Genomic DNA, 71,486 nt, shown 5'->3' on the forward strand with positions numbered 1-71,486 from the left:
AAAATTAGATAAAATTAATATTTTTTATTTTTTTTAAATATATTTGTAAAATTACTAAAATACCCCTGGGATTTTTGGAAATTCCAGGGGGGTCCAGTGACCCCACTGCCCCCCCCCCGGCTCCGCCCCTGTGTAGACGCCATGTAATTTTTTAACTTGAAAAAAATAAAATTAAAGTTGAAATTGAATAACTAATAAAATTTATATATTTTATTGAATTTTTCGGAGTATGTCAAAAATAAATTTTGACCAAAGTTGATGTATTTATCCCTTTACTACTATGTAATTAACTTCAGCTTGATTCGAGCTTACTTATTAATCGGAGTTCAAACTAACACTTGAGTAATGATCACGAATTGAGCATATAATCATTTAGCTAGTTTAATTTCTATGTTTAATGCTAATTGAATAAAATATAGAATTAAAATTACACGATAAATTGGAATTTAATCAAACTGCTTTTTGGTGACAAGGATCACAATTCTAGCTCCTCGCAGTCTTTTCATATTAAATGCTTGTTCTGTTTTAAAATACTATATCTGCCATAACTTTTTTGTAAAGTAATTTAGTTGGCGAATATTTAATTTATAGGAAAATATTTTCATCGGTGCTGGAGTATAAAATTTTCTGGAGTAAAACTGTTATTCAAGATCTTCATTATCATTTGAATAATAATAATAATAAAGATCTTCATTATCATTTTTTCAAAAAAAAATAGTAGTATTTATTATGGGACAGAATCTAATTTTTACTTATTATGTCCACAAATAAAACAAATGGAGTATTTAATTATGATTGCAGCTTTATAGCTTTATCAATAAATGTATGTTTATTGTTCCCAAAAAAATGTATGCTAATTGAATAAGACGTGGCATCAACTTCATTTCTATTTATAGATTACAATTTGCAAATAAATCAAATAAAAATAAGCTGTTAGATTAGAGCATCCGCATTGGGGTTCCTTGATAGCCTACTTGATAGTGTTTGTGTTATTGAGTAGGTAGTGCTGCATTGGGGTTCCTTGATAGCCTACTTGATAATATTAGTTTTGATTTTATGTTTTTCATTTAAATTTAATTGCTCAAATTTAAATAACACAATTCATTAAAAATTTAAATTGCATTAATTATAAAATCCTAAATATTACATAAAACTTTAATAAAATAAAAACAATTCCTAAAAATTAACTACTCTGGCCCTAGAGGTCCGAAACGTGCCCAAAGGTGCTCAGTCAAATCATATCGGAGCTGAGCATGTAGTTGTCTATCTCGGAGAAGGCTATCCCTTCGCACATATTCCTCGAAGGACACCGGTGTTTGTCCAGCACTCTCCGTCGAACCACTGCTAGACGCCCCGTCATCATCTCTCCAGTTGGCAGCCGCTTCACCTTCGTGCTCCACAATCATGTTGTGGAGAATGATGCAACACAACATGATGTCCTTCAGGTGCTCTACGTACCAATTGCGCGCCGGACTTCGAATGATTCCCCACCAAGCTCGAAGGACTCCGAAGGCGCGTTCCACATCCTTCCGTGCCGATTCTTGCATCTTCTTGAACCTTGCCTCCTTCGGATTGGTTGCCATTGATGGACTCTTCACGAAGCAACGCCACTCCGGATATATGCTGTCACACAAATAGTAGCCCATCCGGTATTCGCGCTGGTTGGCATGAAAGACCACCGGCGCCGCAGTTCCTCCTAAGACGTCGGAGAAGAGAGGAGACTGATTCAGCACATTGATGTCGTTGTTTGAACCAGCGACGCCGAAGAAGGCGTGCCAAATCCACAAATCGAAAGAGGCAACGGCCTCCAATATCAAGGTGGGCTCTCCCTGATCCCCGCGTGTGTATGCGCCGTGCCACGCCTTTGGGCAGTTCTTCCATGCCCAATGCATGCAGTCTAAGCTCCCAAGCATCCCGGGAAAACCATGTCTCGCCTCGTGCATTCGGAGTAGGCGTTGTACGTCTGTTGCCGTTGGACGGCGCAGGTAATGGGCTCCAAAAGCCCGTATGACCGCCTTGCAGAACTTCTTTAGGCATAGACGACCGGTTGAGTCCGCCACTTTGAGATACTCATCAAACACATCCGCACTAACCCCGGTGGCTAATTGGCGGATAGCCGACGTGCATTTCTGCAAAGGAGAAAGAGAATCTCGACCGAGTGCATCAGTGCTCATATGAAAGTAAATATCTTCACCTTGAACAGCCTCGACGATGCGCAAGAAGAGCTCCTTCTGCATGCGAAATCAACGCCGGAAAAAAGTAGGCCCATACGTTGGATTGTCGACGAAGTAGTCTTGCATAAGACGTACATGGGCCTCTTCACGATCACGATGGACGTATGATCGGGGACGTTTCGCACGCGCCGGCTCCGGCGCCGGTTGGGGGCAGTATGATTGAAGCACTTGTTTCTGCAACTCAACCAACTCCATGAACTTTTCAGCGACTTCGTCGGAATCGGGCGAAGAATCATGTTCAGGTGACGATATTTTTAGAAGAACGAATATGATATTTTGCAAGAAAAATTGTAGGAGGAAGAAGGAATGAGTTGTGATGAATGAAAGTGAGTTGTGATGAATGAATTGTAGGTGAATGGAGTTGTAGGGAGAAGTATTATTTATAGAGAGAAAAGAAGATAAAAAAAAAAAGGAAAATGGAAAAAAGCCGTTGGGAAGAAAAAAAAAATTGAAAAACGGTCGAAAATTGCGTGGAAAATAATTTATTTTTTTTTTATTTCTGGCGCGTGCAGAGCACGCGCCTTCTCGAGGATACCCGATAACTCGGGTACTCCTCGAGGACCTCCCCCCCGCATCGCACTCCTCGAAGCCGCTTGCATCCTCGAGTACTCACTCGAGTACCCGCGATGCAGGTGCTCTTAGACATCTACCTACAAATCTATAAAGAATTATGAGCATCTATCGACATATCTTTTTTCTCCGAACATTTTGAGAAACTAAAGGTATAAAGCAAAACTAATTAACTCATCAGCCACTATATTTATTATATCTCTGCGAATATGATAAAATTCAAGAACCAAATATTTACGAGCGTATTCAAACATTTTCTATAAATCATCACACAATGAGTTCGAACCCCAACAATTAGCATATAATACGTGGATAGCGAGGGACGAATTCGTAAAACAAAACAAAAATCAATATTATTGCATGAAGTTTTCTCATTAAATTAAACGATTGCCGTATAACCAATGCGTTGGCTGGCAGCCACCGCCACCTTACCACTGTGATCCGATTCCCTAAGACTAAGATTGATCCCAAACCTCTGTCCATCCTCATCAACATCGAGTCTCAAATCTATCGACATATATCTTAAATTCAAGATGCAAATATTTAAAAGGGTTAATAGTGTTTTATGTCTCGAACTTTTAGTATTTTTTATAAAATATCTCGAATTTTTATTTTCTCCTAAAAAGTCCCGAATTTTTAACTTTTTCCATAAAATATCTCGCAATACAAAATTTGGTGACAAAAAGATAACTTATCTCGCGCGGATGAAATATTTTGAAAATCTTCATTGTTAAAAAACCATATTAGGCATCATCGTTGGTGTAAAATGTTGAAAGTTCGAGATTTTTTGTCATCTTTCCATCATCGAATTTTATATAGCGGGACATTTTATGGAAAAAATTGAAAGTTCGGGATTTTTTAGGAGAAAATGAAAGTTCGAAACATTTTATAAAAAATGCTGAAAGTTCGAGACATAAAACACTATTAACCTGACCTATTTAAAAACTATTTGATTGGTTGTATTAATAGAAAAAATTTAGAACGATCTCATTTTTGTCTTCACGGCCACCATAAAAGGAATATGAATTTTTTGTCTTCACGGCCACCATGAAACTACTTATAACTCATTATTTTATTTAGGATACTTTTATTTTGATGGCAAAATTTTCATTGGAAAATGATGGATAAGAAAAGACGATAAAATATTATCTTTTTTTATCATATGTATTAGAGATGAAAAAATAAAAAAAATGTTGAAAAATATTTTCACACTCCTACCATAAAATAATTATTCAATATTAAAGAGAAAATGAGTGAAAATAAACTGCCCGAAAAAATATTTCACTTTATCCAGAAGAAAAAAAATTATATCATAATAAACATATGAAAATGATGAAAAATCAGTAAACATGTATTTTTCCTTCTTTTTTTCATGAAAATAGTCTGATATTGACAACAATATATTTAAATAATCTTTCACTGTCCATCTCAAAAAAAATAATCTTTCACTGTCATTTCCAAAATATAAGGCCTCACCTATATTCGAGACTCATGTTGACTTTTAGTTACTACTGTTTTTTGGTTTCGGAAGCAACTTATTTATTTCATTAATTAATTGTTGGGTGCGGCGATTCAAAGCGGTGGGAACTGATTAATTCTTGTTCGGTTATTTATTTATTTTTTTTATCAGAAAAGGAAAATTCATTAAAAATGAAATGAGAGATGGTTTTAGACATCCAATCCTGTAGACTAAATTCACACTCCAACAAGTCAAAGGTTATTTATTAAAAAACGGCAAAAGAGTACGAGTATAATTGAGTGTAATAATAATTAATAAGTAAAGTTGTATTTTACAAAAATTAAAAATTATAGTAATAAATTATTATCTTGAATTAAGATCTTTTATTTAGAGGGTGTTTGACTGAACTTATAAAGTCTTTAAAACAACTTATAAGTTGTTTAAGAATGTCTGGCAAAATAAGCTTCTAAAGAACTTATAAGTTCTAAAAATAAGTTCTAAGAGCTTATAAGCTCCCAAAAAATAAGTTCCTCTACCCCCAACTTATTTTCTCATTATCTTATAAGCAACACTCATTTTACAAAAATAATTTAATTATGATTTTTTATTTTCATCATATATCATTCTAATTTCATTTTTCTTCGATTTTCTTCCTCTAACAAAGATTTTCTCTCACTAACTAAAGATCTTCTCTCTAGCTTATAAGCTCAATTATCCAAATACTTTGACAACTTATAAGCTCTTAAGAAACTACATCTTATAAGCTCCAAGAGCTTATAAGCTCTTTAAAATAAGCTTAGCCAAACACCCTCTTAGACTAATGAAAATTTAGATTGATTTTAAATCTAAAAGAAAAAAAATAAAATAAACAAGCACTGTAAAGTCAAAGAGAGTTCAAACGAACAGAAAAATATTCTAGAGCTTTGGTTTTAATAGATTCAGAAATCAAATAAATTCAGATCAATTAATCATTCTGAGACTCAATTCTTCCTAAGATAATCACGGATAAAGTTTACACCTACTATTATAGCGTATAAACAATAAATTACATGCAAAATTGTGCTCCACACATATAAGACTACAATTTCCATATCGTATTTAAACATTAAACATACAATTATGTATTTGATTTAATTAATACAAAATTACGTACAACTTCAATATTTGTAGATTAAATGTATATGTGCGGGTTGCTATTTGATCAACTGATTCTTCTCTTCAAGTTGATTCTTGGATGCTCTTTAAGTAGTCATTGAGATTTTTTGGTGAAATATGCTTCTGATTGTCTTGAACTTGATCTTTGAGCTTTATGCCATTGATATGGAAGGTATTCACCTTGTTTCTGGATCGAACGGTGGGTTTCATTTAAGCTTTGGGTTTTGTAATGTTTATGCAGAGGGCTTATGCCTTATTTCTGAATCAAACAAACGTTGAGCTTGACTTGAGCTTTGAGGTTTGTAATGTTGATGCAGAGGGCATGTGCCTTGTTTCTGGATCGAAATTGGGTTTTACTTGAGCTTTGAACTTTGTAATGTTGATGTTGATGGCTTATGCATTGCTTCTTGATCGAACGTTGGGTTCGATGTGAACTTTGAGTTTTGTAATGTTGATGCAGAGGGCTTCAACATTATTTCTCGATCGAACATTGGACTTGATTTAAACTTTGGGCTTATCCCATGAAGAACGCCTCGAACCTTGATGAGACACCTTGAATATTGGAGAGAAATTCATTGTAGAGAATTATCCTCTAATTCTTGAACTCTTCAATTATGATTTGTATGTTTAAAACTGATATAAAGACCTCCATTTGTAGTTGTAGGAAGATCCAAACTTTGGGCTTGAGCCCGTATAATTATGGCCCTGGCTAGAGCTGATGTGGCACAATTTTATTGGCTCTTGAAGATTGATATATATTAATATCAAGACTTGGCTTGTACAATATCTTTATTAATATAATATATCTTATTTAAGATTCCAAAATAAACAAAGATATCAAATTAATAAAACTATACTCCCTATGTCCCATTGATAATGTCTCACTTTCCTTTTTCGTCTGTTCCATTGATAATTGCATGTTCCAAAAAAGGGGACCATCATCTCTCACAAAAATTTGTGGACTCCACCACTTTCTATAACTGTATCGAACAATATTGAGCCATTATCAATGAGACATATAGAGTATTTATTTTCTAAACAATTCTCGTGTCGACAGCAACTCCCAACTAATCCTAAGATTATAAGTATCACACTAATCTTAAGTACTTCCTGCTAATATTGAAAAGCATGTTCCATGTTCCCGTTGAAGCATCAATAATCATCTCCCAATATTATCGAATTAATGCAATTAATAATGCAAAATTGGTTGTCATTCAATTAAGCAAACAATAAAATCAAGAACATGAAAAGCGCGAAAGAGCCTAGCTATTAATCAATCAAAATAAGTTCAATAATCCATCAACTGTCAACTCTCGAACTCTAGGACAAAAGATTACTAGTCACACATAGACATGTAAACTAGCAAACTATAAACAACGAAAAACAAAATCATTCAATAATAAAACCTATAAGAAAATTTTCAGAATCTCGCTACTCTTATTTTGATTCAATAGATCTTCTCTTCTCGTCTCTTGAGCTCTACAATGCAAAAGTTCAAAAAAGTAAAGGCTAAGGTCTTTTACTTAAAGCTTTTTTGGGGTATTTATAGTCCAGGGTGTCAGCTACTGAAGATTTCATTCAAGTAAAAGTAGAATTTGGGTAAAAAAAAAATCACATCAAATCGAGGTTAAACCTAGTCGAATTTGACACTAATGGACCCATCACTTTTGAAAATAACGCCGCCAACTACCATCACTTTTTTGAATTTGTGAGACTTCTCTTTCACTCACCAAATATAGAATCAGTTTTTCTTAAAACTCATATAATCTCCTTTTAAAAAGATATTTTAGATAGGCGAATGGAGTAATATTTATTTATTCTTGAGCTTAATTATTCACGATCAAATTTTATTTGAATTCGAGGAAATTTAATATTTTGTTTGCTGCATTTTTTAAAATTTGGACTTGTAATAATAATAAGGGAAAATTGCACCTAAATACACAAACTTTGCCGAAAATCCATTTTTGACGCGATTCCAGGATTTTACATTTTAATACACCAATTTAAGAAGTTGTTCAATTTTGACACAATTTTGAATTCCGGCGACCGGGATATTGACGTGGCAGTCGGAATCGCCACGTCACACACACACATACACACACACACACATACACTCCACCCTCTCTCTCTCACACACCCCACTCTCTCTCTCTCTCTCTCTCTCTCTCCACACGTCAGCTTCCCCCCACCCCCCCGGTCGGACCCTCCCGCTCCCCCAGAACCGCATCGCACCGCCGTCGTCGAGCCCCCAGCCGCAAACCCTCCCTCCTGCCATCAGCCACTTCCCCCTCCCAGAACCGCGTCGCACCCGCCGCCACTTCCCTCACCGGCTTCCCCCACCACAATCACTCTCTCTCACCGCCTCTTCCACCGCCGCCCCTGCTCTCCCCACCACCACACCTCTTCCTCCACCGCCTTTCCCCACCACCATCACAGATCCGTCGCCCCTGCTCTCCCCCGCCACCACACCTCTTCCTCCACCGCCTTTCCCCACCACCATCACAGATCCGCCGCCCCTGCTCTTCCCAACCACCACACCTCTTCCTCCACCGCCTTCCCCACCACCGCACTCCCCACGACTCTCTCCCTCCACCGCCCTTCCCCACCAACAAAATCGACAAGGGATTAGGGCTCAATTTATCCTCAAATCCAAAACCCAAAACCCGAATTCACCTATGCAATTCCCCGATTCAGTACTCCGACAACGCGTTTCTGAGGACCACGACCCCGATTTGGTACTCCGACGATGGGCTCGGCGGTTGTGGGGGAAGTGGCGGCGGGTGGTGGGGGAAGAAAAAGGGTCCGACGCGGTGGGAGAAGGGGGAGGGTCCGACGGCCGCCTGCCCACGCTTCTTCTCCAGCCCCCTCTGCTGGGGCGGCGGATATGTGATGGTGGTGGGGAAAGGAAGTGGAGGAAGAGGTGTGGTGGTGGGGAGAGCAGGTTCGACGCAGTTCTGGGGAGGGGGAGGGTCTGATCGGGGGGGTGGGGGGAAGCTGACGTGTAGAGAGAGAGAGAGAGAGAGAGTGGGGTGTGAGAGAGAGAAGGTGGAGTGTGTGTGTGTGTGTGTGTGACGTGGTGATGACGTGGCGATTTCGGCTGCCACGTCAATATCCCGGTCGCCGGAATTCAAAATTGTGTCAAAATTGAACAATTTTTTAAATTGGTGTATTAAAATGTAAAATCCTGGAATCGCGTCAAAAATGAATTTTCGGCAAAGTTTGTGTATTTAGGTGCAATTTTTCCTAATAATAATAAGAGGAGGAGGAGGAGGAGGCACTCAAACCAAATGCTCCCTAATAATCTACTTAATTTGATTTTGTGATTATTCGAACATCCCTAGACTTCGAAATGAATATGCAATTAAGAATATATTTTACATTGATAATTTTTTTTATACAACAAATTAACCAATTTAAATTTAACATATTTATAGATTTGAGAGAAGATATACACCACTCATTTGGGCCGGACCCTCTAGAAATAGCCCATAGCCACAAACAATGTAATTTAAGTTAACAAATTAGTAATATATTTGGGCTAATATTTTTAACTTAATTCCCTGATCAAGATTTGACTTTGGCCCAATAACCATAGATGTGTTGACAAATATAATAATATTCAGCCCTTCAAGTTCAGTTTTCATTTCAATACATATTGGAGCAATTTTATTTTATACTCCCAAGTCCCGGTCCAATGTATTTCTTTTTGTGACGGAGATTAAGAAGCTTGTATTTTGAGAGAAAAGTAGTGTGATTTATTTTATTTTAGCCATTAACTACACTCCTAAAATAAAAATGAGACTATTACAGTGGGACGTCCTAAAAAAAACAAGATTATTAGAGTAGAACAGAGGGAGTATTTATATTTGAACTAGCGTTTTCATATATTATTGTTAAGATTATATTAATTACTCTCCTGTCTACAAAAAATAGTCTTTTTTTGTCATTTTGGGATGTCCACAAAAATTAGTCTATTTTTATTTTTAGAAACTATCTATCATATGGTGGGTCTATTCTCCACTCACAATACAATTAATTATAATTATAAACACTACTTTTTAAGTGGGCTCATTTCTCCACTCACAATAAATAAATAATTGGGGGAGGGTGGGTGGGGGTGGCGAGAAAAATTTAAAAAAAAAATTAAAAAAAATATTTTTTGGTGGGGGGGGGGGGCGTGGGGTTGGCAAGAAAAATGAAAAAAAAAATAAAGAAATGAACCAGCCATAGGATTGAGAATGGACGCAGGAATCACTATTTGGGATGGCGAGAAAAATAAAATAAATAAATAATTGGGGGAGGGTGGGTGGGGGTGGCGAGAATTTTTTTTTTTTTTTTTAAATGGAAAAGGTGCAGATTGGCCCCCGAAGTAGTAGCCCCTATAGCGTATAACCCCTCTTACTCACTGTGTGTGCAACTAAACCCCTGAACTCTGAGAAAATGGTGCAAATTCCTCCCTCTAACCTAACGCCGTTAAGTGTCCGTTAATGTTTGGGTTTAATTGCACCCTCTACTTCAGGGGTGGATCTGCACCTTAATTTTTTATTTTTTTATTTTTTTATAATTTCAGCAACCCTCCGGCATTAACTTAACCGCCCCCCGTACTCATCGGCTCCAACTTACACTTTGTCAGCTCACACGCGCTCAATCTCTTGATCGTCGACTGCTTACCGCCGACATGCAGCAGCATCACCAACTCCAGATGTGGACCTGGATCGAATCCTGCTTGATCCAAATCCATATTCGTATTTTTTTACTTAGGTCAGGATCCGGTCCAAATTCATTATGTCCAAAAAAACGAGATTCATGTCCAGATCCATTAGATTCACAGGGTCTTGAGTCCTGACCCGGATCCATTCTTTTTTCTCTTTTAAAATAAATTTACAAATATTAAATTAACCAAAAATAAAATCATAATTATTATCTAGAGTTTTAATAATTATTCAAAAATAAATAAATAAAATTTAAATATATATTATATAGATAAATATATACACAATTAATATCATAAGATAAGCCTAAAAGGTTAAGGTGTTGGAGGAGATGCTGTTGTGCGGGGCGGTGAAGAAGCTGGTGGCGTTGCTGCATGTAAGCGGTGGGCAGTCGACAACCAAGAGATTGGGCGCGTGCGAGCTGACAAGGTGCAAGTCAGAATCGATGAGTACGGGGGCGGTTAAGTTGATGCTGGAGGTGGGTTGCTGAAATTATAAAAAAATAAAAAAAATTAAATTAAGGTGCAGATCCACCCCTGAAGTAGAGGGTGCAATTAAACCCAAACGTTAACATACACTTAACGGCGTTAGGTCAGAGGGGGAAATTTGCACCTTTTTCTCGGAGTTCAGAGGTTTAGTTGCACACACAGTGAGTAAGAGGGGTTATACGCGCTAGGAGCTACTACTTCCGGGGCCAATATGCACCTTTTCCCAAAAAAAAAAAATATATTGGGAGGGGAGGGGGTGGGAGTTGGGGTTGCAAGAAAAATGATTTTTTTTTTTTGTAAAGGTTAATTTAGTAAAACAAAATAATTCTATTCAATTCCTAGAATTTATTTTTAGCTACCAATCATAGGAATTGAATCAAATAAAGAATTACAATTTCATTCCTTTTGTATTCCTTATGCATACCAAGCAAAGGAATCACCATGGTTTGTCATTCATTTCCCCCCCCCCCCTTCATTCCATTCCTACCTTTATTCTATTCCACCCTCATTCCATTCCAGCATATCAATCACCTCCTAAGGGTATAGCTGGTATGCAGGAATGGAATGAGAATGGAATAGTGATTCTTGCGTCCATTCCCAATCCTATGGCTGGTACAGTCTTTGTGATGAGAATCGTCATCCCCGATGGAATATTTATTCCCATGCATATGGGATTAGCCATTCCTCCCCTCCCCTCCCCTCCCCATGGTATTTTGTATTCCCACATATATGATATTACTCAAAAATAAAAGTTTATTTATTTTTAATTAAATAATAATAATAATATTAATAATAGAATAATTTTAATAATAATAAAAGATTATTAATAATATAATAATATAATATAATGTAACAAAGATATAATATAAAAAGATTAATAATATAAAAAGATTATTAATAGTATAATATTATATTATTGATAATATAATATAATAAATAATAAAACGTAACAAATAATAATTAAAAATTATAAAATAATGATAAATAATAATAATTAATATTATTATTATTGTGGGATTACTCAAAATAAAAAAATTATTTATTTTAAATTAAATAATAATAACAATAATAATTGAAATAAAATAATTGTAATAATAAATAATAGTAGTTATTATTATTATTATTATTATTAGTATTATTATTATTATTATTATTATTATTATTATTATTATTATTATTATTATTATTATTATTATTATTATTATTATTATTATTATTTGTTAGGTCCTGAGGGTCTCGAATAGGTGTATGGGGGGGGGGGGAATACACCTATAGGCTATTTTCAAATTAATCTACCGACCTCAGTCGGAGGGATCTCAGTTAGAGATCAAAACGAAACTTTACATGCAAACAAAGACGCCTGTTTTACTGAAATCAGTTTTGACCAAACAGGGTTGACGACTGATACTGAAAGCTCTTCAGTAAAGAGTTATCAGTTAAGTTGCTGGAACTTAACTGATGCAAGTAAGGGCTTCAGTCGAGTTTGCTAAAACAGAGATGATAACACTCTTCCTGACTATCGAAAGATAGATCAGTCAGACTGATATCATACGCAGCGGAAATTAAACTTAGTTTCAAAATAGCCTCGGTGGAGCAAGTTGTTGGTTATGGTTTCTCTTTGCAGTTAGTCAGTGTTCAGTTTTATCAATTGAAATAACACAAGTAAGAATGTAAAACTGAAAGCTGTAAACAACACAGAGACTTTTACGTGGTTCGGAAAAACCCTTTCCTACATCGACGGTTGGTTGATCAGACCAACAATCCACTCCGCAAGTGCTTAACAGGTGCACTGCAAACCGATCCGTGTGCTTGCCGGGTGCACACAACCGTACACTGAAGAAAACCCTTCTCCAGTACCCGCGCTTCACTCGCGTAGGATTTCCCTTGCTTAACACAACCCGTGCTAAGACTCTCAGAGTAAGAAAACCCTTCTGACCTCCGAATCACTCAAAACACTCTTATGGGGGGGAGGTTTGAACGAGTGCCAACTATACTTACAAAGAACAAGTTCTTTGAAGCAAGTTTGACCTTTGGCTTCTGGGTAAACAGATATATGCCTAGGGCCTAAGAGAATGTATGTAATCAGCAGTGACTGATGTTGGCTTTGGAATTCTCTTCTTCGATTCAAGCTTTGGGGAGTTTAAGCTTAAGGCTGAGTAGCAATTTCGGCAGAGCTTCAGCTTATGTTGTTGAATCGGTGAAGGTTGAAGTGATCCTCGAGCGCTATTTGTAGGAGAACTCTTGAATAGATCCGTTGGCGTAAATCGTCCTCAAGATTTCTTCCGTTGGAGAGCAATTCGAATTTGGGCTGAGGCTTCAATCTTCGAGGTTCCTTGTCTGGGTGGAAACGGCTCTCTTTGATGGACAGGAGATGTGACGTCTCTGAAAAGTAACAACCAGATATGAATGACCTTTGCAGAGATAAGATCCTGAGATCTCTGCATTTAATGCGGCTGTACTTTGTGAGTACGTGGCTTCCTCTGAACGTTGGAAGATCAGTCCTAGGAGGAATGTTCAACTGATACTTGACTTTAGTATCAGTCCTTTGCGCGCATTAAGTAATCAGTCTTCAACTGATTCGTCAACTGATACTTCAGTTGGTATCTGCAGTCTTCAGTCTTCAGTCCTTCGTTCTTCAGTCTTCAATCTTCGACACCGCAAACTAAACTAGAAACGAACTCTAACACTTGAGTTCAAAACAATTCTAGTCTATTACAATTAAGTCCTATGATTTTTGGTATCATCAAAACAAGGGTTAAGATATTCCACAAGGTTCCCAACATTATTATTATTATTATTATTGTGTTAATTTTATTTCATTCATATCCATTCATTCCTTGTAAATACCAACCATTTGATTACTACATTTCATTCCATTTCATTCTCATTGCCATTCCATTCCAAAACTCATTCCATTCCTTTTATTCTAATTCCATTCCTACATACCAGCCATCACCTAAATGTTTGGTTTGGCAACTGTAGTTGATAAGGCAGTTTTGTTTATGATGGAGTTATTTGTTTAGTTTGGCAGTGCATATGAATAACTAAGGCAGCTCTATTTATTCGGATTTTAAATTTACAAATTCTTTCTTGTTGTTTTGTTTTATAGTTTGCTATACTGTTATGGAATCTTCTCGCAATAGTAATAGAGTTCGGGAAGATGATATTGATATGAATGATAATATGGATGATGATGGGTTAGAGCATATTCCTATTGGCGAAGACAGGGAAGAAACAATACAAACTGGAGCTCAAAGTGGTGCATTAAAGAAAAGGAAAGGAAGTGCACGCTCAGATCATTGGAAAGCATACTTACTTTTATGGGTTGAAGAAGGTGATCCTCCTGAGAAGACGCGCAAGGGGAAGTGCAAGACATGTGGAGCTATAATTAGTGTTGATTCATACCGTAATGGGACGAATAACCTCAAAAATCATACTATTTCATGCTCTAGAAAGCATAAAAATGCAACAGGTGGTCAAACTGTATTGCATTTCACACCTGCTCGCACGGATGAGACTAGCGTGTTGTCAGCTTGGAAATTCGACTAGAAGTTTGTTCGGCTCACTCTGTGTGAGATGATTATCCTTGATGAGCTCCCATTCATACATATGGAAAAAGAGGGCTTCAAAAAATTTGTTGCTGCTGCTTGCCCAATGTCCCATATTCCATCAAGGCAGACGATTAGAGCTGATTGTGTGAAGGTCTTCTTAGAGCGGAAAGATAGATTGAAGACTTTCTTCAGCAAAAAGGGCATGGGTAGGGTCTCATTGACCACAGATACCTGGACTTCATTTTGTGATTGTGATGTATTTGAGTATTTGACTTTGACATTTGTTTATGTAACAAGTACTTGGGGTACTTTAGACGTTCGTTCAATTTAAAATTTTAAACTTGGGAGCTGAGATTTGTGCTTGTTGATTTTTGATTTGTTGTTATATGTTATTTGTTAATACAGGGAATTGAAAACATACACAATTATGTAGGGCAAGGGCTGAAAGGGGTTACATTTTCGAGTTTTTTTTTTAAAAATCGAGTATTAGGGTACCTGAATACCCTATTAAGCCAAATCGGGTAATTCGGGTACCCTAATACCCGATTTACCCGAATTCACAGTTTGACTTTGAAAATTGCCATTTTGACTGGGTAATTTGGGGTACCCGAATACCCGATTTTTTCGGGTAGGGTACCCGATCCCGACCCGATTCTCAGCCCTAATGCCATCCACTCCTAGAACTATTTTTGGTGGACGGATGGAGTATTACTATATGACAGTTTCATTTGAAGAATATACTTTCTTTTAAAAGTAGAGATATTAAATTTTGGGCATATTTTGATTTTAATCTCTAACAAAAGATTTTGTCTATAAAATTTAAAATTTAGGGCATATTCTGGTTTTAACTTCTAACAAACAATTGCGTATAAATTTAAACTTTTAATTGTTTTTTATTTTAACTACGAAAACAGTATTTGACCATATATGTTGATTTAATATAAGAGCATCCACAATAGAGAGTCAAGGTGGGCTCTTAAATGTGGTCCCCATCATTTAAGAGCCCATTCTCCACAATGGGAGAGCCCACATTTGGCTCTCTAATTTCTTTTTTATTTTGTATTTAATTTTAATTGTTGTTTTTAATTAAATTTCAACAACTCAAATTTCATTAAATTTAAAAATTAATCATACATTGATTGAAAATTAAAATTGCAATACAATTAAATAAAATCCTAAATTACTTAAAATTAAAAAAAAAACATAAAAAAACAACTAAAATTTATCGGAGTGGACATCTTCGCCAATGCTTGCGAATTTCCTAGACTCGCGCAATATCTTCCATGCATATGGATGCTTGAACGATGAACGAAACTCGGTGATCCACATCTTTTCTGCTTGCTCCATGATTTTCTCATCACTCATGTCGGATGCCCAATTCTCGCGGCACTTTTTGTATATGCCCTCCTACAACTTACAGTTCTTTGCGACGCGTTGAAAGTGCGACTTGATTTGCTTGATGTCACGTGGAATGGTGCCTTGGGGCCGTTGAGCGTTGTATTTGGCGACAATGGCGCCCCAATACTGAGCGAATTTTTGGTCAGTCCCTACCACAGAGTCATTTGTGTGCTCGATATACAAACGACATATGAGTATCGTTTCCGGCGGAGAGTAGCCACCTCTTTGTTTGGTGGTCGTTGGCATAGATGTTATCTCCTCCACCTCGGGATCGGGCTCGGCCGCCGCCCCAAATCGGGCGTTCAAATTTACGCCCGCCGTTTTCAAATGCATTTGATTCTTGAGTGAAGGGCGAGAATCCTTGGCTAGATGCATTTGATTCGTCGGCAGATGGATTTTGGGGTGTTGGTTCCAATAATTTCTCCAATCTCCTTCCATGGTTTTTGTGAGAAAAGAAAGAGAAGAAGATGAAGAATAGTAGGAGTAGAAGATGATAGAAGAAGATGTTGAAAATAAAGAATGAGAGCATCAATTTATAGATGAAAGAAAGAAATAATAATAATAATAATAATAATAATAATAATAATAATAATAATAATAATAATAATAATAATAATAATAATAATAATAATAATTAAATGACCAACATCCGAAAAAAACGGCTACATTTGCAACGGCCACATTCTGCCAAATATCTTTTTCTTTTTTTTTATAATAAAAAGGCTGAATTTGGGGGGTGGCTTGCACGCGCCATCCCTTTCTCCCATTTGAGCCCGGAGCGGAGGGGCGCAATGGTTCCGCGAGCCGCTGGTGTGGCAAATGGGAAGGGCGCGCAGGAGGGGGGCTTGATGCGATTTCCGAGCCCCCATTGCTGATGCTCTAAGGTACATTCTACATGATTGTAATTAGGGTAGATTTAATTTATTCATTTTTTAAAGTATGAAACAATGCCGTTTTAACATTTATTAGCCACATCAGCTAGTTATATGCCACGTAAATTAAAATACCACGTATATTGTTGATATTGTTCTCGTAATTAAAATAAAAAATAATTAAAAATTCAAATATTCATACGTAATTTTTTTGTTAAATATTTAAATCAAAATATGTCTATAGTTTTGATTTTACACGCCATTAACTCATAATTATAATTATAAATTAATAATCAAGCATATGTCTAACTAAATATTCATTGGTCTAAAATTTTGTACTCCCTCCGTCCAGGAAAGAACTTCCTATCTTTCCTTTTTGGGACGTCCACAAAAGAACTTCCTACCTATTTTTGGACTATACCCCACCACTTATAATCCTCTTACTTTTCACTTTTCACAACTCCCAATATTAATTATAACACATTTCTCCACTCCCAATACACTCTATCTTTTATCCATTCTCAATACACTCAATAATATTTTTTAAAGCCTCCTAGGAAGTTCTTTCATGGACGGAGGGAGTATAATTTATGAAAAAGAAGTAGGTTTCTGGGGTTCATTGATTAGTACACCTCCGGTGCTGGTAAGGTCGGGACCGTGGTCGTCCGTCTCCGGTTTGCCGGCCGATAAGATCTCTGAGATTGACCAGCCAGCTGGGTTGGTTTGGCTATTCTTTTCTATTGAAAAGGAGTCAGCTTTGGCTCTTTGAAACTAAACTAAAAGCCCGGTCACAGAAAAAAATAAAATAAAATTCTGAAGCTTTGTGAGATCTCATTAGTCTCTCTCTCCTCTCTCTTTCTCTCTCTCTCACACACACGCACTCACATCCAACGATCTTCGTTAGATTGATGCACTGAAATCGAATTTCTTCCAGAAATGCCGCCACCTGATAAACCCACCCGTAGATTCTCATTCTTCGGCCTCAATTCGACCGCCTCCTCTACCGCCAGCGGCGGCGCCAATGTAAAGGCGCCGCAGCTGAAGTTGGACGCGGACAAGGAAGTGTACAGACCCGGCGATTTGATCACCGTCACCATCGAGATTAAAAACGCCAGCAGTTCCTGGTCACTTTTGATCGAGAAGCTCAACTTTGAAATCAGAGGGATCGAAAAATTGGATACACAGTGGTTCACCACTCCTAAGCCTAGTCCTGATTCTAGGCAGCGCAGAGGTAATTATTTTCATATATATGTTTTTAAAATCTAATTTATCTTCTCATTCATGTGTGTGTGATTGTTAGCTTTGAAATGTACGTGTAATGATGCGTAGGATTTATAGCAAGCTACAGAGAAAAATGCAAGTAACTTAGAATTGTGAGGAATGAGGTGAATTAATAAGTACAGAAGCTGCAGATGATTCTAGTTATCAAGTGAAATGTTTACTCAAATGCCTAATTCAGTGACATGTTGAACTTTATTTGTAATGCTCAATGTTGCATTTGCATTTCTTCTTTCTAAAATGAGATGAGATTGAAGGAAAAATCCAAAGAAGAAGAGGAAAGAGAGGAAACCACTCCACAAGGTGTTATTCTGCATGTGTAATTCTTTTTTATCCTTTTCTCATCAGGTGAGTATGTATTTTTGGATAGCTCGAGCCCAACTATAGTTTCAAATCAAGTTCTGTCCAGCGAGGCAACCGGAACTTGTAAGGCTGATTAAAATTGATAGTTCATGTTGTATATTACTTATTTGCACTGATAGAATGTCGAAATTGGCACCAGCATATTTGGGATATGTAAACTCGAATTGATGTCAGTCCACACTGCTCCACTATTATTGTTGCATGCTTCTTAATGTATTGTAAACTGATATGGTTGCCTTGCCAGTTAAACCATTTTCTATTGATACATGTCTGCTAATCGTATGTTGTTAATAAACCTAAATAACTCTTCCAATGTGGTCCATATTAAGAAACATCAATTGTCTTGGTATGTTATATATTTGGTGCTTCTCCTGGTAAATGATGCCAATGGTCAAATCAAGCTTCGTTTGTCAAAAACTACCCGTCAACGCCCTTGCAAAGGGCTGTTTGTGGCTTGACCTAGCTTTAATTAGAGTATGTCTAGAAATTACTTGCATCTCCATTTATGTCCAATGATTTGTCAAAGCAGTTAAATGTATGGGTTAAATTTATTGCAATGGTTTGAGTAATCTTTTTCCATGTTCCTGTTGGTATCACATCTGATTGTAGCTCTTAGTTCTAGCTTGCTATAATGTAATTTCTTAAATTTATTGCAATGGTTTGAGGAGTAATCTTTTTCCATGTTCCTACTGGTAGCATATCTGATTGTAGCTCTTAATTCTTTTTAACTTGTAGATGTTGTACGGACCCTTCTACCAAGCCTTATACCTCCATCTTACAGAGGTGCAACAATACGGTATTTGTACTATATTAAGACTACATTGACTGGTCAATATCTGGTCTCTGAAAATGGAACCTCTCGAGTAGAGTCAAGACAAGAAGTTCCTGAACTGGTTAGCTTCTCATTTTTCACGGCTTTTCTGCTTGCTGCAGTACTAGTTGTTTCTATTGTACTGACAAGTACTACTTCAAATCTTCTGGTGATGTTTATACTGTCAGCTCTTGCATATTGTAGCCATTAGATATGTTGTTAATTGGATCCTCCTTTATTTTGATTTATCCTTTATGTTGCATTTAACATACCAACTCATTTGTTTCATCCTTACTCAGACTGCAGATTAATAGACCCAAAATGTTCTGTTGCTTTTTTAAGCTGTTAGCTCTCTCCTAATTTCTCTTCTGAATTCCTTTTGCGCACTGTAAATGGTGTAAAGATCTTATGGGTCGTGTATTTGTAGTTATCCTTTTCTCTGTCAACTGAACTTGGTTAATTTTGTTGCCTTTTCACTCATGAATAATCCGATATCTAGCTTCACGCTTTCTTCCTTTTAATTGATATTCTTCCATTTCCTGGCGCATCTACTTTGGTCATGCTTAAATACCTTTGGAATTCCAGGAAGAACGTCTACCCCTACAGATATGGGTTACTCAGAAATCCAATGGCATGGTCGGTGAAGAAGGTCACACTGATGGTAAGTTTATGTCATGTCCTTTTCCATTTTGTTCTTATTCCTAAATAAATGTATTGGGTTAGATTATATTCCAAATATTATCTAAGAGCTTAATTAAACTAAAAGACTTGTCTTCAACTCATACCTCATAACAATTGGCTTTATATAGTATTTCCCTTTCATTTATGAAATAGTTTTGTCTTACATTGTTTGACTTTCTCAGGAATAGTTCCTGTAGTACCAGCCCTCTTGGATGTATACTGGAAAGAACTTGGTGCTGATGAGTGGGTAAATCCGCTCCCTCTCTTCCAAAACTGTTCCTTGACTTTTAAGTGTTTTAAATCTGTTCTCCATAAGCCTAAGAGAACGAGGCAATGGGTAACTTCAGTTCTGGTATAGTGATTATGGATTGTTTGGTTCTTTCTTTATAGGCTAAAGTGAATGAGTCTTCTGATGGAGTTGAAGAAGGGTATGAAAGTTCAAGGGATGAAATTTCATCAGTCTCTTCCTATAACCCTATGAAGGAAGATTTAAGTAGAACTTTTGGAAGTTCATTGTCCCTGCAGTCATTTTCTGGGAGGTCTTCAAATCGAGGTTCTCTCTATGTTGAGGGACGTGCTAGCATAGCCTCAAATGCAGGACTTCCTAGGCTGTCTATAGCCGAGGTGTTAAATGATTCAGCTTCCGGTAAATGCTCTCTCTCTCTCTCTCTATATATATATATATATATATATATATATATATATATATAATTTGTATTCTTAATGCTTACTATAATACACGATACTACATTTGATAGTTTAACCACCTATAACAAAGTTTGAACTGTTACCCTTTGAGAAAATTCTTAGTAGTAGGCAGCTATTTGTGTTGTTTGCACTTTGAGGTGTTGATGAATTTTGATACTGTCACCAGACAGGTCTCCAACTACTTTATCTCCCAGTCAACCGCCAAGACATCTTAAAGCTTTTTCTGCAGAAGATGACTCAACCATACAATCTGCCTCTGTACCTGTTGAATCTGGAACATGTAAATTGTTTTCGGTTTTCCAATTTCCTGGTATGTGAGTTACCCTTGATTATTTTAAGACTAATGTTTCTGCTAATCTTTTCTGCAGCAGAAGGTTTTGTTAGAGGAAGGTCGTATAATATCAGACTCGATGATCAAGTACTGCTGAGATTTTCACCTAAGAACTCTGAGTCAACTTACTACTTCTGTGATATGGTAAAGCATGAGAGTTTTTCTACCCAAATTTCATTCTTCATTCTCTAGTCATCAGTCTATCCTTTTGTAATGCGCAGATCGGTGGAACCCTTACTTTCTTTCATGAGGAAGGGACTAGAAAATGTCTTGAGGTATTGGTGAATTTTCAGTAATATAGAGTTGTAAACAGCCTTTCATTAATATTTAATGCTTTCGAAGTTGACTGGGATATTTTATGCCACTTTTAGCTGTCAGTATCCCTGGAGATGACAGAGACTATAAGTCGGAATTATGTACATCATTCTCGAAGACATACTCCCACTATAACCAAGGTGCATGCTTAACTTGCAAATTGACTGCATATTCCCTCTTAAGAATTAGAAGTCTTGTGGACATCAATGTGATGGTTGTTCTGAAAGTATGTCCACACAAGCTTTGCTTATAGCACAATATTGTTCTGTTTCGAGGTTTTACACTACTGCCCAAGTATTTAGAATGTTCTACTGCAGTATTTTCTAAATCTGGGTGGTCCTAGGCTACAGATTGAGACCACTGGAAGCCATTAATTTAAGTGCATTCATGGCGTAGAAGTAAACAATATTAAACAGTGATTCTGAAAATAAGAACCACAACTTCATTTTCAATAGCAGCAACTAATAGCTGCCGTCTCTACCTTGTATTCTACAGGTTTTTAGCGATCACCATGAGGTTGTGGCTGATTTAGTCCAGACAAGCTTTCTCTTTTCCATTCCAATGGATGGGCCCATGACTTTCACCACCCGCTATGTCTCTGTGCAATGGGCTCTCCGATTTGAATTTCTTACAAGTCCAAGGAATATGGACTTGACAAGGTATGATTCTTTTACCGACGAGTGTGTGGTTACCTGCTTATTAAAGTAGAAAGGGATCAACATATTACTTCTGTTCGATCTTGATGCTGTGGACAAGTTCTTTTTACCTTTTGGTTTCTCAATCGATTTTGCTTCCTTTCATGGATAGGTACGAGCATCCTCTTATGATAGAGGGGAGGGATAAATGTGAGTGGATTCTTCCAATTACTGTGCACGCACCTCCCTCACGAACAGCATCATTGCAGAACAGAAACGACAGGACAGTCTCTTTGGACCCCTTGTGGGTTCGGACATGAGGTAAACTGATAATTGGACTAACCTGTCTCAAATCCGAAGTTCTTTCCTCCATTCCTGCACAGGAGATATTGTGGCTTGCACACATGCACACTCGTGTGAAAGAAAATCGAGCTTTATGAGTATAATTGCATTAGCATCTGAATCAACCTGCCTGACTGTACTTTCGCCTCAAGGGGCTTGAAGCGAGATCCTGACAGTTGTTCCTTTGAAATATTTACTCAGGGTTGCATTTGAACAATTTCACAGGTGGGAATGCTCGTTCCTCGTCGAATATCGAAGGTAGCTGAATTTTTTTTCTTCTGTGCTTGTGTTCTTGAAGATCATGATAGGACCTTAGTTTTAATCCAATGCACTCCTTTCTCCCTCTAGTAAATGAGTTTTTGAGATTCTCTACTTTTTAGATTTGTTGTACTATAAAAAATAGATATTTTTCCAACAATTTTACACACCTGAAAATGGCAGAATTTTATACCACATTATTGTCTCCTCTGCAACTAATTTATTTTATTTTTTTCTATTGCTATGCCGGAAATTATAACCTTAGAATATTCCTGGTTTAGTGTAATATATTTTCTTAGTTTAATCTCATTTTATTCTTGGAGTGGAAAAGGTGTTGATTAAGTCAATTTTACACTGCGTGCCGTCTTTTACTATCAATGTTGGTTTTTATCGTGATCTTGAATTCGTGTCCTTCACAACTTACCAGTATTGTACCTGTGCATGCACAATATAAGTATAAAAAATTTTATAAGAAGGGAGCCAAGCAGTAAAGACCATTTTTATTAATAGAGAGAGTTATGATTCAATCTCCAAGTTACCCCTCTTCATCCAAAAAAATTTACAAAATTATTGTGTATTAGTGTATAAATTAGACTATAAATTCATTAATTTGAACTCTCTTGTGTGAATTATTCTAGATGAATTTACATAATTTTTTTATAATTATATTTTGAGAATAATATTTTATTCTTGTATAAAAAATAAGATCATTCAACGTATAAAATACTAACTATTTTATTCTTATATGCAGTTTTGTAAAATAACCACCAATTTAATATTATAAGGTTCATGATATTGACCATACTAAACATAATAAATATACTTTCTTAAGATATCATAATAAAAAAGCGGAAAAAGTTGAAAAGTAAATATAATTGCAACGATATTCTATGGTAACTAAAATTATACTCCCTCCTTATAAAAAGTATCCATTTCAAAATGACACGAGTTTTAATAAAATAATTGAATGTGTTGTGAGTGGAGACTTACCAAAAATAGACTGGATACATTTTACGAGGACGGACGAAAATGACAAATTGGAGTACATTTTATGAGGACAGAGATAGTATATAACTTCATTGCTAAAAGTATATTTTGTACCAATATGTTACATAATATGAATATCTTATAAAATTCCTTGTGTATAATGGAATATTTATATGATATATATTACAATATATATTAAAATTATACAAAATATAATGATTTGTTCATCAATTAATTATAGGAACCAAAAATATTTTTAAAATATAAACAATACTATAAACATAATTTATGAGTATTTTATGCTTTTTTTTCCAATAAACTATTTTGATATTGGGCCAATACCCATTTTATTTAATAATTTAACCCATCACTAAATGATTATAAAATATTTTTATTTATTTATTTATTAAGAAAGTATTTATGAATAATAATCATGATCCATTAACCAATAGTTAAAAAATTAAACCTAATATTCATTGGGTTATTTTTTACAATCAAATTCTTTGATTTAATATATAATATACATATTGGACTTCATCTGAACTTCTTTTCTGTTATGACTACCATTTATCACAAAATTTATACAGTATTTTTAAAAGTATTTCATAATAGGTTATTCATAAATTATAGTTCGAATTTTGATTTTATGGTGTTATTTTAATTTGAATTTAAAAGTATTATGAATATAATTTGTATTGATCTCTTTTGTTTATTTAATGGCTCAATTCAATATTTCTGATCAGATTAAGATGATGCGTCTATTTATGAATAACCCTCCATAGGATAAATGTATATGTAATGTATTTACAATTATTGAAATTATAATTCCTTTTCATATGCTTGTAAGTGTAATCAGAGCTGTCGATCGGTTCGGGTACGGTTGCTCTTACCCAAATTTTCGATTACCCGAATCCGAAATATGTCATATTACACTAACCGTTTCCGAATCGTTTTAGATGTTCGGTTATCCAAATAACCGAATCGGTTTGGGTATCCGAATCCCCATTTAAAAAATTAAAACTCACAATAATTTGCTAGTTAGATGATTTGAACACTGATCTCCAAAAAACACACATAACAACTTATCCATTAAAATAAAACTCATTTTTATACTTTAAATATAACATAATTTTATTTTAGCTAAAAATCGATTTTTTTAATTAATAATTAAAAAATATATAATATATATATAAATAATTAATTAAATAATTTTTATTATTCGGTTAACTCGAATCGGTTACCAGGTTAATCGATACCCGAATTTCTTTTTAAAGTAATAATCGAAAATTTTGATTATTGAATACCTGAACCATAGAATTTCGATTGGATTAATGAATTATCCAAAACTCGATAATAATTAGATAGCCTAACCTGCAATAAAGACAGTGCTTCTTACTTTACACTCAAATCATGCATGGGACAAACAAATTTAATGGGCCCACACTTATGATCTGCCGACCGGGTTGACTCATTTGCAGAACCAACCCGCAACTTATGATTCTTGATATTATTGTGATAACAAATTATTCATTTGAATTTTGACAATATCATGTGCCCTATTAATTTTATGGAATTCGATAAATATCATTTGCCAACCCACCCCACTTGGAGCACCTTGTCACCTTTTAAAAATAAATATTGTTTTTTTTAACTCTTATCTTGTAGGTACAACTAATTAGATTAATCTACTACCTTTTGGAGGTGATGGATGATGATACTGGTATGATAGCTCAATCAATGCATTTAACTTGTTGTATATTTTAGCTTAGTTTAGTTATTAATTTATACAACATCTTCAATGTTGTAACATGTCATCATCACGGAAGTAATAGGTTAAACTTGTTATTATTACTACCTCCGCATATGAAAATAATGGCAATTTGGTTTAGTAGCGATTTTAGTATAATATTTGGTGAATTTTATGTAATTGAGAAATGGTTTCCTCCATTTGATGGACGTTAAAAATAATAAAAATGTTAATTTTGATGGACAAAAGAGTATTATTATAAAATTTTAAGTCGGAAAGGAGGTGTTGTGACTTGTAAGAATTGAATTTGGGATTATTTTTCACTTAGGACTCATTTGCTTGACAATATCAGATAAAGTAAAAATATTTGAGTGGAATGTCTTATAAGTTATAACTTATAAGACATCAATATTATGTTGATTACATATGTTAAATTATTGAATTTATAAATAAATTATGTTAAGATAATAAAAATTTGAAAGTTTAATCTATTAATTAATTAATAAATGATATAATTAGGATTTATATTATGTATTCCATCTAAGAGATAGTATACAAAATCAAAAGGATTTGTATAATACATATTGGACTTGCTTTATAAAGAGTCTAGTGTTCTTAAGCAAACATAATACTCCCCCGAGTCTCATTAATAACATCTTAAAAAATTAGATCACATAAATTAAGGGCATCCACATTGTAGAGTCAAGATTGACTCTTAAAAGTGGTCCCCATCATTTAAGAGTCAATCCCCACATTGGAGAAGTGTTGACTCTTAAAATTTATATTTTATTTTATTTTATCTTTATTTTTATTGTTTATTTTCAATTAATTTTAACAATATATTTAATAACATAAATTTTATTGAACTTAGAATTTAACACTACGTTTATTTTTATTGTTTATTGTTCTGGATTTTCGTCGAACAGTTGGTGCTCTGCTTTTGGATGTTCTCTCTGGTTTTCCGTCGAACAGTTGGTGCTCTGCGTTTGGATGCTATTTCGTCGAACAGTTGGTGTTATGCATTTGGATGCCGTTTCTTCGTGCAGTTGGTGCTCGGCGATGTTGTTGTTGGGGGGGGGGGCTTTCGTCGAGCACTTGGCGCCTGCTCTGGGGTGATTGGGGTTGCTGCTTCTGCGGCGTACGGTGGTGGAGTTGAGCTGCGCCTACGTCGCTGCTTGTTCGCTAATATTTTCACCACGCCGCAAGTATACGGGTAGTTGTAATATATGGAAGCAAGGTCGTATCCCACAAGGATTAGTAGTTCAATCTAGTGATTATCCTAAGTCATTATGCTATAGCTATTTAGACTAAACGATGGAGTGATTGGTTTGATTATCTACTAATTACTTAACAAGTGCAAAGACAAATAAAACCAAATAAGCAAGTGGATTAATAAGATGATTAAGGCGATTTAGGGACTAGGCATCGATGATTAAGTAAAAGACTTCAATTATAGCTCAATATTAATCTTGACAATCCTAATTATCTAGAGTGATCTCCCAACTAGTTCTAGCCCCCTCCCGGACGACTAGAGCGGTAGATTACGGGTCATAGTTGCCGTCCCCGGTCAACTTCTAACCTATAACTCCCAAAAGCACACAAAGATCGACATACTCTCACCCAACTCTCAACCTCCCGGTTATCGAATTGATATGTTTCAAACACCTTATCTATTGCAATTATCCTCTCCCGATTCAATGTGCAAATTAGAAATGCATAGAATGTGGCCAACAATCCATACAAGAAATAAATCAAGGGTTTGAAAAGATAATGTGCAAATGAACAAACAAGATTTATATTGAGCATAAATAATCAATCCATTACAAAAATCATCTAGCCTAATCCCTAAATCAAAGAGAAATTTAGCCTAACATGTTCAAACACAATAAATCAAAGTTAAAGGTGTACATAATGAAAGAGAGAGTAAGAAATGACAAATCCTATTTATGAGCTTCTTCTTCCTTCTCTTCTCTTCAATGGTCTTCAATGGTAGATGGGTGTGTTGTTGGAGGCTAGGGTTTAGTGTGTGGAGTGTTGGGGAAGATGAGTGATGGAGAAGAAGAAGAATGAGAGAAAAAGGGGGAAAATGGGGTTTAAGGGCTGAAAAACGCGACTCCGCTCTTTTCCCGCGGTCATGGCCCGCGCCCGTGGTGCTCAAACGTGGGCAAAACTCAGGGAACCCGCGGTCCCGCCCCGCGGCCGCGGGTGGTGACCGTGGGGGGACCCGCGGTCCCAGACCGCGGCCGCGGGTGGTGACCGCGGTACACCCCTGGACTTGAGCACTTAGCCCGCGGTCCCACCCCGCGGCCGCGGGTGGTGACCGCGGGCGATACCTTCCCCGCGACGCGTGACCGCGGCCGCGGCCTCTGTGCGCGGCTGACTTTGTCGGCCCCGTTCTCCCTCGTCCGAGCTCCGATTCGGGCGCCGTTCACGCTCATGGATTCCTCTCGAGACGTACTTCAATCCTATGCTCTCACAATTCTCCAATCAACTCTTGATTTGCCCTGAAAATACTCAAAAACTATACCAAGCAATCAAAACTTCATAAATACTCAAAATTGGGATACAAACACATATATGCAATCAATTCATGGGGAAAAATGACAACAATTCGTGTAATATTGAGGTATGAAATCCATGTTTGTCACTGCTCTTTATCCGTTTGGTTCGATTGGAGTGTCCTTCGTCGAGCACTTGGCTCGCTTGTTTCGTATTGGATTGCAATGGTGGCTTGGAGATGGTTCTACAGGGGTGGCGTTCGGTGGACGGGCTGAGCTGCGCCTGTGCCGCTGCCCTTTTTAGTGAGCTCTGCTTTGGCGAGCTCGGTTCCTTTTTTCTGGTTTGGTTTCTCTTAGTTTGTTAGTTTTTGGCGACGGCATCTCACCGGCCAAAACTTTCAGACTTTTGGGTCCGCTCGATGGGATCTATCGGCGACGGCGTATAACCGGCCGTGTGATCCCCTGTTGGTGGACTTTTTCTTTCTTGTTGGGAGCTATGGGCGACGGCGTCTCACCGGCCGTGTAGCTCTCTTTCTTTAGCTTGTGTTTGTGACTACGGCGACGGCATCTAACCGGCCGTGTCATTTGGTTTCCGGTTTTGGGCATTTTGGCGACGGCGTCTCACCGGCCTTTTTGCCCTTGTTTCTGTTTCTTTTGTTGGGGGGAGAGCCGGGATTGTTTGGGGACGATGGTTAGGCCGGAGTTCCGAAAACTTTCCCTTCCGCTCTCTCCTTTTTCGTTTTTTCCTGTAGACGGGTACCCTTTTTCCTTTTCACGGTTTTTCCCATTGGGTTTTCCGTGGAAAGGTTTTAATGAGGCTCGGCCCTTAGTCTGCTTTTCTTGTGCTTTCAAGGGTTGTTTTAGGTTTTTTTCTTTTTTTCTTTTTCTTAATAAAATCGCCGTTAAAAAACACTACGTTGATTGAAAATTAAAATTGCATTACAATAAAAATAAAGTCCTAAATTGCTTCAAATTAAAAAATATATATAAAAAAACCTACAATCTATGGGAGATCATTGCGTTTCTTAATTAGTGTGTGAAAGTGAATAGAAAAAGGAAACAATTTATAGAAACAAAATAATAGATAAAGAAAAGAAGAAGAAAAAAACCACAAAGAGCCGTTTGGATTGGCTCTATACCAGATTCTGCCCGCAAAGCCGTTGCAAAAATTCAAATTTTAATTAATTATTTATTTTTTATTAATTTATTTTAATTAAAAGGCTGAAATTTTTGTGATTGGACCATGTATATCACACGCCCAATCAAAAGGGGGATTGCGCCAGGTGCGGAGGGAAGGTATGGGTGCGGACATCGGGGGTGTGACATTGGGGGGGAGGGTGTGGGGCGCCAAGCTCGAGTCGGCGTCCACGCCCCCAGTGTGGATGGCCTAAGGAATGATTGTTTATGGCATAAAGTAGTGACATCTCACTTGTTTAATATTGAGAGAGAAAACAAAAATTGCTTTAATCAAAAAGTGGGAGGAATCCATATGTTCCTTTTAGTATAATTAGGAGCCTAATTTATTTTCTTATGAATTGAGACATTATTAATGAGACAGATAAAGTATAAGATTGTCAGTGACTTGTAGGCATACACTAATCCTCTCTAACAAAGAAGCTCTTAAATAATAGAGTTAAATAGCAAAAACAACCTCAAGGTAGTCCCGTATTTTTTAATTTCATCCCTCACGAATAGTAAGTGGCATGGCAGACCTTATTGTATTTTTTTTAAAAATTCCGTCCAGGTTTGCGACGTTCGATAACCGTCCGTCCAGTATTTATTTATATATATTTTTAATTTTTACTCGAAAACGGGCCCCACTTACCGTTGAAACCCTTAATAGCGGGATATGTCATCCCCAATCCTCAATCTTGTATACACGAACCCTAGTTTTTCACATTCTTCAATTTTCAAAGAATTAGACGAAGAATTACACGAAATTTGCACGATTGAGCTTGAGGTTTCTCTCCCTTTAGTCAACGCATAAGATGAGTTCCAATATGTCTTGCAATTCGCGGGGCAGTTCGGCAAGTAGGAATAGGAGCTCGAAGATGGATATAAACTATGAAAAATCAAGGTATTGTTCATGCGTATTTGAAGGTAGGAGGTTGAAAGCCCCTAGAATGACATCTTGGACCGACGATAATCCCGGTCGAAGGTTCTATGGCTGTCAAAACTGGAAGGTATTCAAGTACTTGTAATTTTGACATCTTGGACCGACGATAAATGCTTGTGTAATTTTGTTGTTAATGCTCCATTTTCAGACTAAGAATTGCGGGTATTTCGAATGGCATGATGAAGCATTGTGTTCAAGGTAAAGATGTTATCATAGAATTGAGGAAGGAGAAGAAGAAGTTGGTGAATGAGTTGAACCAAGCAAAGAAAACTTTAACATGTGAATTGGAGGATGAACTCGAAAAGCTATGGAATATCATCCAAAAACTGAAAGAAGAAAACAAGAAATGAAGAAAAAAGATTAGAGTGACATATGTTGTTGCAATTATATCTTGGTTGATCTTCCTGTATTTATTTTCTTTTAGTGTTAGATGATCTTCTTGTAGCCCACACTTTGAATGCAATAAAAGGATTTGCTTTGATCATCATTCAAGTGCAAAATAGGATTGTTAAACTGAAATGCAATACAATAATGTAAAATGAAATGCAAAACTAACATGTTCATTCTTCATAAACAAAATTAAATGACAACAAGACCTGGATTCAAGTTCAGGTTCCTAAATAACACAAAAAAAAACAATATTTCAAGTTCAAAAGAAAGCCATAACAAGGCATGGTCTGGTATGACTGTTTCAAAATATTGATTCACAAAAAAACCCAATTCAATTACAATCTTGTATCATAAAAACACCTCATAGCCCTGTGTAGTTGTGGATGCAATTTGTGATAATTGAGTTGCACTCTTTCCCCCTCCACTTCTTGTCCTTTTTTATATTCATTCATCAATGAGGTGTTGTGTGGTCACAGACAGGGGCGGAGCCAGGGGGGCTAGGGGGGGCTAGAGCCCCCCCACCCAAATTTTGAATATATTTTTTTTTTAATAATATGTCTAAAAATGTTGTTATTATTATTATTATATTTGTATTTTAGTAAAAAAATGTCTAAAATGTATTGAATGCCCCCAAAATTTTTTTAGTAAATGTTGAACTATATTATCTATGAAAATGTTGTTATTATTATTATTATATTTGTATTTTAGTAAAAAATGTCTAAATGTATTGAATGCCCCCAAAAAATTTTTTAGTAAATGTTTTGAACTATATTATCTATGAAAATGTTGTTATTATTATTATTATTATATTTGTATTTTAGTAAAAAATGTCTAAAATGTATTGAATGCCCCCCAAAAAATTTTTAGTAAATGTTTTGAACTATATTATAACTGAAAATGTTGTTATTATTATTATTATATTTGTATTTTAGTAAAAAATGTCTAAAATGTATTGAATGCTCCAAAAAAAAAAATTAGTAAATGTTTTGAACTATATTATCTATAAAAATGTTGTTATTATTATGATTATATTTGTATTTTAGTAAAAAATGTCTAAAATGTATTGAATGCCCCCAAAAAAAATTTCCGGGGACTACCGCCCCCGAACCCCCGTAACAGTTCAGCCCCCCCCCCCAAAAAAAAATCCTGGCTCCGCCCCTGGTCACAGATCTTTTGTCTTTCCACTTCAAACCTGGAGCTTTGAATGGCAATTGAGTTGGTAATCTAACTTCAGTTCCTTCTAGCTCCATTGAATCGAATTTGGCTCCATGCTCTTGTGCTTTTTTCTTATTTCTCTTTCTTTGTCTAAAACAGTTATGCTCCAAGAACAAAGTCTTGATAGTTAGTCTGCCATTCTCACCATCCTTAGAAACTAGCATCTTGAATGGGCAATTCTCAGCATTCAAGCAAATAACTCTAAGTCTTGATGTCTCATTCTTCTCAAACTTCAATTTATACTCATACTTCACGCCATAGTCATTTAGGGCTTGTCTTGCTTCAATCACATTTGCAAATGACTGCCCTAAATTGAAAGTTCCATCACCATTGCCTTCATTCCTAAAATTCTCTTCAAGTTACTCGATTGTTTCGTCTTCAGGATGAACTTCTATATAAGCTTCATCTTCATCACCATCTCACTTCGTTCATCTTCCACACTTACATATCCAATGGGATTTACATACCCTATGTCAATACCCTCTGCCCCAGCTAGTTCATCTTCATCTTTCCCTCTAATATCTACCCCAATGTCCATGTTCTCTCCCTCATTACTCTCAATACCCTCTGCCCCAAATCCATCATCTCTCTTAAGCCCTAACTCCCTCATCCCTCTCAGTTCCCTCTGCCACAACTCCCTCAGGCCTCTTAGAACCCTCTACCCCAACACCCTCATCCCTCACAGTACCATCGACCTCAGCTCCACCATCAGCCCTCTCAACATCCCTTGCCTCTGTTAAAGCAATGACTTCTCTGCCATTCCCCATTTCGGTTTCATTCTCTGTTGGCAATTGAGCCCTAGTAAAACATGTAGGTAAGGGTGTTTCTTCATCATCAACGAACATATCTATTTCCTTAAAACCAAGGGCATCTAGATATTGAATCACTCTCTTACAATAAACGTCATCTTAAAAAAAAAAAAAAACCCTCTTCAACTTCCCTATCAGGATCCCAAATGTATTTGCCATTGGGATTTGGAAACCCTAGTTCACTAAACTGATTATGGATACGAGAAAATAATATTTCCTCTAAACAAGCAACTACCTTCTCCAAATCATAAGTTTCGAATAGCCATTTATCATTCTTCTCCCAATTCACACCAAAATGAAAATTAAATTCATTTGCATCAATCATACTGTTACAATAAAAAACAAGAAAAAATCATAAGCATTGTACCATTCAATATCGAGTTGTTCATAATGATCAACGAAAACACATAAAAACTGTACATTCGACATAAACATGGAAAAGAAACTTTTTAACTTACCTTTGTTTTCCTTTATCTTCGCCGGCCATTGCATGTAAAAAATCGCCAAACTCCGACTAGATTCAAACGCAAAGAAGTGGTGAAGATGAGAAGTCGAACGGTTCTTTTTGGTGTGGTGTTCTGCATTGAAGGTGTCTTGCTTCTCCCGGGGTTTAAACAGTTAATGGAGCCCGTTTGAAATTAAAACAATAATAATAATTACTGGACGGACGGTTAACGGACATTGCAAACGTGGACGAAAAATTAAAAAAAAAATACAATAAGGTCTGTCATGCCACTTACGATTCGTGAGGGATGAAATTGAAAAATACGGGACAACCTTGAGGTTGTATATGCTATTTAACCCTAAATAATATAATGATTAGATGCTTACCTAAAAATTATTTAAATATTGTTAAATCTGTGACAAAAAGAAAAGTTAAGCTCTTACGAGAAAAAGTGTTCACTCCTGCATCGATCTTGTGAACTAATTTTGTTTAATTGCCTCATTTTTTTTCCTTATTAAATAATACTCCATCTGTTCCACTAAAAGTGACATGTATTCTATTTTGGACCGTCCCACTATAAGTGGTCTGTTTCCATAAATGAAAAATTTTAACTCTTAAAAAAGTATAGGCACTATAATTTCTAACTAATTTACACCTTCTCCTTAATTCTCGTGTTCAAAAATTTTGAGCCACTTATAGTGGGACAGAAGGAGTATTATATTTAATAAATTGTTGTGCATAGAATATCGGCTTTCAGATTAATATATACTTGGTCACAAGGTTTGGATATAGATGTTAAAAAATAAATATTAATTTATAATAAAAGGGAAAAAAGTAATTTTTTTAAAGGATATATTTGTCAAAAAAGGAAGGAGAGAGAAATGGAGATATTATTTTTCAAATGAGAAGAGAGATAATAATTTGTGGTCCATAATAACATATGGTGTAAATAAAAAGTTATATAAAATTATTTGTTATATATTAATTTTTTATTTTGAAAAGTGACCTATTGAATTGGGATGAGAGAGTACGGAGACAATTGGAATTAGTGGAATATGTATTCGATTATATTCAAATAGAATTAGATGTAATCCCATCTATTGGTGCTATTGCAAATATGAGCTAAGTCATCTGTCTTGAACTTGTACTAAAAAAATTGTCATTTTTTTAGAAAAAAAAAAAATCGTTAATTGATATGTTCTAGTTTGTACTAAAATAAAATAAAATAGTTTATTTTCTGTCCCCGCTTCACGACCAATGTTTTCGAGAAGTGTTCAAAACATTTGATAAATTAGTTATTTTTTGGAGGACCAATTTACAAAAACCACAAAATTTATATAAACTGTTTAAACTAAATTTTCCTTTTTCTAATTATTTCCGAGAGGATATTCACGCGAAGATTATCACTACAGCACACCCACAAAAAAGACAAAATCCCCATAAATAGCAAATCGAGCTTTGATTGGTAGTATATAAAATTCTGTCTCTGAGAGAAATTTTACCTCAATTTTAACACGATTAATCCCAAAAGCCCTAGAAACTGCAGCATGGAAGCTGATGTCTTGATTTCCCCATAGTTTGAAACCCCCTTTTTAGATTATTGAGCAAGAAGAAGAAAGAGAAGAAGAGGGTTTTACGGGCTTTCTGTAATATCGGATAAAGTTAGGATTTTTAGGGTTGATGAAGATGTCGGATTTCTGGGTATTAATCTGCTGCTTTTTTTGTTTAATGGGCTCTTTCGCGGCTTACGGCAATGTGGTTTTGATAGGCAACAATGTTACTTTGTCGTTCGAAGACATTGAAGCTAATTTTGGTGAGTTTAGTTTCGGTGTTTCTTTGGTGTTTTGTGCGTGCCTGTGTGTTTGAATTGGGGTGATGAGATTTGCTTTTCTGTTTGATTGAATCGTTATAATGGGTTTTATTTTTATTTTTATTTTTATTTTTCAATTTGATTGTAGCAATTCATTATCTGTCTGCTTGATTTTCGTATACGCTTCTGATTACTTTTGTGTTTGTTTACTGTTTGATGAAATGCTTGAATGATTTAGCTTCTGCAGTATTTGAAACTTTTTCTCAAGTAATTTTTGGGTAGAAAGATTGGATCTTTTCTTGACACCGACATATAATAAAACAGATATTTATGAATCTAACTAGAGAGCTATGGAATTATCAGTAGAGTTTGATTGAGTCAGTTTATTATTTGAAATATTTTCTTAACTAATTATTGGTTGTTGGCTTGTTTATGTAAATCTGTGATTGGCCGTAGTACTGTTGGCTTCTTTCTTACATGTATTAATGGCCTCTCACTGATGTAGTTTCTCGTGATTTCAGCTCCGTCTGTTAAAGGATCCGGGATATGTGGGACGCTGTATGTAGCCGAGCCTTTGGATGCATGCTCACCACTGACTAATAAAGTCGTTCCAGTAGTGAATAGCACCAAGTCTCCGTTTGTGTTGATAGTCCGTGGAGGATGTAGCTTTGATGAAAAAGTGAGAAGAGCACAAGCTGCAGGGTTTACAGCTGCCATTGTCTATGATAACGAAGATGGTGATTTGGTTGCAAGTATGTATTCTCCCACCACAGCTTCGTACTTCCGATTTCTTAGACAATGCTTCGTCCTTCGTGAGGAAATCCTCTTTTTCTCCTAATTCACATGCAAACTTATTTAAATGTTAGTTCTCAAAATTTGGTATTTCTACATAGCCGAGTGTAATCTCTAGTGTGCAAGTTAGGTTTTGAAAGTCGGGGTTTCTAGTAGGTTTCCTTACCTTAGTGAATGGCTTTTGGTGGACTTGAACTTATTTAAAATTGATTAAGGAGGTATTCACTATTCATTATAAGCTTTCCCTACCGTAAGGGCCATTGTAGCATGAAATTGCTACAAATATTTTAAGCTATTCATCAAGAATGACCTTCATTTGTGAATTACATACTCTACTTTTTCTGGTCTTGTATCTTCGGGTCTCCATCACTTTTACCTGTAGGGGTCGAGCATAATGCTATAACAATCATCTAAGCATTTCTGAATCCCTTAAGGGGGTGTTTACTTTGAGTGATAGCTTAGACGGATAAAAATAAAATAGGTTAGTCCACTTCATAATTTGACGGATTGAACAATTTTAAGCTTCTTTGATCATGTAATTGCTCAAATACGTAATCATATATATGTTGGCAGTCAGTCTATCGAAGTAAAGGCCTCCTAAGGTAACATCTCCTCGTTTTGGTCCCTCCATATTTGCCCTATTTTCAACTTTGAAATGGTAATGGTCTCTCTATATGATCAAATATAATATACTTGCTTCCTGATTGTTGAGGATACGAAGAGGTAAACATCTTGAAATATTAGTATCTTCCTTAAGTGACTTAGCCATGTGAGTAGCTATGCTTTTCCATAGTGTTTAATTGCTGTCTCTTCAATTTGAATATGTACTAAAAGCATTAGTTTTCAACGTATCCAAATGCAGTGGCTGGAAATTCTGCTGGTATAAAGATTCACGCTGTGTTCGTTACCAAAGTCTGTGCCCAGACACTTATGAAATATGCCAATGCTAGTGATACGGAGGTGTGGATAGTACCGAGCTTTGAAAACTCGGCATGGTCTATAATGGCTATCTCTTTCATTTCTTTGCTCGCCATGTCCGCGGTGTTGGCTACGTGCTTCTTTGTCCGAAGGCATCGGATTAGAAGAGAATGGCCTCAAGCTCCACGCGTAAGAGAATTCCACGGGATGAGCAGCCGTTTGGTGAAGGCCATGCCGTCCCTAGTGTTTACAGCTGTTCTCGAGGACAACTGCACTTCCGCGACGTGCGCCATATGTCTCGAAGATTACAGCATGGGCGAGAAGCTACGGATACTGCCGTGTCGACATAGTAAGCGTTTTCCCTCTTGAGGCTTTATAGCAATCATTCCATGTATAAATTGCACTATATTTGTTGAATTACATTTCATATCTCAGAGTTCCACGCCATGTGTGTCGATGCGTGGCTGACTTCGTGGAGAACATTCTGCCCGGTATGCAAGCGTGACGCCAGGACCAGCAACGGCGAACCACCAGCGACTGAATCCACGCCACTGCTTTCGTCCACTCCAGGTTCCCTTGCTTCCTCTTCACTCTTGTCGTCTTTTAGGTCATCGCTAGCGTCATCATCGGCCATTCAAATAGGTCCGTCATCTTCCCGAACGCCGCCGTTCTCACAGCCTCAGTCCGTCTCCTCGACCCCTTATAACCCGAATTCGCTTCTCTCCCATCACCAATCCCATCATCTGAGTGCTAGCCGGAGCTCGGTCGACCTTCGAAATATGTCGTCCCAACGATCCCTCGGAGCTTATTTAGTCTCACCCCACTCGTTAGGTTACCCTTCCTTGTCGTCTCTCAACTCCAGATATATGTCCCCTTATATCCCGAGTCCGGCCATCGGCTCCTCGAGCTACCTCGGATCTTCGAGCCGTCAAGCTAACCCTTTGCATTACAGCGAGTCGGCCACAACCGAGCCGAGACCGTTGCATTATAGCGAGTCAGCCACGAGCTTTTCGCCGTTCGCCTCGGCTCAGTCGCTGCCTGATTGTTAGTGAAGCTAGTGACTTGCTGGATTGGCGTGCTCAGATCTTCATGCTAAACTTGTAAATTGCCACAAGTTTGAAATTATATTTGATAAATTTTGCTATATAATTTGCTAAGGTTTTTGGTGCTTCTTCATTTTGTAAAAGCCTGTGCCTTTTTCAATTATTTTGATTTTTTTTTCTTTATTTGTGGGTTTTGCTGTTGGTTGTATATATTGAGGTTTGTTCCACTTTGTGAGTTAGGGATTCTCTCGTTCAACTCGTACTCTCACATCTGATTTCCTCTTTCGTTCTCGTATTTTATTTGACTTGCAGACACGTGATATTGTACGTGTAACACGTTGTGTTATACTCCCTCCGTCCTACTTCAATAGACTCATTTTTCTTTTTGGGTAAAAAACTTGTACTTAATTGGTGTGGACAATACCACTTTTCTACTAAAAAGTAAATTTTCTTAATCTCTGTGTCCAAAAGAAGTGAGCCTAATGGAGTCGGGCGGAGAGAGTATCAAAATTAGAATAAAATGCGTGTTGGTCTAAAAGTAGAGTGGTTAATTCATAAAGCTATAAAAGTTTCTGGTTAGAATCTATTCATATGCTATCTTTAAAACTATTTGATCATCAATAAGGGGGGGAAAAAACACTAGAACGAAACTCAAGATTCGAAATGTAGTCTGGAAAATCAAGATTACGAAGTGAATATAATAGCAAAGATCTCTCATAGTAATACACCGCAACCATTCTATACAAAAAAAGTGTTCTCATATAACTTAGTTTTTAATTTACGAAACAACAATGAGACTAACGTGACATACCTGCCCAAATTCGACAATCCAAATTGATGATCACCATTCCCCCAAATCACTGCATAAGTTTCGAAGATTATCCAACCTTTTATCCGTGTCTAATTCGAATTTTCATACTGAGTTTTCCATAGAATCTGTAGTCAGCAAAGCACAAAATCAGTCCTCCTTGACAGCATCCCGACGCGATTCTCTGGTTTCTGGCTGGGATGCGGAGCTCCTTCCATCAGTAGCGTGGTCTCTGGTGCCAACGGTAAGAGGCTCTTCTTTGGCCATCATCACGATCAGCACCACTACCAACACCACGAACAATAGCATGAGGAACAGTCTGACTCCAATCTGTGATTTTATGAATCCCGCCAAGGATGGACCGTTGATGCTTTTTTGTACGACATTTCCTTCTCTATAGCCTTCAAGGAATTTCGAGACTTGGTTGCCCATATTGGTTTCATCCATGCTTTCTGAACCAATGACCTGTCCAACCGAAAGATGCACGTTGGAGATCATTTGAAATAAACAAGTTCCAATACTTAGAGAAAAATTAGGAAGAATCTTTAGAACTTAACCCATAGCAAAGCCTAGATGATAGAACAATGGAACTGAATGCTACACTAAATCCCAAAGATTCAACTTGAAAGACTTAAGTGAGCCCCTTTAAATTAAACGTGAGATAATAACAGTAGTCGAGAAGCTTTTGAGAAAATAAAACTATCACTTACAGTATAATACTCCTCATCGCCATCCCAGACAACCATCTTAGGAAGTGGGGTTTTCTTGTAGACTCCAAACGATTCAACGAAATCTTCCCACTGCTTCAGCCCAACATAACCAAACACTAAATCACGATTAGCAGAAGCAGCGGCCTTTAAAACTTTTATTACTTCCTTGGACTTCTCATCTACTTCATCTTCCAAGATTGTCACAACAACTTTCCTTTCATCATCTCTGAGCGACTTCAATGAATCTTGATTTAATGGTAATATCAAAGGAAGCATACTCTGTTTTACGTAATCTTCAACAAAATTTTCTGCAATTCAGGGCAATAAAATAGAAAATATACATAAGATTTAAAAAGAGAAAACGTTAACCATTTTAACGGTTTTGATCGATGGAAAGCTTCTCGAGGAATATGTAAATGTCTACGCCAATATCTTGTCGCACACCCCATATGTTTGCGCTACTTTTAACATCCAAAGTGGGTTCAAAATCAGATTTAATCAAGAGCTCAACACTTTGATGATTAAAATCAAGTAAATAAATATCAGCACTGAGAAATATTCATGTAAAACAAATTCCAACTATAGTTTGACACATAACTGAACCTGGAACTTTGGATAATCATAAGTGGTAAGCTCTGCTCCACTAGTTACTTTTGAAATCACTCACACACAAAATATTTGTCGATGTGCTATGTGTGCATGCAAGTTAACAACAGGGGTATTGCAAAAAAGATGATTGACAATCAGTAACAAGCTAACCTTCAAATGGCCCATAGAAAATGCTCTGCTCGTTGTAGGCTGGATGAATCGCAACCAAAGCAGGCTCCTTATCAAAGTCGTATAAGGACATGATATCCTCTGAGAAGTCTTTGGCCACAGAAAACCAGGCTTTCTTCTTATACTTGACAGCTATTTCTGATATTGAGGTCTCATTCAGGCCAAAGCCTATAAATATAGGAAAATTTGTGCCCGCTGCCTTTATAAAGTCTCTAATAGCAGAGTCGGAATTAAGAAAAGCAACATCAGGAGCAACAAATTTTGTCAAATATTGAACAAGTAAATCTGCTTTCCGTGGCCCAAAATATTCTGTAGGAACTCCATGTATGAATACCTTTAGAGTTGGGTATCCACTGCATTAATAAGAAGAAAGTTTACTGGTTACTGACCATGCAGATCATATACATCTCATCTACAAGAAACAACGAAAGCGGGACCAGACAGCCCAAAAGACTACTATTCCAGGAGAATGAGACAACATACTCAATGTCATGCTTAGATCCAAGCTTTCTGTACTTGTCAGCATCTACCTTTGCTACAACTACAGGAGGCTTCAATCCAGCTAGAACAGGGGCCGCTTTATCTAACTGCAACGTAACATTCACATTTTTCAGTCCAATTTATAAACAGGATATTGGGGCTACATCTACAATAGATTATTGATACTGTAGGAATAAACCAATATTCACTTATAAACAGGATATATTGGAAGTAAGTTGCTCCCTTTAAGCTGCAAAGCCTTTTCACTCCAACTTGATGGTCTCTGGGGTGAAACAAAACTAGTCAAGATGCTATAGAAGTTCTAGCTGACAAGAAAATCACACTATACATATTTCACTAAGGAACAACCCCTAGTCCTGCCAATGACATCAATAGTTCAACTCACACCAGGAAAATATTTCTATCCATAAGTCTAATCTACAGCTCTGCAGATTCAGAGGTTAAAGTTTCATCATTCGTAACTCACTCAACCAGCTTATAGCCACATACTACAGCTTAATATTTGGATTCTAACTTGTTCCCCAATACCTATCAAATCATATCCAAGAGCAATATTGCACCACCAATCAAGGATCAAAACCGACATGACAAAATCAGCTGTATAGACTATTGAGTTACTCATAATTTCGAGGACACTCAAGAATACTGAATAAATCCTTAATTACACCAAATTGAAACCAAAGTTCTCGTGGAATAATAAAGCAGCCATAGCTCATGCTAGATATTGACAAACATGTAAAGCAATATATGCTTACATTATCAAAACTGAAAATATATAAATTTATGGCCACAGCACAATTTTCTTTTCATGCTTTTGAACATAACAAAACATAATCAGGAAAATCACAGTAAAAGGCTCTTTCAAAGCAAATAAATTTGACTAATTTCGTCAACTCGATAATATATAGACTTCACAACGTGAGCTACAACAACAAAATCGAAACTAGCAGCTCAAAGGGAATCTTCTTCAATAGAAGTATTTTTCAAGGATGAAGACTGAAGACCAAAACAAATCACATACGATACGATCCACAATTGAGAGAGAGAGGCTGAAAAGGAATCAGTTAAACCTCAGGCGCGAGACGCTTGCAGTGGCCGCACCAAGGGGCGTAAAAATCGACGAAAACGTAATCGAAATTCGAAATTGCAGCATCGAAATTGGAGTCGTCGAGCTCCAACACTTTGCCGTCCAACTTGAACTGATTTACCGATGCGCCGATCGCCGTAGAAAGTAGAACTACGGAAAGCAACGATAGTAGTTGGAGATAAAATTTTGCGAGACAGCAGTAGATCGTTAGAGGAGAAGATGCCATTGAAGATTTTGATGATTGGAAATGGTGATAGTTTTGGTTTTGGTTTTTGTAGGGATTTACTACAGATTTTGGTCTCTGAATTTTTTACTGCCGAAGAAAAGTATGATATAATATTTTGTTTTTTACTTTTCAGTTTTCATAAGTTAGGGGGTGTATTCGTTGTGGATTTCCACAAACTTTAAAAAGTCTATGGAATTTAAATTTCATGGAATTCACATAGATTCCAGACGACTTTCAAAAAATTCGTGTTGGATTTCACCCCAATTTTCACTGATTTTCGAAGACTTTACGGGATAATTTTGGAATTGGATTCCATGAGCCCAACGCTCGCGGAGTCCCAGTACCGCTGGAAACCCAGCGACCGCTGGGTTCCAGCGAGCGCAGGGAATAAGTGATATATATAAATGCTCAGCGGGCGCTAGTGCCCTAATTTACATCATCTCCGCGCGCAGCTCCCAAACCTCTCCCAGCCAACTTTGCGCCGCTCCCAAACCTCTTCCAGCCAAAAAATTCACCACCACTTCAGTCCTTCCATACCACCATCCTCTCCGGTCACCTTCAACGACACAATGGTTCGAACCAAGAACGCCAACATCCGTAGAGACGAGGAGGAGCCAACTTTGAGCGAAAGGTACGAATGTCCCTTTGGCTTGCAAACCGAATTAGAAGGAGAAATATTTAAGAAATTTAACTTGAACTACATTATTTGTCCGCATTACTTGGATTGGGAGTTGATTACTGATTTGAATCTTAGGCGGCAAGTTGGTTTGTATTTGAAGAATCTAGGGATGAAAGAGTACGCTAAAGATATTGAATTTTCTGGGTATGATCCTCTATATTATGAGTTCATGACTACTGTGGATATGAGTGGCGATATGAAATGGATTAAAGCTAGGATGTATGATCGAGAGTATAAAATTAGTTTGGCTAGAATGAAAGTTGTTTTTGGTTTCCCTGTTTCTGGATTATCTGATAAACCTCGGGGATGGAATGTTAATCAAGCGTGGAATCGATTGACTGGCTGTGATAATTGGGATAGTTCGGGTATGCCTAGTGGGTTCATTAAGGATCCGGCGTTGTCTATTGTACATAAATTTCTTGCATATAATGTGTCTGGAAAGGAACAGGCGAATAAGGTGAATGCATATGAGGTATTTTTGCTGGAGTGTGCTTTAGATGGCACAAAAGTGTGCATCTCACAGTTTATTTGGGCTGCTATGATTCGGGCGAAGAAGCGCCCTGTTGCCCATGCTTCTTTATCTACTATTATCACTGGTTTGGCACACAAGTTTGGAGCTATTACTGCGACAGAGGGGCCTCAGGATAGTCAGGATGAGCTGCATGGTGAGTACATTGATTATGGTGAGCTCAAAGGAGCTCAATTGATTTCTGACCGATAACAAATTAATTAACTATATTATTTAAATAACATTGTGTTTAAAAAATAATTGATAACAAATTTACCTCTATATACGCATCCCATACTTCATCTGGGACCGTGAATTTTTTGGTGTTGTTGTCATAGCCAAAACTAGAGTGAAACTTCAAGAGTGTTGAATAAGCATTCCAACGGCTCTTAAACCATTTGATACGACTTTGGTAGTGATTATAATTTTTATTGCACCTAAGTCTTTCATTCAGAACAGGCAATATCTTTTCCTCTACTGTGGCTTTGCTAAATAAACCACTATTATCGCGTCATCCCCTAATTGCAGATTCAACCAGAATTCTTAATATGGCATCACTTTGTTCCTTTGTCCATGCTTCATACACTGCCCTTTTTTTGAAATCTTGTGGTTGAGAGTCTCCCATAATAATATTACTAGACACCGAAAATGAATACAGATACAGTACTATATCAATTAATAAAAATAAAAAAATAAAAAACATCAACAAAAAACTGAAATCAACTCACACGCAACAGAAACACAACATACAGTTGCTAACAATTTATAAAGGTACAAGATTCATGCTATAGAAAAATTGCATAATTAAAATAATATGAAGATATAAAATTTATGAAAAAAAATACCTGGCTAAAAGCTAATATAGAACCCTAAACTTGTCTTCTTTTTGAAGTCTGCTTCTGTGTAGGCGTCTGTGGAATGAGGGGATTCAAACCGAAGAGCTATATTTAAAAGCGTGGGTGGGCTGGGCTGCCTGGGCCCAGCGACCGCGGTAACCCAGCGCCCGCTCAAACCCAGCGTCGGCTGGACAATTCAACGATGGCTGAGTTCCAGCGCTCGCTGGCTTCTTGGCCGCGGGCGCTGGAACTCAGCGCTCGCTTAAAATTTCATGGATTTCAATTCTCGTGGTTCTTGGCCGGATTTCGTCGTGTGTATTTTTTGGATGAAATCCATGAAAGTCATTCCGGATTTTAAGTCAATGGAATAACGAATACACCTAGATTTGTATGGATTTTAAAAAATCTTGAACAAATACACCCATATTTATATGGACTTTTAAAAGTCTTGAACGAATACACCCAAATTTCTGCAGACTTTTAAAAGTCTTGAACGGATACACCCAGACTTTTAAAATCCATAGAAATCCATCAAAATCCAGAACGAATACACCCCCCAGTTTAGGGCCAAAACCCCAAAACCCCCCAATTCGATAAAATCGAAATAAGTGAATGATGTTTTTAGTTTTCTAAAATTTTTAATGTTTTTTTTTATAAAAGGGTTAATTGCTTGAAAATTTAAAAAAAATCGAATTTTTTGCGACTTTCTCACTACCTTTCAATTTGACACAGGAATACATAAATGAAATCTTTTATCTTAATGTTCCCAAAATGAGAAATTTCCCACAATGAGAAATTTCCCACAATTTTAAGTTGACATGGACAACCGAAAATCCAGCGTGGCAATGTCAGCCAGCTAGAGGAAGGACGTCGTTTTGTTTCAACATAAACGACATCGTTTTGATTTCCAACTACAATTAAAAAAAAATCCAGGTTGGGGGAGAACGTGGCCGGCAGAGAAGGTAGGGTTTGGGTAGGCGAGGGAGCTCCTTCTCCGGCAAGGGTGACAGTTGCCGATCTCTCCCCCTTTCTCTCTCCGCTCACATTTTTCGACCAAAGAAGCCAAGGTTTTACTGCTTCCGCTTCCTAATCAACAATCTACCCCAAGACACCCTCCACCAAATCTTTTGCCACCGGCCCCTCCGTGAAATCGCCGCCACCAAGTGTGTGTGCAAGGCCCTCCACGCCGCTCTCTCCTCCGCCTCATTCCTTCGCAGCCAATCTCGCCCCTTCCCCTTCCTCGCCCTCAAGACCTCCCACAGTCACGTCTCCACCCTCCTCACACTCCACGTCTTCGACCCCGCCGCCAATCAGTGGTAGAAATTTTCCCTCTCCTTCCTCCCCTTCGCTGGTCTCCACCCAATCACCTCTTCCAACGACCTCTTCCCACACCTCCCGAATCCCCAAACCCAAAAGCCCTCGTCGTATGCAACCCCCTCACCAAGCTCGTCGTTCTCTACTACGGGTAGTCGTGGCCGCCGCTCCTAAGGCGTAGGTGGACGTCGAGCTTCCTGGCGCAGACAACGGAGGATTGGACGTGGGATTCAGTTTTGGGCTGTGGATTGCAAAAAGAAGGTGTTTGGGAAAGGGGGTAGGTTTGGGGGGGGGGTTTGGGAAAGGGGCTAGGTTTTTTAAATTTTTTTGTAAATTAATTTATTAACAACTTATTATATTTTATTTAAAATAAGATTATTAAAAAAAATAAAAAATGACATATCATAGCTTATTGCCATGAATTGACGCGTCATCAGTGTTTGCCAACTTATGTCGTCGGATTTTCTAATTTTGGGAACATTAACGAAAAAAATTTCGTTTATATATTCATATATCAAATTGAAAGGTTGTGAGAAAGTCACGAAAAATCCAAAATCTTTTGAATTTACAGCCAATTAACCAAAAAAAAATGTGTAAATATTTTTTTGTAAAGTTCAGATTTTTAGTTACTTATACATGCACAAAAAAGTGTTAATAAGATAAAATAGCCACTTTCATAGCATATACTCCCCCCGTCCACGAAAGAACTTCATAGGAGAGAATCACACAAGTTTTAAAAAAAAGTTGTTAAGTGTGAGAAAAAGTTATTGAGTATATTGAACGTGATGAAAAGATGTTGTAATTGTTGGGGTCCCGGAGGGTTGACTGAACAGGTGTATGGGGGGGGAATACACCTGTAGGCTATTTTTCGCAAAACACAAAACAAACTTAACCAAATTTCAATTGGAAATTGGTTCTAGACTGATACTGAAATGACTTCAGTAATTTGATATTAGTCGAGCGTAAAGCTTAACTGATAGCCACGTAAGGCTTCAGTCTAGTTTGTAGAACAGAGTAGAGTTATCGATCTTACTGACTATCAGATATATGATCAGTTAGATTAATAACTCAGCAACAGAATTTAAACTTAGTGCGAATAGTCTTTAGAAAAGGTTTGTCACTTGTAAAAACCTTAGTTACACTTTTCAGTTAATCCAGTTCAGTTGAAAATAGATTTAACACAGATAAAGGAATAACTTAAAGCAGATAAATAACACAAGGATTTTTACGTGGTTCGGAAACAACATTCCTACTCCATGGCCAGTTGATTAGTCTGACAAACACTCTGGGCTAATGCATATAGATGCACAACAAACCTACCAACACCACTCTGGGTTGGATTTCTCGCTCACTCTTAGCATGCTTAGACATACTCGTGCCCTATCAGCGCTTCGCTAAGATCTCTGGAGTCAGACCCTGGTCTGAACTCCCGCTTGGCTTACGGGTGCCAAGGAACCGATCTGTTTAGTTTTCCTAGTACTAAACAACCACTCAAACACTCTTTTCTCTCGGTTGAAAAGGGGTTTGGATTCTTTCAACTAAGACTAGTTGAGAACATGCTCTCAAGTAATCTATTCTAGGCTTAACATAAAACAAGAATTGCCTGGTTTTCTAAGAGAGTTTTGGTAATCAACTAGACTGATTTTACAACAATTAAATACTCTCTTCTTCGATTCGAAAGTTTTATCTATGAAGATGTTGGCTCAAGAATTTGACAGAGCTTCAACGTATGTCTTCGAATCGGTGAAGATTGTAGGAGTTCCTCAAGCTCTATATATAGGCGAAGTCTTGAATAGATCCGTTTGAAAGATGGTCTTCAGGATTTCTGCCGTTGTGAGAGGATGTCACTTCTTGGGCTGAGGTGGCAATCTTCAGATACTCTATGTAGTAAATATTTGAGTTGTCTTGTCTCGGAGTATGGTGCTTCTGCAGCTTTAACACGAAAAGAGCATGGTACTTGCAAGGACAATCTTCAAATCTTCGGCATTTAATGCTGTTGTACTCGAGCATTTAATGTGGCGTGTCTGATACTCTTCACTTCAGTCTGATGCGGAATGTTGACTGGTACTTCAGTTTGACGATGACATGAATTGCTCGAGTATCTCTGACTGGTGACTGATGACTTTCAATCAGGGTGCGTCCTTCGGTGGTTTGTTCAATATGCTTCATTAAAACTGCCTTCAGTCTTCGGTCTTCAATCACCTGATCTTTAGTCTTTGTTGCTTCAGTCTAAACTAGTGAGGACTAAAACACTTAAGTCTATAAGATAAATATAAGAAGAAGAAACTTTCTAATAGTTCTGGTATCATCAAAACCTGGACAAGGAAATTTCATTTATTTTCCAACAATAATTAATATTGAGAGTGGTGAAAAGTGAAAAGTGAAAAGTAAGTGGTGGAGTATAGTCTAAAAAAGGAAAAATATGAAGTTCTTTCGTGGACGTATGAAGTATATTAAAAATAGGGTAAATTCAAATTAATCTTCAAACTATATTCGCTTTATCAAAAATATTTTTAAAAATCTCAAATTATTGAGTTTATATAAAAATATGTTGCGTCCATTTTTCGATCCCTAAATCATAATGTGACTCGTCGAATGTTACCATTTAATTTATATATATTGGGTTATTAGCTCCTAAATACACAAACTTTTGGCTCATTTTGATTTTTCCCATAAACTTTGAAAATTATCAAAAAAATACATGAAGTTTGACTCATTTTGTTTTCCACCAACTTTGATAATTATCCAAAAATACACAAATTTTGGCTCATTTTATTTTTTCCCACGATATATATTGTTATAAAAAATGATCTAAATAATTCTTTTATTTTAATTTTTTTTCAAAACAACGTCGTTTTAATTACGAAATACTCCCTCGGTCCCGCTTCAAATGACCCAAAAAAATTGGGCACAGAGAGTTAGAGATTAAGAAATGTGTGATAAATGTGTAAATTGGTGGTGGGACCTTTCAAAAAGTAATGATAAATGTCCAATTTTATTTCTAAATTTGGGTTGAGTCATTTGAAGTGGGACAACCCAAAATGAAAATTGGGTTATTTGAAGTGGGACAGAGGGAGTATATTTTAAAAAAAATTTAAAAAAAATCATGCCACCATGAACAATTGTCATCTATCATTAATTAAATTAATTAAGCTAACTAGTTAATTATAAAAGAATTATTTTGACCATCTTTTTATAACAATATATTTCGTGGGAAAAAAATAAAATCAGCCAAAGCTTATGTATTTTTTTGACAATTTTCAAAGTTCGTGGGAAAAATCAAAATGGACCCAAAGTTTGTGTATTTAGGCGGCAATAACCCTTAAAACCGACATCGATTTTGGTAGAGCATAAATGAACGGTGATCGTTTGTTTGGTGAATTATCGGTGAATTGTGGATTTTACCTAGAGATTGATCGTAAAAGTGAGAGAAGATTGCTAGATTGCTGAGAGCACGAGGAAAGATTGTTGCCGTAGTAAAAGTATTGAAAGCGTAGATTTACAAGGCACGAGCTCATGGCTATTTATAGAGTACACGTTAAGGGTAAAAAAGTAATTTCATCGCTGGGGCATGCGTCTTGCATGGTCGGGGGCATAATGGTAATTCCGTCCTTAATAGGGAGATTTTTCCGCTCTTCCGATGATTCCTTTGGCGAAGACCATCTCTCTGGCGAGAATGGCTTCTCTGGTGCAACCCGTTTCTTTGATAAGGCTCATTTCCCTGACTTCTCTGAGGAAGCCCGTTTCTCTGACGAAGTCTGCTCCTCTGGCTTATGTCACTTCTCTGCTCTGCACATATTACTCCTCATCAGCTACTCCCCCTTCTGGTCTGACTAGTTCGCTCTGGAGCAGAGTAATCACCCGCGTAGCTGACGTCATTCGCATTAACTTCCCGTCCTCTCACAATGTACTTTCCCGTATTTCGAGGTTATCTTTTAACCTTTGCGTCCCTTTGTCTCCCCGTAAGAATCCTTGACCGTTGATTATTTTGCTGATGCCACGTGTCGTTCATCCCGCGTGTTGGTAGTTGCCTGCGTATGTTATACTTAGGCGATTCAAATCCTCACTATTCATCTTCTTCCATTTTACTTCTTCACGATTCTCTCTCAATTTTCGGCGATCCTCTCCCTGTTCCGGCGTATTTCCTGCAACCTTTCCGCTCCAGTTCTTGCCTTAGGTAAATCGCGTATCCTTCCCTCCCGGTATTTGTTTTTAGTGTAGATTGTCATTTGTTGTGTTGGTGCTCTGACTAAGCGTGAACCTTAGAATTTTTTAATTTTTCTACGATCATGGCCTCTTCCTCCATTGCCCAGCCTGACTTTTCCCCTTCCCCTTCTCCCTCTCCTGTAGCTTCTCCGGCTAACTCTCCCCCTCCTTCCAACCCTAATTCTCCCCCAGATTCCCTTGCCTCGTCTGAGCCTCCACCCTCCACTCCTAAATCCCCCAAGACCATTCATCCGTCCCGCCTAGGTGTTGCGGAGATGCAGAGAATGTTTGATAGGTGTCAATGTCCGGAGGGCTTGACTTTTGAGCCCTATTCCAAGGCCTCCGAGCCCTTCACCAAACTGCACATGAACAAAATCCCCCTCTTCCGTGCCCAAGTGGATGCTGGTTTAAGGCTTCCCCCTCCCGCCCTCTTAGTAAAGGTCTGCAATCACTTCCGAATTCCCTTCTTCCAGGTGGCCCCCTCCGCTCTCCGGAGGTTATTTTCTTTCCATATCCTTTGCACAACTCATGGTGTCCAGGACACCGCTACTCTATTTCTTCAAACCCAAACCCTGCGGTGGCAGGGCCACCCTTTGTACAGCTTCGCCGCCCGCAAAACCTATCCCACCACCTTCCTTAATTCCCTCAACTCCCACGACAAAGGCTTAATAACCTTTTATTGCTTTGTGAAAACCAACCGGGGTTCCTGGCGTCAATTCGATGCTCAGGAGCTGCTATGGCATGAGTCTAGGACCATCTCTCTGGCGAGAATGGCTTCTCTGGTGCAACCCGTTTCTCTGATAAGGCTCATTTCCCTAACTTCTCTGAGGAAGCCCGTTTCTCTGACGAAGTCCGCTCCTCTGGCTTATGTCACTTCTCTGCTCTGCACATATTACTCCTCATCAGATTTATGCTATATCATTTAGAAAACTGGAATAATTTTGTGTCACGCCAGTTGATTCAAATTGCGTTGAAGGTCAATTTATCGGACATTGATTTAATTCTTGGGTTAAGGTACAGATACCCCCCTAAACATGACCCCCCTAGAATGTGTACCCCCCCTATTCTCCAACTTGGTACAGATTGCCCCCCAAACTCGATGGAAAGTATACATTTAAGTCCAGGCGTTAGACGGACGTCTAACGCCGTCAAGAAAATAATTTTTTTTTTCGCCGCTGCAATTCCGGGTTAGGGATGTCCGCCGCCGCGTCGCCCCCTTCTGAACTCCGGCGAGGGGTCGCTATCTCCATCTCCATCCCATCTTCATTTCTTCTCTCTCGAAATCTACCGAAGAAACGAAGAGAAGCCTCAAATCTGGACTCAAATGGAGCCCCAGTTTTCCAAAATTTGGGATCGCCGCTGTAACTCCCGGCCACGTTGCAGCCGTGCTGTTGCTGGATTCGGGGATGGTTACGCCGCTACCACCGTTGAGGACCTTCTCCGGCGAACGGTCAGCCCCGTTGCTCCACTTCCGAGCCCAGCATTAAATTAAAAAAAAATATTTTCTTGACGGCGTTAGACATCCGTCTAACACCTGGACTTAAATGTATACTTTCCGTCGAGTTTGGGGGGCAATCTGTACCAAGTTGGAGAATGGGGGGTATACGCTCTAGGGGGGTATTTGTACCTTAACCCTTAATTTTTTAAAATGATATAACATAAAGTGATGTGGTTTTGTGTCATGCCATTTTACAAAAATAAAATATAAATTACATTGTGACACACGGCAAGCCACGTCGTGATTTCAAAGACCGAAAGATAAACACAGGACATATTTGATACAACCTAATAATTTTTTAAAAGGGTTAAGTACCAAATTCCTCCCCCCCTCCCCCACCCCTCCCACATCGTTGGCGTTCCTATCCCCTATAAGACCCTATAATCAGGGTCAGAGATGTTTGTTACCTTAACGTGGCAAAATCGGACCAAATATCCCCCGGCCACTTAACGGACCATAATGCCGTTCGAAATGTTTTTTTTTAATTAATGTGGGCCCCACTTCAATGCGATTTTCTCTCTCACTACACTGCTATCCTTGGTTTCTCTCTATCCTTAATTCGTATCTCTCCGGCGATGTAGGATTTCATCGGCTTTGTTCGCCGATCTCTGGTTTTCAAACCTCCCGGTGAAGAATCGGCCGGGTTTGGGGAAATTGTTGAGAAATTGAGGTTGAGCATCCGGAAATCTCGAATCAGTATTTTCGCTAAGCCTCCTGTTCACGCACTACCGCCAATTGCATCGCCGCCGCAAAGAAACGTGAGAGCAGAGTCGTCGGTGAAGGAGGAACAACTACCGCCGATGGAAGGATCGACCGAGGATGAGCCGCCTATAACTCGGGGCAGAGATGACAGAATGCTGATGCCAAAATCTATGAAAGACGAAGAATCGAAAAAGATGAAGGAGATCAGTGTGCGACCACTAATCCGGTGGATGAAGGGGGAATTGATAGGGTGCGGTGCATTTGGGAGGGTTCACATGGGAATGAACCTCGATTCCGAGGAGCTACTTGCTGTAAAAGAGGTTGATTCCGTTCACTCCTTCACATTTTCGTGATTGTTAGTTTTTTACTGGGATTTGTTGTGTTGATTGGTGTTTCTTGGGAAAATTTGGGTCTTTCCTGGAATCTCTAAGTGATTATGTATCTCTGAGTATAATATCTTGAAAGGACTGGGATTAGTGGAGCCCACATTAATTAAAAACAAAAAAAAAATCATTTCAGATGCCGTTATGGTTCGTTAAGTGGCGGGGTATTTGGTCCGATTTTGTCACGTTGAGGTAGTAAAAAGCTCTGACCCTGGCTATTGGGTCCTATAAGTGATAGGGACGCCAACGATGGGGGGAATTTGGTACTTAACCCTTTTTTAAAATATGGAAAAGTAGCAATTTAGCCCCTATCAGTGACACCTCTATGGCGTATGGCACCCTATACTCAAGATTCGATCAATGAAGCCCCTGATGTCCCAATTTTGGTGCAATTACACCATTCTGTCTAAAGGTGACATGACGCCATTAGACGAAGGGACTTAATTGCACCCAAATTGGAACATGGGGGATCTGACGTTGTTAGACTGAGGGACTTAATTGCACCCAAATTGGAGCATGGAGGGCCTAATGATGTCGTTTATGTATTTTTTTTTAGTGAACTACATCCCAACTCTCTCTCTCTGCGTCGAGGACCAGGAGATGTTGCGAGACGTGAGCAAGCGGAAACAGACTCCCGGGAAAAACAAGCCATCGGCCACGACGGCAACGATGAACAATCGTGCGATTCCGACCAGCAGATATCGTAGACTCCGTCGGTTGTGTTGAAGGTGGTGCGCTCTGGATAGCGGGTCCGAGCTACAGCACAAGGACCTGGACGTTGCCTAGTAGACCAAAATTATGGGCGGTGGCGATTGTGACTTGATTCTCGTAGAATGTGCTGAATTTGACAGAGTAGCCTGAGATGTGCATTACAAAAACATTGCGCTCACATTCGGCCACCCGAAAACCATAGCCACCGGCCCGCCGTAGCTCAGCCCTTGACTGCACATCGTGGTTATGTCCATGATGACTGAGATTATCGAGAATGTCATTGAAAAGTTGGAGATTGTGCTGTTAATTCAAAAATTTCACGATGACATTTTTTTAGGGAAAATGGATTGAAAATGATGTGGAAGAGGATAATGGGGTATAACAGATACAAGAGGTAGCGGCGAAAGTCGCCGAAGTCTCAATTGCGTTGAGCTTCTTCAAATCATGTCAACTCAGGAGGGGTGTAATTAAGCCCCTCTGTATAACGTCGTCGGGTCGCCAATAGACGGATATGTGTAATTGCACCAAAATTGAAACATCGGGACCCGATTGATCAAATCTTGAGTATAGAGTGACATACATCATAGGGGTGTCACTGATAGGGGCTAAATTGCCACTTTTCCCTTAAAAACATTTTTTATAATCCGAGATATTTTTGATAAAACGGGTATAGTTGGAATTTAATATGATATTTAACCTTAAAATGCCCGCTTTCATAAAAAACATAATAAATTTACTCAAATTTAAGTGTAGTACCGATTATACCCTTGAGGCTTAGATGGTGATAGGTTTGCATAGATTTATAAAAAATACCGATTATCTCATTTATGCTTTTCATGAAAAAAATACCAATTGAAGTGGACAATTTTTATAATTTCTACTTATAAATTATAATATATTATTTGTCGTATCATTTTTATGATATGTATTAGTAGTAATTTTTTTCCTTGTTGGGCGAATATGTGTCAAGTTGGCAAAAGGAATAGGGTTAAGTATCAATTAACTCCTAACGTGGAGGCCCTTGTTACGTTTAGCACCCTATGGGCAGAGGTATGTCAACTAAGCCCCTAAAGTATCTATTTTCCTCCAATTAAGCCCTCCGACTTAACGGAGAGTTAACACCGTTAACTATTTTTATTTTTTAGTTTTTTTATTTTGTTGGTGGTGGGACCCACACCTTCTTCTTCACCAAACTTGTCAGAAACTAACTGGAAACCTAATCCACAGGGTTGATTAACTTGATTTCCGTAACCGCTCTCTTCATCAAACCCTAAATTCCCGAAATTCGAATGTCTTGGGATCACATTCTTCACATTCACCAGCGAGAGCCCTGTTCAGTCGAGTATGTAGCGGCGCGGCAAACCTCGCCGGCCCTCAATGGCGACGGAGGAGGCGGGCTTGGATAGTGGAAGCTAGGGCCCAGGAAGTGATTGGTCGGGGTGGAGACCACTCCATTCGTGACCTTTCCGAGCTAGCTTGACACCTGATTTGTTGATCCACCGCCAGTCTTGGGAGGGAGATGAACTGTGGTGCCTAGTCCTAATTTTGTGAGATTCTGATGACTCTTGTCTGCTTTGCAATCATGTACCTGCACAATTTCATTCACAACAAAAAAGGAAAATCAAAACCCCCAAATTGATGGGAACAACCATGGAAATGCATTGATATTTGCGAAATTGAGAATAAGAGTTGGGTGGGAGGATTTGTCTCAGAAGCCGGTGATTTGCGGGTCTGTGGATTTGATCTCGTGGCGTATCTCTCCGATTGCTTTGGCTATGAAGGCGGGCTCTGTACCCGGCTGGATGAGGCGTCGGGACGCGCTTGACAGGCCGACTTCATGAATTTGTAGGAAACTGTAGAGAATCGTCTGGATTTACTAGGAGTTGTCGGAAATCGCCGGGCAACGCGGAAGATTCTCAGTTATCTCCAAATCTAGTCTACTCCTTTCGGCTTTACCCTTGCCGAAATCTGGGCTGGAGATTTCGTCGTGTCATAGAGAAGGGGGTGTTGCCGGAATCGACGAAGACAACGATCTTAACCGGCACCTGCACTGTTTGCGGCAGTGGCTTGTGCTGTGATTTTCGACGAAAACAGAGAGAACAGAGCGAGGACGATGATAAAAAAAATAAAAAAAAATAAAAATAGTTAACGGTGTTAACTCCCCGTTAAGTCGGAGGGCTTAATTGGAGGAAAATAGGTACGCCAGGAGCTAAGTTGACACACCCCTGCCCATAGGGTGCTAAACGTTCCAAGCGCCTTCAAGTTAGGGGTGAAATTGATACTTAACTCAAAGGAATATTACACTTTGAACGTTGTAATATTTACCGACTTGAAATACTGTTGGATTTATGTTCAATCTATAGTGCAAATATATTATTTGGCGTATCAGCTTTACGGTTTGTATTATTTTGTGTTCCGTGTTCGGCCAATGCGTCATACATGTTGAATTGTGCAAACACACTTTTTCTTGAATATTGAAGGCCACCAGAATTCCCGAAAAATATGAACACAACATATTATGTCAAAATCAGTTGGTTTGTTGCGTTTCTCACTGTCGAGTTGAGGGAACGATTGCTATCCGACCCCGACCAAATATTGTGAGCTTGGATCGTCAAACGCCTCTTCGACTTCAAGTTCAAAGCAAAACGTTCTAGTGTTACCACCCGATGTAGCAAATCCAAGGGCTCGTATTCCAGTTACCTGTCAACTGCCATTGTTTTATTACTTACTAAATAAATAATTACAATTTTATTCCCACTCATCTCATTCAGCAGCTAATAACATTAACAACCCTATTAACAAATTAAATGTTAATTGTTTTGACCCATATTCAAGTAAACTAAGAATATAGTTATTTTGTAATGCTCTCTTCCTGTTTCTAGTTCCAAGTTCAACTTCCTGTTAGGTTAGATTGACTAACCATTGAGAAATCATCATATGAATGCTATATTTTGAATAGTAGGAATGGTGTAAAGCTTAATAGAGTCAAGTTAAGGAGAAATTATCTGGTAGAGCCCATTCTTATCGTATTGATTGCTAGTTAAATGAGAGAGAGTTTCCTTTCTACCTCAAATTACCTGATCCTATACTGACATAGATTAACGAGCTTCCTTCCTGTAGTTTGTAGTGAAATTCTATTCATAATATTTCCTTATACCTTAATTGATATAGGATGGGGATTTACAGTAATATATTTGAAAAAATTGTAAACCTATGTTTAAGATAACATTTGATTTCAATAATATGAAAGTATGATTATACCTTTATTTAGCGGCTTAATGTAACGAAATCTTTATGTTGAGTTTGTTTAACAAAGTTGTGAGTTTAACAATATACCTGGTATCTACAGTATGATTCTCCAGTTATCCAGATCCACTTCATTTGGGGATCAAGAGACAGTCCTGCAGTGAACGACGGCATAACCAGATTCAGGGTGAAGAAGATGGTTGCAATACGAACAGAGAGTAAATCATACGTCGTTTACTGTAAAATAATCCATGGAGTTCAGTGAAGGCAGCAGCCACTCTGTCGAGAATGTAGGGCGATTCTGGTTCTTGCTTTCACCGTCTGCAAAGTTACTAGTATTTCAAGTGATGATGACGAGTAACAAGAAGCAGTTATAGGTACGGAGAGTTTGTTGATCCAAACCTAAAGAGCGGAGAAGCATTCTATGTGAAACCAAGGACTGCAGAGATACAAAAAAATTATTTTTCAAGTTGGTTGTTCGAAGATTTGAGTAGAAACTAAAACTGTGTAAAGCAATGCAGTTTCATAGGGTAAATTTAGTCATTTCATGATCGCGTGAAATCTGATTGTACCTGCCACACTGATGGCATGAAATCGCGATATGGTTTGTTTTGAGGGCCTCTTGGATCCGATGTCTTCTCATCGGGCCTTTTTCTGGAACAAGACAATGAATGGAATAGAAACAGTATTTGCAGGAGTTTGTTACACAAACTAAACTAGCCATAGCAGTTTATACTTTATTGTTCAGAATACAGTAAGATCAACGAGGAATTGTAGATACTTGGCCTACCTTATTACATCAGTTGTCGATTGCTTATCACCAAATACAGCTGATTTAGTGGCTAAAACAAGTATGGGATGCACCACCAGAAGCCTCTGGATCTCCTGAACTACAGTTTCAACCACCGTCTGCAGGGAGAGGCTCTTCCTGTCCATAGGTAAGATACTACGTTTTAGAGGATTCTTTACTCGAATAATTAAGTTGAATATATGGAAAGCACGGTTAGAAAAGGAAAATGGGTAAATCTGAGCATCTTACATTGTAAACTGAGAAACTAAACCAGCAATGCATATGTCGAGAAAGGCAAGTATACGAAACTAGTTCAGATTGACCATATGACTTAAGACATGGAAAGGGGGAAAACTAGAAGTGGAGAAATATATATCAACTCCTGAGAAGCCTTACGACTCAATGAGTAATACCAAAAAGCTGAAGAAAGAAGCATGATAGTTAGAACAATGAAACACAAATAAGAAAAGAATCATCATGAAGCCATTACCTGTTGTTGTTCCTGGTTGATGAAGATGGTAAAGCACGATCCATCCAGTAAAAAGCCCCGATGCTGGTTCAGAGAATTGCTTAGGAGTTATTTGATACTGATATTGCACAGGTGTCAACACAATAGTTCTATTAAGAAATGCTGAAGAATTATGACGTAAGATAACAACAACGTGAAAATGTATAAGCCATATTTCGCCAACAATTTGTTGTCTAAGCCATACCATTATCATGTCTGCTGAATTAAAGTTCACTTAAGACGAGGAACGGAGAGGGACATTTAAGCCCTCTTGTATTGTCAATCCATCACCCATAATCAGATGATCATGCTACTCAGTTGACCATTTGTCCTTTAAGACTATGCAGCTAACCACAGAGTTTAAGGGTAAATACCACCTTAAGGCCTTATCAGCATTAAAAGGGGATTTATGAACAAATTGAGTTACTTGTGAAAGGAACAATGCACAAACTCAAATGTGCTGCTAAACATCATTAAACCAACCTGTCGATCAAAAGAATATAAACAGCACTACCTCCCTTCTCCTTCTCCTGATGAAGCCGATGATGCAGTGTCTGCAATAATGGGTGAAGGAATGCTCGAGTAAGAATTATGCATAAGCAAAATCTAATCACAAGATTAGCAGGTTCTGCCCCTTCTACTCAAAAGCCAAATCACATTCTGAAAGTGGATGACTTCACGATTTTTGGTAGGTTCAGTTATCCTACTGAGATAAATGTCAAGGTGTGTTTTGGACTCGACAGCTGAGGTACAGAAACTCAACCTCATCGTGTCTCAGAGTAGAGCAAGAAAGAAGCATCCATTGAAGAAAAATATGAATAGCCACAGATATACAAAAATCATGAGCTGATGTTTCTATTTTAAAAGAAAAACAGGATAATTTATACATTGGATATTCAGCCAAAGAGAAGCTCATCTTCTCACCTTAAGAGTAGCAATAAATTCGAAACTATTGTAACATCGCCTATACAAGAATCGCCTCAAGCACGCGACAAATAATTCTTTATCATATTCATTGCCAGATCCCTTCAAGCTGCTTCTTAACCCTAAACATCATTACAAAGAAAATTCACCCTAATTCCAATTTCAGTTTATGAAAACACACGAGCCATTAATTATCAAAATAAGCTCTTATATTAAAAATTTACCATTAGCCTCGATAATTCGCCGCTGCAATGCTCGTGAGATGCTCGAAACATCGAAACGGCAGTCCAAATCAATGAATAGCACCGCGCGCTCCAGCCCCCCATAGCTCACGCCCTTCCACTCTTTAGGCAAAATACAATTTATCGCTGCCTGCGTAAAAATCCCCCCAAAAAAAGATGTTTTAACGCAAAATTTAGCTTTAGGAAAACGAGGAACGTGCTATTAGAGCGATTGGTGGATGGAATTTAGCTGCTGCTTTCACCTGGATGAGGATTAGGGTTTTGGCCGAAGGAGAGGGCCCCACGATTTCGACGACGTTGCCGGCGCGGAGGGGGAGGCGGTGGAACGGCGGCGGCAATATGAGAAAGGGGCGCTCTGTGAGGATTCTGACGAGTGCTTGCTCGGCTGTTTCGTCTGCTGTGATCCATGAAAATGCTGGCGTCATGTCTCTTGGCTGTTGCATTTGGGCGGGAAGAAGAGGAAAATCGCTTAAAATATAGGGGTTATGGCCAAAAAACACGCGAAATTTGAAAAAGTTATACATAAACTTTCAATTAAGCCACAAAATACATGAATTTATATTTTGTTGCAGTTTTTCACCTAAGTTTAACTTTCAAAGAAATTACAACTTAATTGACAATCGAAATTAAGTCAAATATATTAATTTTTGTTTTCATAAACCTAAGAGCTTCTAAATACTCTTCATTATCAGAAGTTAGACCAACATCAAGTGAAATTTCGACTGCAAATTAAGCTCTAATTTAGTCGAAAGTCAAACTCGATTGAAAATTGCAACAAAAATATAAATTTAAATATTTTTTGGCTTAATTGAAAGTTCAGGTGAATTTTTTTTCTCAAAATTCGTATATTTTTTTGCCATAACCCCTAAAATATGCTACTTTCATTTTTGTTTTTTCCATGCGAATATTAAATATTTATGCTTAATATGGAAAAAGTTAATTGAATTAGTGAATGGAGAAAGGAGCCCGCAAAATAGTGAGCGGAGAAAAAATCTCGCAAATTATTACCAAAAATAGATTATGATATTTTTTGTGGACGGACCAAAATGACAAATTATGATATATTTTTGTGAATGGAGGGAGTACTTCATTCGTCCCTCAAATTTGTATTCGTTTGAAAATCACACCTACTTTGAGAAACTGATTGAGCTGTATGAGTGAAACAATAGTCTCATATTTATTGTAAGCAGTTTATGTGGAGTATACTTATAAAAAAACAATGACTATTAATTGAAAAATGCGGACTGCACAGATAAATGACACGTAGCACTGACTTTAAAAGATTCTATTTAAAAAAAAACATGGATGTGCAAAACAGTCATTTTTACATTTCGTGCAATTAGACATGCATGGTTTTATTTTATAATATGCACTATTGTGCAATATGCAGTGTTCTGTTTTGTCATATGCATGATTCTTGCAATAGTCATTGACATGACATGCATGGTTCATTAGCACCATATGCAAGGGTTCATGAATGCATGGTTCAGTTTAAACATAGCAGATTTCAGGAAAAATGATGCATGATTCATTGACACGAGATGCAGCGTTCATTGACGCAATATGCACGATTCATTTTACATGAATGCACGATTCAGTTTAAACATAGGATGCATAGTTCATCGATATGTCGTGCTCTGCTCCGAATGGAGCCTATTATTCCGTTCACTGCTCGGACGGGTGGCGCTTCTTGTTTCTTCTTGCAGGTTTGGGTTTTTATTTTTCTTGTGCTTCAGACCCGCTGCGGCTTTTTGTTAAACACATGATGGTCGCTTCTTGGTGGAGGTGTTCGGAGTGGTATAGGTGGCCGAGCTTCTCTTTTGGTCAGCTGTAGTGGGTGGGGTTTCTTGCATTTTCGTTTTCTTGTTCCTTCTTGATCATGACTCTCGTCTTGGGTGGACAAACTTCTTGAGTTGGGTTCTGCTGGGCATTTTTTCGAGCACTTGGGAAGCATTCCTGCTTAAGGTGGTTTGTGTTGATGAGGTGGGCCTTTCTTCGGCTCTTGCTTGCGGTTTCGGATTGCTCAGGTTCTCCATTTTTTGCTTCTCAGCGTCACTCTCTTGGCGTGGATTTGGCTTCTCTTTCTTTGGGTTTTTTATCTTTTGATTGTTACTTTAGTTTCACTTTGTTGTTGTTTTTCTTTGTTAGTAAGCCGGGGGTATTTAGGGGCGATGGTTTGGCCGGAGCTTTTGAAATACTCTCAACTCAGCTCACTAAAATTTTTTCCTGTATACGAGTACTCTTTTTCCTTGCCAAGGTTTTCCCTTTTGGGCATGTTTGTTTGTCAGGAAAGTAATCTGAATTGGGATTGTTATTCCCAGGAAAATGATTCCATGGAAAATGAATCCTAATAGATTCATTATCCAGTGTTTGGAAATATCAAAACTAATTATTAGGATTCTAGATTGTATCATTAAATAAATATATTTAATTAATATATGTAAGAATTAAAGTGATATTTACCCTTAATTTTCAATAATTCAGAATATAATTTTTGAGGTTTAAAAAATTATTTTCAATAATTCATAATATAATTGATAGTGTGAAAATAGTTCGGGGTTTCAAGTGATATTTACCCTTAATTTTATAGTAACAACAAAGTACATTATTAAGATTACTAAATGATTTACAATTCTAAAATTAAATTCATTTTTTTCTTAGATAATAATAATAATAATAATAATAATAATAATAATAATAATAATAATAATAATAATAATAATAATAATAATAATAATAATAATAATAATAATAATATTAATAATAAGTATGATTCATAATTCTAAGAATTAAATTATGATTTCTTAAAATAATTCATGAATTAATTAATTAATTAATTAATAATAATAAGTATGATTCATAATTCTAAAAATTAAATTATGATTTTTTTAAAATAATAATAATAATAATAATAATAATAATAATAATAATAATAATAATTTTCATTTTATAAAAAAACAATATTGGATATATATGTAAGTAAGAATCCTGAGAATGAGGAAAAAGAATACCTAAGAAAAGCTAGGAATAAGAATCCTGGAAAGTTGTACTACTTTCCTTGTTTTCAGGATTCTGATTACTTTCTCTATCTGGCAAAAATTTAACCAAACACATGAATTTAATATTTTGGAATCAGATTACTTTCCCATGACAGAATCCGTGCCAAACAAACATGCTTAGCAAGGTTTTAACGAGGCTCGGCCCTTAGTTTGCTTTCTGTGCTTTCAATGGTTCTTTAGGTTTTTCTTTATCTTTTTAATAAATTTTTTATTTAATAATAGGATGCATAGTTCATTTACACAAGATGCATGGTTCATTGATACGACATGCATGGTCCAGTAACATAATATGCATGGTTCATTGACACAATATAAATGGTTCAATTTAAACATAGATAATTCAAGAAAAATGATGCATGGTTCATTGACACGATCTGCAGGGTTGACACAATATGCATGGTTCAATTTTGATAGCAAAATCATTTTCAATTTTCCTTCACCAGTTTTGCAACCTTCTTCTTCGTGTTTCCGACAAACTTATCTTTAACCCATTGTCTCATTCTTCGATATTCTGCGAACTCTGCCATTAGCCACCACCATAGCCTCCAATTCTATCGATCCCTCAATCTTCTATCAAAAATTCATTATCCATTGTACCATAACCACAATATATCTTTGAATCATTACGTGAGAACTCGTCAGTGGTTGTTGTCGTCGTTGTGCATCAGTCACCATTGTCTATCGAGCATCGTTCAACTCAGAAAGAGGAGGAGAAGAAGACGAAGAAGAAAGGAAAAAAAAAACAATCACGTGAAGAAATGAAACAAAATCAACTGACCATATAACCCTTACTATAATATTCTTAAGTTAAAAGGAAGAAAAAGAAAAGGTGAGTATTAGCCCTAGGATCAAGGAGATGGATGGATGGATAAGATTGGGTAGTAGTACATACTACCTAAGAGAAGGAATTCTATATGACCCATTCCCTATATATATATATATATATATATATATATATATATATATATATATATATATATATATATATATATGGTTCAATTCAATAGAAACAGCCCCTTATATAGAGAAATGAGACATATTCTAGTTCGTTAAATCAATCTTGATCAAGGGTTGAAATTAAAAGTTAATATAATTAATATAATCATTTCTCACAATAAAATTGGTAAGATTCTAAATATCCCTAAAATTACTCAATTCTCATTCTCTCTCCCTCATCTCTCTCTCTCCCGTCTCCTTTCTATCTCTCTCTGTAAACTGCCGCCCCCTTCCTTAATCCCCAATTTTGCCGCTCCTTCATCCTCTCCGGCGAATGTTCAAGGTACGTCAATGGTATTGAACTCCATAAAATTAAAATACATACATAAGTTCAATGACAGAAAACTAAAAGTTCATTGAACTATATCTACAAGTTCAATAAAATTCAACACTCAATATCTAAAAGTTCAATGGTATTCAATGGTATGCAAGTAGCAGGGGAATGGACCGTGAAGATTAGCTCAAGCTAGAATAACATCTAAAATAAGAATCTGAAACCCATACTTGCTGATTTGGACAATATCAAGAAAATTAACTATACGTTCATTGGACTATATCTACAAGTTCAACAAAATTAACTATATGTTCATTGGAATTATCTAGAAGTTTGGGGGAAGGGGGCCGACAATTCTCGCCTTTTGCCGAGGGAGATGGGTCGTTGAAGGTGGCCGACCTCGTCGGATTTTGGAAGAGAGGGGAAACCGGAGGCGGCAAAGCTTTGGAGAGGCGTCTGTTCTGATCTTTGACGCGCAGCGGCAATGGCTCGTGGTGGCTCTCGCCGCATCGGAAGAAGGGCGAAGAGAGGCGGGGGTGGTGCTGACTAGGTGAGGTGATGGCCTTGCCGGAGTTCAGAGGAGGTAGGCGGCTGGAATCAAAGAGAACAAGGAGATGGGAGGACGTTCGTGGCGGTGGGAGGACGTTCGTGCGGTGGGGAGAAGAAGAGAGAGAGAGAGAGAGAGAGAGAGAGAGAGAGAGGAAAAGGAGAGAGGGGACGAAAGAGAGAGAGGGAGAGATGAGGGAGAGAAAGTGGGAAGTGAGTAATTTTAGGGATATTTAGAATCTTACCAATTTTATTATGAGAAATGATTATATTAATTATATTAACTTTTAATCTCAGCCCTTGATCAAGATTGATCTAATGAACTAGAATCTGTCTCTTTTCTCTGTCTAACTTTGTGTTTCTATAGAACTTTTCCCTATATATATATATATATATATATATATATATATGTGTGTGTGTGTGTGTGTGTGGTGTGCTATCGTGATAATTGTATTTTTCAGTGCGACACCGGAACCGAGGGAGGGGCGCGTACATGGGATGCGACTTTGGTCGCGCAGAGGCATCTTAGTTGCGTGCGAAAGGGGAAAAGAGGTAAGGCTTTGGTCGCTGGGGAGAGGGGATAAATCTGGGTTACAAGGGTGCTGGCGGTACAGTGCCACATGGTTGGCTACAGAATTTTGCACATGGGCGGGGAGAGGGGAGAGGGTTGTGGCGGTGCGGTGCAGCGCCTTGGAGAGAATAAAAGTTGCGGGGGTGTGTCAGTGTGCCGCCGAGGGTATTTAATTTTTTTTTTAACTTTAAGTTTATTGCCGCAAATGGAGTCATCTGAGGTGAGGCTTTGGCCGGGGGTGGGGGGAGGGTTGTTATGGGAGTGCAGCGTCACTGCAGGGTGGTGGTGGAAGTGCAGCGCCGTTCGGGGGATCTGGGTTTGTAGTATTTGGATTTTTCTTTTTCCTTTTTTTGTTAATTTAAGTTTAGCAATTAATTATTTAATTCAATGTTATAATGGTAATTGATGACTTAATCTAAACTACCAAACGACTTATTCACAATATCTATATTTTACTCCCTTTGTTTCGACTATCTTGGAACAAAATTTTTGGGCACGAGATTTAAGAAATTAGTAATTAGCGTGTTAAGTGTGGTAGATGAAAATTTGAACAAAAGGGAAAAACTTTTGTCATGTAATGAAATGTATCAAGATAGTTGGATGGCTCAAAAAGGAATACGAATCAAGATAGTGGACGGAGGGAGTATATCTTATCTACCAAACACTAAATTATGGTGCTAATCTTTCTCTTTATACGATACATATCTTGAATTTGATCTATCTTAACTTATTTTAATTACGGCTTTCAAACATACCCTAATGTAGAGACTTATTCATCACCAAATAACGACCTTATTTCAAAGCAAAATAACTTAGTAAAGAAACAGCCTCAAAACAATGAGATGAGATTACGAAGATTGAGACACTTATTCAACACCAAATAATGAATGAAAAAGAATCAAATTGAGAGAAGATCGAACAAATAACAAATATTACAAACAAGAAATCAATAGAGATAGCACAGACAAGCAGAAGCAAAAAATTGGAAAAATTTTCATTTAGAGCTTCCACTGTGGTAGAAAGTTTCAAGGTAGGAGCATCTGCAGCGGCACTCTATTCTAGAGTGAACCGCTATTTTGCAGTCCAATGCTCCCTCCAACAGCACGCTACTTTACGCCAAAATGTAGAGTGAATGAACAGTGCCCCGGCAAATGTAGCGGGCTACTGTTCATCACGCTAGTTATTATTTATTTTTTTTGCTTTTCTTTTATCCTTCTTTTTGTGGTTTTAGTTTTACTTCTTTTTGTTATTAATATGAAATACTTCTTATTCATCACTCTAATTGTCTCGTTATTAATATGAAATATTTCCAATGTGCAATTTAAAAATTGACGATCAGAATATATATTTTTATTTTGTATATTATTAATTTATTTTATTTTTGTTTAAATTATAAAAGATATTATATAGAATTTTTAAATTGCAACATCATAAAAATACAATAATATAAAATTGCAATAATAATAAAATTACAACAACACAAAAATATCATAAACATAAAATTACAAGAAATAGAAATACAATAATATTAAATTAAGAAAACATTCAATAAGGTCCAAAATCCCCTTCAGATCCTCCAGCATCACCTCCAGCATCACTTCCAGATCCGCCAAAATTCGGAAATTCATCACCAAACATATTGAAAGCATTGTGTAATTAGGCTGTCGAGAAGAAGAAGACATGAAAGGCAGAATAACAAACAAATAAAAAAAAAAAGACAAACACAAGAAATAAAAGCTTAGATTCTATGTGGAAGTATACAAATCGTAGAGCATATTTATAGACATTAAATTGTGAAAATTTGCAGATAAGATAAGAAATGAATGGTGGAGATTTCATGGAAATCGTGATGAATGGCATAGATTTTTTCTTCCAGATTCGTACATGAGATATAGAATGGATGATGCAGATTTAAAGAACTTTAAATGGATGGTGCAGATTTGATTTTATAAAGTTGCAGAATAGATAAGAAACAGATGGTGAGGATTAATGGAAATCATAATGGACGGTGGATATCATCATTGGAAAGATAAGTTTGCAGGAGAGATAATAATTGCAGGAGTATGCAGACAAGATAAGATTTCTTTGAACAAATTTTATTATATAAGAAGTATGCACATCTAATAATCTGTACACCTATCTTCTCAATTTTACTCATCACGAAGCAAAAATAAGATATGAATTATCATGCTGCTGGCTCTTCTTATATATTTTCTTCTTCAAGCTCATCATCAGATGAGCTTGAAGAAATACTCAATGAATGTGATGTTGAACATCAATTGATGTCTCAACATATTTTGTCAAATAATTTCATTGTAGCAAGCCTTATTGAAAATCAAAGTGCTACAACAATCCACAGAGGCTCAGTTCCTGGTCGCAGGATGATCCATCGTGATCGAGAAGTGGCTGCCCAACGTCTGTTCAACGATTATTTTTCTGAAAATCCAACATTTAATGAAGGAATGTTTCGTAGACGTTTTCGAATGTCTCGAAATTTATTCCTTCGTATTGTTGATGCTGTAAAAAATCACAATAGTTACTTTCGGCAAGGAAGGGATTGCACTGGTAGATTGGGCTTGTCCACACTGCAAAAAATAACCGCTGCATTTCGGATATTAGCATACGGGGTACCTGCAGATGCCACCGATGAGTACATCAACATTGGTGAGTCTACTGCAATTAAATGTGTCAAGAAATTTTGTCGTGCAATTGTGGAAATATTTTCAAGTCAATATCTTAGATCTCCTACTTCTAGTGATGTTGCTAGACTATTATATATTGGTCAACAACGTGGTTTTCCAGGAATGTTAGGTAGTCTAGATTGTATGCACTGGAAGTGGAAAAATTGTCCAACTGCTTGGGCAGGCTCATATGCAGGTCGTAGTGGATCTCCCACGATTATTCTTGAAATTGTTGCTGATTATGATCTTTGGATATGGCATTCATACTTTGGTATGCCAGGGTCCAATAATGATATTAATGTCTTGGAAAGATCGCATCTTTTCAGTGATCTTGCTAGAGGTATCACTCCACCTGCAAATTATGTAATACAGGGAAAAGAGTATAGTGTGGGTTATTATTTAGCTGACGGAATATATCCGAAATGGTCCACACTTGTGCAAACTATACATGAACCACGTACTGCAAAGAAAAAACATTTTGCTACGAGACAAGAGTCGTGTAGAAAAGATGTGGAACGTGCATTTGGAGTTCTTCAAAGTCGATTTGCAATTGTTGCAAATCCGGCCCGTTTTTGGCAAAAGAAACATTTAGAGCTTATCATGAAATCCTGCATTATCATGCACAATATGATAATTGAGGATGAAAGAGACTTGTCTGCACCAATTCAAGAGATGAGAGAAGTCCCAACTCCAGATGTCGAAACGGTGCCAAATGAAGCACGTCAGTTTCAAAAATTTCTTGCACGCTATCGAAGCATCAAAGATAAATCAGCTCATCTTGCACTTCGTGATGCATTGGTCGATCATTTGTGGAAATTAGTGTGCTATTGTCATGTAATTTATGCTTTTTTCAATTATTATGTAATGTTATTTTATATGTTGTTGGAATAAATTAATGTGCAATAATTTAAATATAGTATAAAAAATCAAAATAATTATATTATATTATGTTATAATTAAATAAATCAGAATAAATATAAATAGAATTAAATATATATATATATAATATAATAACTATATAAAAAGATTAATTTAATAACAATTAAAAGTATAAAAATAGAATATTCCATTATAGAGTGAAATGTAGAGTTGATTGTTGGAGAGCAAAATGAAATTACTCTACATTTCACTCTACAAAATAGAGTGAAGTTCACTCTAATGTAGAGTGAACCATTGGAGTTGCTAATAATGCTACCTTTTATAGTGGGGCGTTGGTTTTAAGGAAATAAAGTTGGGATAGCAAAGAAAAACAAAAAAAAACAATTTTACTTCCTAGGTTGTTGGCGACCCCACCACAGTTGATGATGCGCGCGTGTGTATCACTATGGTTTTAGCTCGCTTGCACACGCCCGCTGTGCGGCTGTGAGTGTCCACTGTGTAGTTTTCAAGATATAATTTATTTATTTTTTGAAAAATCTAATTATAATTTAGTAATAGTTAAATACTCCCTCCCTTTATCCCAGTTATAATGAGACTCTTTTTTTGGCAAGAAAATTAAGAAATACTCCCTCCGTCCACGAAATGAGTACTCATATTTCATTTTTCGTCCGTCCACGAAATTAGTACCCATTTCTCTTTTTGGCAAGTGTACCCCACACATCTCTTTAATTAATACATTAAAAAAGTTGAACCTTTAAACTATTTACACTACACTCCATACATTTCTTAAAACCCGTGCCGTCCACAAATGGGTACTCATTTCGTGGACGGAGGGAGTATGTGTTTTGTGTGTAGATGAAAAAGTGAAAAGATGAATAAAGAATAAAACTTTTGCAAAATAAGAAAAGGTCTCAAGATAAATGAGACATCCAAAATGAAGAGAGACTCAAGATAGGTGGGATGAATGGAGTATAAGATTGTGATATAGGGGAGAAAATATGAGATAATTGAAAAAATAAATAGTTATTGAAGTGGCACACATATAGCACCACTAGAGCTGGCAAAACGGGCGGCCCGGCCCGACCCAGCTGGCATTGGCGGATTCAGGATTTGTGATTTGGGGGTACTAAATTTATACGATGTCTGAAAATATTTGTATGAGGGTTCGGGGGCGAGAGCTCTCGAGCTAATTATTTTTAAACATTTAGTACAGTTCATTTTCATATTCAAGTAGAATCTTAATGAACTTAGAATTAGAATCAATCACTTAATATAATAAATAGTTGTTCGCAGTTCTATTCATTTAACGACAAGTACATTGAAAGCATATAAAAACCTACTTTTACGCATTTTTTTTTGAAAAATTATTTCATATTCTAAAAAAAATAAACTAATTCATTATTAATAATTCATAATTTTACTTTGACTCGATCATTGACTCAAATTCAATACTAAAAATTAACTAAGAAATGAAAATGAGTAAAAAACTATACAAATTTAACAAACTAATTATATAACAAATTACTATAAAAATATTAAATAATTAAGATGAATATTATAATTATCAAAATGATATATTATATTTATTAAGATGAATATTATAATTATCAAAATGATATATATTAAAAATTATATAAGAGATTTGGGGGCACGGTCGTACCCCCTTGCACCAATGTGGCTCCGCCACTGCCAGCGGGCTTTTGAGATTGACCGGGTCGGGCCGGGCTGGCCCGAATTCAACCGGGCTGCTATATTTTAGGCTCAGCCCAGCCTCGATCGGGCTATCGGGCGGTCGGGCCAAACTCGCCCAATAATTTTTTTTCACTAAATCCTAGTTTTGTTCTTATAAAAAATTAAATAAATTAAAATAATATCAAATAATAATTATAAACCAAACAGAAAATTGTGCTGAGAGTTGCATCTCAGTTTTCTAGGCGTGGTTGGTTCCCAAAACAAACTTCCTCTTTGCTTTCACTTTTTTTTTTTTTTTTTTTTTTCCTTTTTTTCAATTTTTATTTTTTTTTTCGATAAAATTCCCTCTCTACCTCTTTCCACTCTAATATTTCGATAGGAATTAGGAACACTGGTTTGAGTATCACATTTGTGGAAGAATTTATGTTCCTGTTCGACAATTAAGTTGCCAAAAGCTTACTGACGTTTGTCACTGCTCTATGCTGTTTGAATTTAAGTAAGAGTTATTAATATTTAAGGAAGAGAATTGAAAAAAGGGAAACAAATAAAATAGAATACCTAAGTAAAATTAGAATAGTAAAAATAAAATTTTAAAATTAATCGGGCGGGCTTTTTAGCCCGAAAACCACAGGCTTTTTAGCCCCGGGCCCGATCAGCCTGGCGGGTTTATTGGGCGGATTTTTTAGACCCGGATTTTTTTGGGCCTACATTTTGTACAACCCAGCCCAGCCCTAAACACGGACGGGCCGGATCAATCTTGCCAGCTCTAAGTACCATTATAGGATAACACCATAGTGAATGTTGTTATAAACTACACAAAGAAAAAACTAGTTATACTAAAAGACAAACTAAAGAAAAGACTATTTATATATAGGGCAAATGGTTTTTAATACCCACTTCTATAATACATCTATCAAATATACCACCTATATAAAACATCTATGAAAAATACCCACTTCATAGTGAAATATCATTCCTACCCTTATACTATATCTCTCTTAATACTTCATCTTATACATTAATCCGCGCTTTCAGAATTGGTATCAGAGCGGGTTTTTATAGAGGAATTATTTTATATTTAATTTATTTTAAGATTAACCTATGTGGGAGGAGACTCCATAAAAATTTGTATGGATCCGGACGAATGTCCGAGATGTCTTGTATACAGGGTTTCTCTCCAACATTTGGAGAGAGAAAACAGTCACCTAATGGGTGAATTACGAGTGTATTGGAGATTCCTAGCAAATCACATTAACGAGGACGAGGAAATAGTTCGTGAGATTATTACGAACATACAGGGTTGTCTTGAGGCCCTACTGGAGAATGCCGAGGCCAAATCGGCAAATGAACGAGCCAGAGCCAACCTCCATCAATTACACATCTGATGGAACAGAAGGATAAGGCGGGAGCTGTCTACCCAAAGTACCAGCCTATCAAGCCGGATTCTTCCGTAAATATTGAATTACGGGAAATCCAAAAGACGGTGGAATACTATGGCAACAAGCTATATGATCTACCACTGGAGATAAGCCGGATATCAATGAAACAAGAGGAAATGCTAATCCTCTTACATGATATCAAAAGAAGGGTGGAGGAGATCGAAAGGCGAAAACCATGTTCCGGAAAAATTCGGAATACATGGTCCAGAGAACCGACGTACCCTCTACCAGTCAATGCAGCACCCAAAAAGCTGCAGACAGAAGAAATAGCTCGTTTCTTGAGAGGGAAAAATCATGAATAACCTCGAAAGGATCGGACTGGAAGATCTACAAGAATTAGCAGAATCTTTTGTTAATTTAAATATGGTGGATCTGAAGACGAACCAAGGAGATTTCGAGCCCAAAGTCGAAATCCCACGAGAAGAGCCATCCACATCTTCCAGGAGGGCTGAAGTTCGTGATGAAGCAGGGAGCCTCCAACGAACCAGAAGACGGCGCAGACTACAAGAAACTCCTGTAGGAAAAATCATACTCGAGCCAATCCATCCATATGGGTTAGTCCTCAACATTGACGAAGCAAGCTTCAAAAGTTGGGAATCACTCATTGATGAATGGGCATCGGCAATGAAGATCGTAATTGCCACCGTGGAGTATGATAAAAATGAATTTATCAAAATTTTCGAGGCAAGTTTTGCTGGAATGGCAAAACAGTTTTGGGACAACATCAAAACAAACGAGAAGAACGATCTGTTCGCCAAGGTTTCTCCGTGGGACATTCTGGAGAAGGCAACGGAGTATCTCAAAGTCCACTTTCTTGGAATGTGATTCTTTGAAGGTGCAGGAGAAGAAAAGCGTATCAAATACCAACAAGCACTCTATAGTTTGAAGTTGGTAGTTCTGGAGCCAAAAGCTCTCGACGAATTCTTACGCTTATATGCCTTATACACACATATGGGGCTAGTCGATGATCAGATTGCCATGGATCTCTTCTTTCTGAAGTTTCCGAGTCCATGGAGAGAAATGTTCATCAACGATTACAAGTCACCTGGAGCATTCCACCTCGATAGTACATCAAGGAGAATGTCCTATGTTCACAAGAAGCTGTCAGAATGGTGTCAGCAGGCGAAAGTCCAGAGAGATCTCAAGAAATTGAGAAAAATAAACCAAAGAACTCCTTTGATTTGCGACAATATTGATCTACCAACAGAAATAGGTGGAGAATTATTGTATCAAATGAAGAAGACAAAGAAACATAGGTTCCAACCCTATGGAAGAGATCTAAGAACCAGGCGGGGCTCTTGGAAACCCAGGACTATATGGTCCAAGCAAAAGGCCCGATCCTACAAATCAGGCCAACGGAGTGGACCATCGAGGAGCCGGTTTTCTTCTCAGAAACGAATCCCGGCAAGGAAAACTTTCAGGCGTACCCAGGCCAAATCAAATGAAAGTTTCAAAGATTGCAACTGCTGGACGTGCGGTGCAAAGGGGCATATTTCTACCAACTGTCCCGACAACGAGAAAAGAGGGATGAGGAGATTCGAATCCACACCGGATATTGAAGATGCCATCTACAACCAAGAACTGATGCCAGTTTATCGGTTCGAAGATATATCCTCTGATGAGAGTATATACGAGCAAGAAGAAGTCTTTAGCTCTGAAGATTCGGATACTAGTTATGGATCATCCGGAGACGAGTCAGACTAAGGAGGAGAACGAGGCCTTCCACTCTCAAAAGAAAGATCAAGAAGGATTTACAAGCCAT

The 71,486-nt window shown here is 37.4% G+C and overlaps 5 protein-coding genes across 8 annotated transcripts; 3 read left to right on the top strand and 2 right to left on the bottom strand.

Moving 5' to 3' along the window:
- The first annotated feature begins 17,228 nt into the window (after positions 1 to 17,228).
- On the top strand, positions 17,229 to 22,356 carry LOC131010163 (uncharacterized). 4 transcript variants are annotated; one of them, XM_057937580.1, is made up of 13 exons: positions 17,229 to 17,670; positions 18,066 to 18,143; positions 18,816 to 18,973; positions 19,477 to 19,552; positions 19,755 to 19,819; positions 19,963 to 20,218; positions 20,447 to 20,560; positions 20,649 to 20,755; positions 20,833 to 20,886; positions 20,983 to 21,066; positions 21,422 to 21,585; positions 21,734 to 21,882; positions 22,105 to 22,356. In XM_057937580.1, the coding sequence occupies exons 1-12, from the start codon at positions 17,376 to 17,378 to the stop codon at positions 21,879 to 21,881; spliced, it is 1,599 nt and encodes a 532-aa protein (XP_057793563.1). In that variant the 5' UTR covers positions 17,229 to 17,375; the 3' UTR covers position 21,882; positions 22,105 to 22,356. The 4 variants fall into 4 exon arrangements, with proteins under 4 accessions (XP_057793563.1, XP_057793564.1, XP_057793565.1 ...); XM_057937581.1 differs by having other exon boundaries at positions 22,129 to 22,356; XM_057937582.1 differs by lacking the exon at positions 18,066 to 18,143.
- Positions 22,357 to 33,670: 11,314 nt separating this feature from the next.
- Positions 33,671 to 37,187, top strand: LOC131010165 (receptor homology region, transmembrane domain- and RING domain-containing protein 2-like). Its single transcript, XM_057937585.1, has 4 exons — positions 33,671 to 34,181; positions 34,700 to 34,930; positions 35,833 to 36,237; positions 36,324 to 37,187. Exons 1-4 carry the CDS (start codon positions 34,049 to 34,051, stop codon positions 36,935 to 36,937), a joined length of 1,383 nt encoding a protein of 460 aa, XP_057793568.1. The 5' UTR covers positions 33,671 to 34,048; the 3' UTR covers positions 36,938 to 37,187.
- Positions 37,188 to 37,597: 410 nt separating this feature from the next.
- On the bottom strand, positions 37,598 to 41,190 carry LOC131010164 (protein disulfide isomerase-like 5-2). The gene is made up of 5 exons (XM_057937584.1): positions 40,798 to 41,190; positions 39,710 to 39,813; positions 39,209 to 39,579; positions 38,450 to 38,757; positions 37,598 to 38,204 (listed from the first exon to the last, which is right to left on the bottom strand). The coding sequence occupies exons 1-5, from the start codon at positions 41,038 to 41,040 to the stop codon at positions 37,890 to 37,892; spliced, it is 1,341 nt and encodes a 446-aa protein (XP_057793567.1). The 5' UTR covers positions 41,041 to 41,190; the 3' UTR covers positions 37,598 to 37,889.
- A 13,063-nt stretch (positions 41,191 to 54,253) lies between these two features.
- On the bottom strand, positions 54,254 to 58,048 carry LOC131010166 (DNA repair protein XRCC2 homolog). Its single transcript, XM_057937586.1, has 11 exons — positions 57,830 to 58,048; positions 57,570 to 57,717; positions 57,346 to 57,467; positions 56,905 to 56,975; positions 56,404 to 56,466; positions 55,914 to 56,051; positions 55,696 to 55,777; positions 55,526 to 55,562; positions 55,353 to 55,444; positions 55,214 to 55,278; positions 54,254 to 54,577 (listed from the first exon to the last, which is right to left on the bottom strand). The coding sequence occupies exons 1-10, from the start codon at positions 58,028 to 58,030 to the stop codon at positions 55,255 to 55,257; spliced, it is 978 nt and encodes a 325-aa protein (XP_057793569.1). The 5' UTR covers positions 58,031 to 58,048; the 3' UTR covers positions 54,254 to 54,577; positions 55,214 to 55,254.
- A 7,121-nt stretch (positions 58,049 to 65,169) lies between these two features.
- On the top strand, positions 65,170 to 70,549 carry LOC131009733 (uncharacterized). Its single transcript, XM_057937141.1, has 2 exons — positions 65,170 to 66,548; positions 70,103 to 70,549. Exons 1-2 carry the CDS (start codon positions 65,211 to 65,213, stop codon positions 70,547 to 70,549), a joined length of 1,785 nt encoding a protein of 594 aa, XP_057793124.1. The 5' UTR covers positions 65,170 to 65,210.
- The last annotated feature ends 937 nt before the right edge of the window (positions 70,550 to 71,486 follow it).

Source organism: Salvia miltiorrhiza, chromosome 2 (assembly GCF_028751815.1).
Source record: "Salvia miltiorrhiza cultivar Shanhuang (shh) chromosome 2, IMPLAD_Smil_shh, whole genome shotgun sequence".
Classification (NCBI taxonomy): Eukaryota; Viridiplantae; Streptophyta; class Magnoliopsida; order Lamiales; family Lamiaceae; genus Salvia; species Salvia miltiorrhiza.

What these genes read in the sequence shown, in the direction of transcription:
- LOC131010163 (XM_057937580.1), top strand. Translation starts at nt 17,376, where the DNA reads ATGCCGCCACCTGATAAACCCACCCGTAGATTCTCATTCTTCGGCCTC. An exon ending in TGATTCTAGGCAGCGCAGAG is followed by an intron (nt 17,671 to 18,065) that starts GTAATTATTTTC and finishes TTTTCTCATCAG; the next exon opens with GTGAGTATGTATTTTTGGAT. An exon ending in CAGCGAGGCAACCGGAACTT is followed by an intron (nt 18,144 to 18,815) that starts GTAAGGCTGATT and finishes TTTAACTTGTAG; the next exon opens with ATGTTGTACGGACCCTTCTA.
- LOC131010165 (XM_057937585.1), top strand. Translation starts at nt 34,049, where the DNA reads ATGAAGATGTCGGATTTCTGGGTATTAATCTGCTGCTTTTTTTGTTTA. An exon ending in AGACATTGAAGCTAATTTTG is followed by an intron (nt 34,182 to 34,699) that starts GTGAGTTTAGTT and finishes TCGTGATTTCAG; the next exon opens with CTCCGTCTGTTAAAGGATCC. An exon ending in GATACTGCCGTGTCGACATA is followed by an intron (nt 36,238 to 36,323) that starts GTAAGCGTTTTC and finishes TTCATATCTCAG; the next exon opens with AGTTCCACGCCATGTGTGTC.
- LOC131010164 (XM_057937584.1), bottom strand. Translation starts at nt 41,040, where the DNA reads ATGGCATCTTCTCCTCTAACGATCTACTGCTGTCTCGCAAAATTTTAT. An exon ending in GCAAGCGTCTCGCGCCTGAG is followed by an intron (nt 39,814 to 40,797) that starts GTTTAACTGATT and finishes GTTACGTTGCAG; the next exon opens with TTAGATAAAGCGGCCCCTGT. An exon ending in TTTCTATGGGCCATTTGAAG is followed by an intron (nt 38,758 to 39,208) that starts GTTAGCTTGTTA and finishes CCTGAATTGCAG; the next exon opens with AAAATTTTGTTGAAGATTAC.
- LOC131010166 (XM_057937586.1), bottom strand. Translation starts at nt 58,030, where the DNA reads ATGCAACAGCCAAGAGACATGACGCCAGCATTTTCATGGATCACAGCA. An exon ending in TCGACAACTGATGTAATAAG is followed by an intron (nt 55,778 to 55,913) that starts GTAGGCCAAGTA and finishes GTCTTGTTCCAG; the next exon opens with AAAAAGGCCCGATGAGAAGA. An exon ending in AATGCTTCTCCGCTCTTTAG is followed by an intron (nt 55,445 to 55,525) that starts GTTTGGATCAAC and finishes GTAACTTTGCAG; the next exon opens with ACGGTGAAAGCAAGAACCAG.
- LOC131009733 (XM_057937141.1), top strand. Translation starts at nt 65,211, where the DNA reads ATGAATTATCATGCTGCTGGCTCTTCTTATATATTTTCTTCTTCAAGC. An exon ending in AATTAGTGTGCTATTGTCAT is followed by an intron (nt 66,549 to 70,102) that starts GTAATTTATGCT and finishes GTGGATCTGAAG; the next exon opens with ACGAACCAAGGAGATTTCGA.